The following is a 72,089-nucleotide window of genomic DNA, read 5'->3' as shown; positions in this document are numbered from 1 at the left end:
CTGCGTTATTATTTGACAACTCTATTTTACAATTGCCATGCTTTGTTTTTCATTAAGATTATAACTTCTTACATTTTTGTAATACATTTCTTGATGACACTTGATATCAGCAATTGCATACCCATGATATGTCAGGCATTGCATGTGAGTAGTTCAGTATGCATCTAGTAGGCTATTGGATGTGTTGTGAGTAGGGCGGTAATGTATCTATATTGGATGTGTTGTGAGTAGGGCGGTAATGTATCTATATTGGATATGTTATGAGCAGGGCTGTAATGTATCTATATTGGATGTGTTGTGAGTAGGGCAGTAATGTATCTATATTGGATGTGTTGTGAGTAGGGCGGTAATGTATCTATATTGGATGTGTTGTGAGCAGGGCTGTAATGTATCTACAGTAAACTACGGTTATAACGAACACGGTTATAACGAACTAACGGATATAACGAACTTAATTTTGGTCCCGACTAGTTGCTGTAGTTATGTTGTATGTATGCTTATAACGAACTACGGTTATAACGAACTAAAATTAGTAGTCCCTTTGAGTTCGTTATAACCGTACTTTACTGTAGTAGGCTATTAGATGTGATGTGAGCAGGACAGTAATGTATCTATGTTGGCTATTGGATGTGTTGTGAGTAGGGCGGTAATGTATCTAGTTGGCTATTGGATGTGTTGTGAGTAGGGCGGTAATGTATCTATATTGGATGTGTTGTGAGTAGGGCGGTAATGTATCTATATTGGATGTGTTGTGAGTAGGGCGGTAATGTATCTATGTTGGATGTGTTGTGAGCAGGGCAGTTATATATCTAGTAGGCTATTGGATGTGATGTGAGTTGGGCAGTAATGTATCTAGTTGGCTAATGGATGTGTTGTGAGTAGGGCGGTAATGTATCTAGTTGGCTACTGGATGTGTTGTGAGTAGGGCAGTAATATGTCTAACGGCTATTAGATTGTGTTGTGAGCTTGGCCGTACTGTATCTAGCGGCCATTGATATGCCTGTTTGACCACAAACAACAATATTTAACACCATATCATTGTCCGTACTTGTACGTGTATACATAGTGTATGGTCATCAAACGGAGATCATCAGAGAAGCTCTGCGGGAACATGGAGATACATGGACGTCCCCCAGTCAGCAACATTTCAGTGATATCAGCCTGTATACAAACAGTCGAATATGGGACATGCAGACCACAGGCTGACAGCACTAACACCGGTCCACATGTGTCATGGGCTCTATTAACAGCAATCCTTGCACTCCACTTTCGCGCTCGACAGCGCAGACATACAGTCAGTGTTATACGCTGTAACACTCAGTCACCACTATAACAGAGCATGACTGACTCCCTCGGCCTCCCTCACCACAAACTAGAGTTTTGTTTGTTGTTTAACGCCAAACTCAGCAATATTCCAGCTGTATGACGGCATTCTGTAAATAATCGGGTCTGGAACAGACAATCCAGTGATTGGCATCATGAGCATCGATCGACGCAATTGGGATTCAATTACATGCATCAACCAAGTCAGTGAGCCTGACCATCCGATCCCGTTAGTCGCCTGCTACGACAAGCATAGTTGCCTTTTGTTTTGTCACGAGTGAATGTCATAAAGAATTGAAGCATCGGGTTTACAGGATCGATATCAGGTAGCCAGTTTACTAATGTATAACATAATTCCGCATTTAGAGTGCCTTTCTTTTGTTGTCAAACGAAGTCGTGAATGGTATTTGTTGACAGTTCAAACACGTTTCGCTGAAAAATGATAACATACATATATATAATCAAGATCCTTTCTGTTTTATATTCTGGAAACATATATGAAATGTGTTGCTTCAAAGAACATTGGGCATCAACTACTACAGTGGTCAAAGGGAGACAATTCATGTTTCTTTACTTACTCAGATGGAATTTCAATTACGAAGCGCGCTCATGGAAGATAAGATATATGCGGCTAAACACACAACAATGGAAGAAACATTGTACAAAGTTAAAAGTGAAACTTGACTTCATCAAGGGCGCATCAACCCCGTGAAGATTCCTGTTAGAACTGGTCTTCAGCATGCCTGCCGTTAGGGGCGACCTACGAAATCGGGTGGTCAGGCCGACTGACTCCAGACTCGAGTATTTACAGACCGCTGTTATATGGTTTGGAAGGTTCTGAGTTCGGCGTAATACAACAAACAAACTCACAAATGGGATATTTAAACGCGTATATCACTGACAAGTTTATTCAATATACATGAAATATGACATTTATGATAGTGATTATCGGATCAGCTCTGACAAATACCTGACGTATGTAGGCATTAGTAAATGTAAGATAAGATAAGATAGGATAAGATATATTTTATTATGGTGTCACATATTGTACATAAAAAAACTAAAACATTATATTCAAACAATAAAACTGTACAAAATCTAGTCTGGTAAAGCTAAGGAGACAATTCTTAAAACATGATTGAAACATATAGATTATATTAAAACCCACCTAACGTTTAAATGTAGCTGCATAGTAAAATACATACATTTTCTAAAGTCATTCAAACATACTTAATGAGTCCCTAGGTGGATGTCTCAAGTACCAGTAAAAGTATTCTCAGCGAGAGTTACTGATAGAAACGCCAGTAAACAGTTTTCCAGGATAATGAAAGTGAACGTGTAGCTATTTGAGTAAGTACAATATACAGGGTTAAATTCCTTTTCCTCACAGAACGTATGTGTTATCCTGTGGCGCCGAGATTTGATTATGTAATTGCGTCCCTTAGACGTGAGGGGCCCCTACAGTTGTGGGTTTGAATCCCAGACTGGCCCTGATAATTTATCTGGGATTGTCAGCACCGTTTTCAGGCTCGTGAGTTTCTCCAAAGTTGTAAACGTCTACGACCTGCATAATTCTTGTCTTGCCCCCACATTTAACCGAAAATAGCCACTACAACTAATCTAATAATTCATTATGTGCTTGTCATGTGTATGCGGAAACAAATGTTCGCTCGTCTGGCCGATGTCACAGGTTCGGTTGGTCAATGTGCCCCCGTTGTGCAAAGGGAATTGCTCGAATACTGCTAAAAGCAGCGTATTATCATATTCACTCATTGACTATAATCTATGTTCAAATGTGGTTGGCGTTTGGGGTATTTTACACACAAAAAACTGTTAATTCTGGGCATATTTCTGAATTTTTATCATAAATATTTTCCCGGAATGTGATCCGAGTATGTTTTGCTTCCTGTCTCAATGGGGAATACTGCAGTTGAATACCTTCACAGCATCTTTATAATTTTCCCCCACATACAGTTTACAGTCACAGAACATCAAGCCGTATGGATTCTGTAGTCCGTCCTGTGACGTCAGCAGGTCTCTGACAAACTTCCCTGCTTGTGTCAGTAGTACCACCTTGTGTGCCCGGTAGTCCGCCACCAGGATGTGTCCTGTGCTGGTAGTTGTGATACCTACCGGTCCTCTCAGTCCCCTCTCTCCTGTAGGGGTGTAGGTGAACACAACATCTCCCTCTGGTGTGATACAGTAGACAGACTGTGAGCCAGCATCTGACGCCAGGATGTTGCCCCTGTCTGTAGCACAGATGTAGCTGGGGTTACATATCAGGTTCTTCCCAGAGTTGAATCTACTGACTGACCTCATTACTCTCCCCGATACATCCAGGATATCAACACAGGAAGGATCCCAACAACTTGCTGCTAATGTTGAAGGACTCAAAGCTGTTAGGCATCTGTACATCTTCTTTGTTGTGACACGTGACTGTAGTACAAGGTCAGGGGTCACCCGTACTATTACAATATCATTGTGTGACCAGAATGATACAGCCACCTGGTTGTCCCTCAGCCTCGTCACAGAAGTTGGGTTACTTGCAAGATCCAGTTTACTGTGTCGTGATATGTTATTCTTTGTGTAGAAGGATTTCAGACATGTATTGTTGCAGTCAGTGACCACCAGTATCTCCTCACCATCCACAACCAGGACTGTGACGTCACATGGATCCGGCTGCTTCCTGTCGCCATCGACCCTAATGCCGACTGTCTTGTGTAACACCGGCCTGCACATGACGTCAAATGTGCCACACTGTATTTTACCAAGTTGAGTATCCATGACGTCACAAACGTTCTGTTGAATTCTACCAAGTTGTACATCCTTGTGTAATTTCCTCTCATCTATTTCACTTACAAATATAAGTTTTGAATCACGAAGGCTGTCTGTGAAAGTGACATCCCTGTCTGTTTCCTCCTTAATTGCCCCAGACTGACACATCTGGTAAATGTCAAACATGTCAGTCTCACTCCCAGACTTCAACACCTGGGTGATGTAATCTATGTATTGTTGATACATCTGCATGTCAATTTCCCCCGACTTTATACGCCCCCTCAGTTGTCCACACTGCTTCTCTGTCATATCATTCAGCTCCTCCAGCAGCTGTTTCTCCTTCTGTTTAATCACGGCCATTGCTTTCTGTGAGGCCTGTCTGATCTGTGACTTTATTTTGTCTTTGTTGTGGCTGATCGTATCAATCTGTGATCTGTGTTGTTGAAGTGATCTGCCCGTGTCGTCAACGCTCTGTGTAATCAATCCCTTATTGTGTGTAAGAACGCTTCTTATCTCAGACATTTTTGACTGAATAGTGACCACAGAGTCGCATTTCCTGTGGTATGTGACACAGCACTTGGGGCATATTGCTTTATTACAGTCTTTGCAGCAGAAATCCATGACTTCGTTGTGTTCCGTGCACCTCTGTCGTCTGGTCACTTTCACTGATCCACCAAGGCCAGCAATCACGTGGTTTGATGTACCAGGAAGAGATGCATGCATCTTCACACATCTCTCACAGAGCGGCACATCACAGTCTTGACAGTAGGAGTTGGCCGGATGACTTTCTCCAAGATCCTGGCAGGGATGGCAGCGGTTTTCTGTATCTGAACAAGTCATGGATAAAACTGTCACATCAAACATGCAATGTTTAACACAACAACGAGATAACGTTTGATGGAAGATATAAATGTACATAGGGAGAATAAAGTGTAAATGTTAATTCTGACCATTGTGCGGTTCAACGTACACAGTGTCCGGAAAGTACCCTGGGATAATCTACATGCATAGATTTCAAAACTGAAATGACAAAGATGTATTCTAGATAATCCTGATAAATATAGGTGACCCTTCAGTTTCGTCTTGATTACTTTTATCTACAATAAACCGTTAACCATCACCATTTTGATGACGCATGAACGTGCATAGACTGAACCTGGTTTGGTATTATCTCGGTAATTCAGGAAAGCGAACCTGCTGTATGACAGTGTCACAGTCTATCTCCTATAGGATATTCTACTTGGGGTTCTTGGTTTCAGTGGAAACTGAATCGGCGACAGTGTAATTTAAAATAGACGTATAACATCGCTTTCAAGTTTATTGCACTTATATAGCAACGTGCGTGCGATCCTGTTTTATAGTACCAGCTCACTGAGATAGTGGAGTTTAACATGGATACCCCACGCACGCACAGTTTACTGACTTTAAAGTCTACCAGTCCCTCTTTTATCCTTTGAATCTCTGCACCTGGCAGAGTGACAACTAATACCGTCTTTTACTTCTTTTGGTAACATGCAGCCAGGGATCTTACGCCCCTTGGAAGAATATTGTCATCTTTCGGTTTCTTCTAGATCACATTTACTTACCATTATCAGTATTTCCCCCACAGGCTAGAGTGTCCAGAAGTCCCTGTATGAGGAAACTGGGTTTGATCTGTTTCACCCACTCCTCCACTGGTCTGTCAGGCCTGGGAACTGGGTTTATCTGACGACAGTAGGGACACGGGATGGACTTGGCTCTGATGGCGTCTTGTCTGGTCTTCAGGAATTCCCCCAGGCAGCCCTTACAGAAGGTGTGTCCACAGGTCAGAGTACAGGGGTCTTTGTATCCCTCCGTACATATGGAACAGGTCAAGAAGTTCTCATTCAGACTCTCCAGCTTTCTGGCGGCTGCCATCTGAAACAAAGGAATATATACTCTTTAAGATCATTCATGCATTTTAGGGACTGGTGATTGAATGTTAAGAAATATTTATTGTGGGATGTGCACATTTGGAAATATCAAATATCTGATAGTATATATGACAATATGATTAATTGACCCACATCATTGACAGAAGTGACCAATCATAATGCATGTAAAATGCATCTCAATATTTAACACTGAACAAGTGACTTGAACATGTTGAAAGCAAGGCCTGTTCCTGTGTACTGTCTGTCCTGCGTAAATGAGTTGGTGCGTTGTGCTTAACGCGCCTTTGAAAGTCTTTCAGTTAACTGTTTGATTGGCATTCTGGAAGTTGGTGAGTGAGTGAGTGAGTGAGTATGGTTTTAGGCCGCTTTTAGCAAAATTCCAGCAATATCATAGCGGGGGAAACCAGAAATGGGCTTTACACATTGTACCCGTGTCGGGAATGGAAACCGGGTCTTCAACATGACGAGTGAACACTTTAACCACAAGGCTACCTGACCACCTGCAGAAGTGATGAGTTAAGAATAAAACATACAATTTTATAAATAACAACATCTGCTTATTGCATTTAGTGACGTTTGGATGTAGATTCTTACACCGTTATCAAGCTGGGTTGTATGGTATTCATCTGGGCGTGTCAGCTTAATGTGGGAGGAAAGCCCGAAGTGATGCATGTTGAAAACTTTCACCACTTTGGTATAACCCAAGGACATGGGCATGGTGCTGATAAACATAGAAACATAACCACGGTGAACCAGGATTCGAACAGCGAATAGTGCCACCTTAGACCGGCGCTTAAAGATCTGGAAAGTTTAAGAAACCTTATGTTCAAATGGGAGACACGAAAAGAAAAGAGGCTAGTTTGGGTCCGATAGTGTCAGTTTTATGCAATTGGTTTAATAATAAGCAAACTGATGAGACAGACATTTTGGAAGCACCCCACGCTACATCCCATGTTGAATCAGTGATGTTAAATGTTGAATCAAATACAGAGAAAATATGACAGTAAACTATTTGAAAATATTGAAAATAAAATGGAAGTGCAATATGTCATATTGACCTTATAAACTATGAATATGCATCAGAAATTGTTTTATCTGTCTATTAAAACTCTGGTCACTAGGTTTGTATGATTGTTATTCACACAGGAAGTATTAGGATAAGGTTAATTTTGACTGTTTCTCTAGAAATATATATCTCACTTAGCTAAAGTTAACCAGTCTATATTTCGTTTAGGATAAGCAGGGACCATATAATAGAGGGACGGCCCTCCCCAACAGTTTATCATAAACCATCAGCGCTACGGTCTGGCATGTAACTGATACACCCCGATTATTGGTCTCTGGGATAAGCTATTGCATATTGAGCGATTAATTCCTTTAGCTGTAGGCGTAGTATAGAGCTTTATCACCACTGACCTTGCAATGTTGTACATCGTATCTTATTCAAGCTGTATCACAGAGAGTGAGTTATTATCTCCCTGCTCCGAACAGTTCTATTGCGCACGACCTTTGCAATGTATCCTATGTTGTTCAGGCAGCCATCCAGAGAGCTTAGGTCAAGCGTGTAACACAAGCCCAGTTAATCAAACGGAACCGTACACAAGAGTGAGTGAGGGAGTTTCATGTAAAAAACAGAAATTTGTAATAAGTTGTCTTCATAATCACATGTATGGCGCTTGCTGTGCAGAGTTGAGCACAGTATTGTTTCAAGTAGTTCACTGTATGCAATGTATGATTCATACCGTTTCATGCGGCGGTATACGTTTCCGCACTGTTTATTGCTTTGACATTTTTTAGTATCTTCCAGCAGAGATTATACAGCCGTATATGTTCGTTGCTTCTAGATACATAGGATCTCAACATGCTGGTCTGTAGTTTGCATTTAATTTTGTTATACATAATACGGTTGCATGATATATTCTGATGTTTAGGTTGAACATGGCTACATTCTTCTAAACATAAGCAAATCTAAACCGGAGAGGAAAGCACGAAGTGATGCAGGTCTTAGACGTTAAGGACTTTGGTGAAACCCAAGAGCACAGGTTTTTTGCTGACGGCGAACCGGGATTCAAACACACTTTCATGGGACACAACTCTGCATAGCCAATTGCAGCGCCTCAGGCGATGGAGCCCAATCGTGCCCCCGTACACAACTAAAGGAAACTATCATACAACAAAGAAGTAGATGAGGTATGTATTCCGTCACATTCCATGAAGAAACAGTGGCAATAGTCAATTTTTACAAACTAGTGAGTGAGTGAGTTTGATTTTACGCCGCTTTTAGCAATATTCCAGCAATAACACGGCGGGGGACACCAGAAATGGGCCTCACACATTGTACCCATGTCGGGAATCGAACCCGGGTCTTCGGCTTGACGAGCGAACACTTAACCCCCTGGATGCCAGAGGGACATATATGTCCCTCCTCTTCAACCCCTGCTTTGAAGTCGAATAAATAGCCACACAAATAGACTTCACAGTTTTGAATAAGGTGGGAAATTTCCTGTTCTGTCATCCACTGGCATTTTAGGCCAAGCAAAAGTACTGAAAAGGACCTCTGAAAATTAGGTACCATCGTAAATGTCGCCATTTTTTACACATTACTGAATCACCACTCACGGCGTTATTTACAGCATGTTTTGAAATCTAAATTTAGGATATTTACTCGAAGAAATGAATTTAAAAAATAGCATATATAGTGATCACGGGTCTTTTATGAAATCACCAATGATCATTCCAAAACGTCTCCGAAAACCCGAGAATCGTTTCGAATGTTTTGGAAAATACGCAAACACGAACGCCGAAGTGAACTTTCCGCCATCTTTGCTAGTGTTTACAAAATCACGTTTCAGGTACACCGGTTATGAGGCGCCTGTAACATCGCGTATATTTCAAACTTAGCTGCCATACACACACATCCTTGAATTCCTCATACATGTTAGAATCAAATGACCAATGGTCTTTGTCACCAATACAAAGTGGATGGATGAAATCAAGCAAAATATGTTAGGTGTGAAAACAAACGCTGTACTCGAAAAACTGCACTTGTTTGAAATGTAAACAAAGTAAAATACAGATTTTACACAGTGTACAATTTTCTCCTATTTTGAGCTATCCATTCGTCTGTTCTTTCAAGACATTGGCTCAACATTTTCAGAATATGCACAGGAAGCGAATAGTAGGAAAAATTAGGGAATTTAAAATAGATACATTGCAATGATTTGATATTTTCAACAGAAATTGTCAAAGTTACCGTCCTGTGTGACGCCCTGACTGACGTAAAATCACGCACAACGACAACGGTATTTATCGGAATTTCTTACTATTTCGGTTCTTTTCAATGAAAATTATAACAACAAAAAACAGTACATAGATTGTCAGAATGTTTCTGATTACTTACATGTCACATTTATGTATATGCGATCCCTGAATCAACGAAAGTCCCCTCGTAAAATCCCGCGTACTGTTGACAGTGAACACGCCATTTTGTAAAAGTCGGTCACAGGTATATGTCATACGTCAACATTTTTGTACATATTTGGTAATTTCTTTGAGGTGAAGGTCCTTGAATGAGAGTGAACACGATCATTGTATCATGCTGTTCACAGTTTCAGTAATGATGTAGATTTTGCATATGTTATATACATTTTTTCACACAATTAATTTCCCTTTGGATATTTGTCAATGTTCAAAATGATATCATACGCAAATATAAGCCGCAACATGTATGAACGAACCTTTGATAATCTCCTGTTTGTTTGAACATTGTTTACATTAAAATTGATAGGTTTTTATTGTCGAATACGATATTTCTTTCCTTTGGACAAGTGTTACAAGATGAAGCGTAAAGGTAACTGCAGCATGTTCGTATTTCTTGGAATGTGTAATAGTCAATATCATAAGTTCATATAACCAATGTCTTTGAATAGCTGTTTCATTTTATTTTATAACTAAAACTGAATAGATCTATATTACTTTAACAAAATGGATAATATTTTTCGTAAAAAGATATGCACACATTTCTGGAAGAATTTCCTTGGTCTGGGAATTTAATTTTTTTGGTCGTTTGATACACAGAGCCGTGATATCTAACGATTCGCCAGGTGCGTGTTAGCCACAAACAATTTACGAATTATTCGTCTCGTTTTGCATTATATAATCAATGGGTTCATTCTTTTTTTAATATTGTGATCACAGGATATTAAACTCTTCACTTTATTTCTCCAGGAATTGTAAAATGTATAAAATCAAAACCTATGCCAAGTACCCCAGCTGTTGGTTCAACCGTATACGATTATCCTGATAATTCTATACCAATAGAGCTTTCTTCGCATCTTTTAGTGTGTAATTCTGAGACAAGGTGTGGAGAAATAATAACAATATCTGTCCAATATTGAATATAATTTGGTTGTTTTGAAATATTCTTTTAGGTATTTCATTATGTAAATTGATGCCAAACAGGTGCGTGTCTTGTCCAATTAAGACACACGATAAACTAGCTAATTGTTTACATATTCAAGACATTATTTAATTGGTGAAAGCAGTCATTTCATGTTGTGTCGAAAAAGCGTCAAATTCCGTTTTACACATCGAGATTTTCCATATCATGAACGAAAATTAGGGGATATATATTTTAATCAAAATACCAGTCATCTTTCTCCGACGTTATGAAAGACATAAAACCAGCCATGACGTCAAATAGAAAGGTGTTATTTTAATGATGCAACATTAGTCAAATTACACTTACACATTCAGGAGAATGTTGGAATCTGAGGACTAAGTTATAGGTTATATAGGGCCATCCATTTCTCTATTACCTCTTTTTTATGAAGCACGATTTCATCATTTCTTATGGGGTTTTTTTACAACTAAACGTATACAGTTTCTTTATCGATATTTGTGTTGGAATAGTTTGGTTCCTCGTGAACAAAACCCCACGAAAATATATTATCCTTACCCACAGCTAATTCTCATCAAGTGACCTTAGTAACAATAAACTAGTGCTAAGCTTAGCATAGTTATGCCCCTTTTCTTTGTACGTGTGTAACCTCTCTGTCGCCTTTTGACGTCATAGAGAAAAATCAGTTTTCGTCATTTACGGCAAGCTATTTTTGGCATTGCATGTTTGTCGTAATACATACGCATATAACTCCATTTGGTATATAGTTATGTCGTCCAGATATTAGGCAGTATTTTGTTCGCTCTCAGATTCTGTAAAGTTTGTAAATTTAAAAAATCGTCGCACAGTACTTTTATGGGTGTACGATAAAAAGCGGAGAAATTTACTGTTTTTCAAGGCAGAAAAAATTCTTGGCCAACACTTAGAAGTGCATTTTTTTAAACCGGTTCAATATTTGCAGTTTACTTTACACCATCAAATAGGAAATTTTATATTCTCCACCTCTGTGTAATTTTATAGCCAGAGGTAGATCCAGTGCCGCGTGAGCGCAATTCTCGCACAACCTTCGCTTTTCCGATCTTAGGAAAATGTGCGTCAGAAAAAAAACTCGGCATCCAGAGGGTTAAAACACTAGGCTACCCGATCGCCCCCTTTTACAAACTACAAAATATATGTACAATAAGTGACAATTAAAACACCCAGGTACATTTAACATACAAAGGAGGTATTTTATAACTATTTTATTCAAAAACTGGTGTATTATAATGATATGAAACAATATGAGAATTGAGCAAAGCTATGATAATGTTGTACATACAAGGAATTTGTTTGTAATTGTTGATATGATCACAGATCTTGGAAGTTGTTTCTCGATAACTGTTGGTAAAATTATTAAGAACTGTTATTTTTAACAGGGTGTACCAAATTCTTTATCATGATTGAGGATCATTTGTGATTCTCTTTCATGGCCGTATTTTATACAAGACTGTGCACAATGTTCCTCATCTTGTAAGACATCACATGTTTCACAGAGACGTTGTTCCAATGGGGTTGGTGTTTTTTGTATATCTACCAGTTTCAATTCTTAGTTTGTAATTACTTAAACTGAGTTTTGCGAAATGTGACCTAAGAGTTTTTACATTATGTAAGATAATCCTCAATATTTATTTGATGACTTGACCAACCTGTATGGTCTTTACTAGCTGTTGGGTCAATGGGGATCTCTTAATGTATGCATGAATATATTTTTACATTTGGACTGAAGTTTATTTACAGTGGATTCATTACATTTATTTGTGTTTACTTTTTAAAACGTTTGTTTTATCTAACCCAACCAATATTTTAACCAGAAACATTGATATTTGATGCCAAAGCATGTTTAAGAAAGACATTTGTTGTGTTATCTATACAGGACTTGTAAGCAATAATTTATTGGTACTAATAGTGGGTATATATCAAGTTCTGCCTGACAGGCCCAATTATGTGTTTTCATTACATTTTATGGTGAGGAACAACTGATGGGAAGGGAGATGTGGAGTAGTATATTTCTGCCTAGGGAGGTTACATCTGGATTGGCTATTTTAGAAATCCTGTAAGTCCATTGTTTAATAACGCATTGCCAGAACTATTTTTCCCATTCATCATGTTCATTCACTTTTTTCATCAAACAGGTTTCTGTCATTTGTCACTAGATTTGTCATTTAAAATCTACAACATAACGTGTTCTAAAAATATATGTATATTAGCCAAAACAAAATATCGTTCACACATGTTGTTTACGATATTGGACAACACAGTTAAGATTTGTAAGTACAGTCAATTTCATTGACTAAATCATCTGCTATCACTGCATGTTAACAAACAATGTAGACATTCCTATCCGCGATGAAAGTGAACGAATGCTGTCAATAGTATTATTTTGTACATTTTCAGATACTTCTATAACTAACAACTATTTATTGTATTTCTCATTTCAGGCTGTATGAGATATTTAAGATATTTAAGTAGTTGTAAGTTAAGCATAATCTTTTGTCAGGTTTTACTTATTGGGTCTGTCAACTGTAGTGTAGGGTAGATAAGTAATCATTGGTGGTCTATCAAAGTGTAAGCCCCTAAGTCTTCTTGAGTGGCTAAATCTGTGGATTCACCGGGCAGTCAGTTTGTCATCAAGGGTGCATAATATACAAACCCCAGACCCCGCCCGTGTCATCATGTTTTGTGTCCAGCTGCACACATTCCTGGCTATGACAATGGGGACCCTAGTGACGACCTGTTGACAGCTGATGTTGGTGACAGTGACAATTCCAGTGATCCAGTGATCCAATGACCATCCTAGTGATTCAGTAATAGACTGTATACCCATGTGAATACGTGGTTACTATGAACTATTTGGGTGCAAAATGTTAACAACTTGTACCAGGACTCACACAATCATGGAAAGCTTTCTTCAAAGCAATTGCTACACTTCTGTCTTATCAAATGTGCATTTTTTCTATTGTCGGAAAAAAGTCATAATTGTGTTATAATCTACAGAAGATGAATGAAATATTTCTTTGACATTACAAATGGTGTTCTCTGTCATACTTCGTAACTCCAGTCATGGTGCCTTTACTGACTCATTTAGGTATTTTAGCTTGTTGAATTATTCACTGAAGGTCACTGTAAACTGTTTTGCTTTTCATAGTCATGTGAGCTGGTACTTTGATGATTTTTTGTATAAACAACAATGCCAAAACATTTTGAATTCATTGTTATACCATTATATATGTTATTATGAAATGCGACTTCGCCTCTGTTATAAAAGTAAACTGTTTCTTATTGTAAAGGGTTTGGGGTGGTGGAACGCAGTTGTCAGGATTTTTTTCTGTCCCATGCCAACCGTGAGTTTCAAAGAGATATTGTTAAAACGGATGTAAAAGAAAACTATAACAAATAATAAAAATCAATTGAAATCTTTACTTGTTGCTGTTGTTATTAGTAATGACAGTTAAAATTTCAATACGTACAACTAACTGCAAGCCGTACTCTATTTTTAACGCTTGTCAGTTTTGACAGTTAGATAATTAATTTCTACAATTTCTATTTAATCTTCTTGAAAAGAATAATTACTATGCGCAAAGGCAGTGCCAATAATGCTGCACGGTAATTATTATAAAAACTGTAAAATATGTCAATCGAATCATTATAAAATTTCTAAAAACGCGCTGGGCCACTAACTACAACTTACGATGAGTCTGTTATATCCGCAACTGATTTGGAACGACATTATATTCATGGGGACGTCACTTCCGGAAATACATGTAGCAGAAGACGCCAAAAGAATGAGAAGAATGCGAAACACCAAATATACGATGTGACTGTAATTAGGATTGATGTAATCTACCCAATAACATGTCCAGGAAGGTGTTTACGTAAGTATTTGGGAATAACTATATTTACTTTAGTGGATTTAGATTATGAAACAATTTCGAAATGAACTACCCAACTTTTGATGAGGTAAGCGCCAGTAGATCGCGGGACTATTTCAGCCGATCACTGGGATTTAACTATAACTGTTAAATATTACAATATTACGATTTAATTGATCTTATACGTACAACATACATCGTTTTTACACACAAAACGTATATGTAATAATAAATACTCATATATTTAATCACTATAAAAACTTCAAACAATCTCGGGAACGTAGGTGAAAACCGATAGTCACGATCGTTTACGACCGAGCCTGACTATTAAACTTATCTACTTAAAACTTGACGATGGGAAATACAAACAATAAACTACTCGTGACGAGGAATGATGGATTATCTGTCCCTCGTGAAATTAATGTTACACATTTGCTAAATGCTCTTCAATATTTTCACAAGGGACGAAAACCCAGAATTATAAGCTGCGCTACTTTCTGTTTAAATGAAAGGAGATAATCTGAAAGAAACTCCTTTATAATTCGTTGCCACAAGAGAGTGGTTCAAGTCCACCCATGTACCAGTTATAATATGTAAACCTATATTTTTGATATAAACATTCTATATTTTGTATTTTGTAATAACTGAAAGCATTACATTAAATAATGGTCAAATTTATAAAATGATTTAGAAAAGAATAGAACTGTGCCATATTTCCATACACCATACAAATCTATATATTTGTGATAACATCTGGCGACACCAGTTTTTCACTGTGGCCTACTCTCATGACTCACTCTCACTGACTAACCCTAACTATAATTCATAACCAGTCCCTGTACAAGTATTGCTGTGCCAAGTAGGGCAACAAACATCTTTTCATACATATTGTGTGACTGGCGGTTGCTTCCCGAAGGGCAAGACATGCTTACCCTTTTCGCAAACACCTGGTGTCATCACTGATTTTCAGTGACTTATTCATAGAATTCACACGCCTTTTTCACATTTGTTTCGACGGGTAATCGTGACTGGTTGACGCGTAAAGTATTCTTTTAATCTCAACCGAACGTATTCACAGCTCTCTATGTGACTAAACTGACCAATTTTACAGTGGGAGATTATTTCTGTGGGAGGAACTCTTGTGTGTACCAGATGAATGCTTTATATCTCTGTTTTAGTGTAACACTCCAACTTACCCTGTGTCCCGAAACCTGTCTCACCACCCGCGACAGTGTGACGTAGTATCTCTGTCTCACTGTAGTGTAACACTCCAACTTACCCTGTGTCCCGACACCCGTCTCTCCACCCGCGACAGTGTGACGTAGTGACGCAATGCGGGCTGTTACAGGTTTGTTGATAAGCACCGAAACAAGTCAAAATAAATCAAATCAGGTTCACGACAGACTCCTTGGTCATGTGACAGTCATGTGGTGGTCAAGGTCATATCGTACCGAGATGACCCTAGTGTTGGAATGAGTGTTCCGCGGACCTAACGAGCTAATCAGATACCCTGTCCCCATTTTATGCTTCCCACAGCAACGTTTAGGAAATGTCATCTCTAAACCTGATAAATATTTGGAGAAAGACGTATTACATGAGTCTGTGCTACTCCTACCCACACACAGGCTATTGATTACACCATGGGGACATTACATACCACGGTTGTCAGATGCCAGATGACAGTGACGTTGATATGATAAACGAATATGATAAACGTGGTATCACGATCCGATAAGCATGCAAATGAGGTCACCTAGCAGGAAGTACATTCAGTACTTCAGTACTTCAGGCTCAATGAGATCCCAGCAAACAATTCTACGTTGTTACAACGTTGTATTTTCGTTGCTACAATATTGTGAGGCTATTTTGTCACAACGTAAATATTTAGATTCCCAGATGTGTTGATACAATTTTGTCTGTAAACCAAAATATAATCAATGCTGAACGATGTCTCGACGTCTTTTTCTTACGTTGTTAAAACGTTTTTATAAAAACGTTGCGACGACGTATGTTTCTTCGCATATACATGGACGATTATACAACCAATACAGGACGTTGTCCATGTCAATAACTATGACAACATATATAGTTATATATATTGCAGTGACAGACCAGTTGTTATATACCTGGTTGTGTGGCTGTGGCTGAAGAAAACAAACTAATCATGATACAAAATCCCAGCCCCTCCTATGCCCCCGAATATCAAGTATATGTTTGCAGTTTGCCTTAAGAATGTCTAGATCATGTGTGTAGGTCACTTTTACACCACGCTTTTCCCAAAATTGTAATAAATGGATAGCGTGATATATTCCTGCATCTGCCTCCGTAAGAAAGATTTTTTGAAATAATTGAAATTGAAATTGAAATTATTATTATTATTATTATTATTATTATTATTATTATTATTTGTATTATTATTATTTATTACCTATTATTATAACATATATACACACACACACTAACACACACACACATGCTTAAAAGTTTCAGTTTCGTCAGAACTAATAGTGTCAACAATTCTGATCGGTTGCATTTTCATTGTTATTTCTGATGCACCAACCATGTCTGTGAGAGCTGATAATTCTAATGATGCATTCTGGCCTCGTTGCTGGGGACGCTATCATTCAGATCGTTTACAGTGATACATTCGAGAAACACTGACAATGTCAATTTTCAGTATAGAGCCCACTTACCTAAGGAATTATTGTGTAGTTGAAGATGACGTCAGGAGAAGATTAGTTGGATACAGGTGATGTGCGTAGGAGTGTAGTCAAGACAAAGGATGTGTTTAGTAGTGTAGTAACTTGAGCATGAATTTATAGAGCACAAAAAGACTGACTATGATCGACAAATTATGATGGGCCTATACCTTGTTGTGCTACACATTAAACCTGGTCAGATGTTTGTTTCACTCTTACGTTGCTTAGAAACATCTACATGTTGATGCAGAATGATGCACTTGCAGGTGTGGTCTCTGCTGCTGACCATAATCTGTAGTGCACGGGGCCAGGACCATGACCGTCTACGAGACCCTATTCTCAGAAAGAGAGAAGCTCACGGCATTCGACGAATCCTGGACCCACACGTTTGCCTCAGAATTACCATTACCCTACCTCTCCAACAGTTCATAGGAAATGTAAGCTTCATCCTAACTTTTGTGCATAAATTACATTCACAATCAAACACAGAACACATTCAAACTAACCAACTCACTCATTCCTGGCAAACCAGAAATTAAAACTAAAACATGCCAAACGCTCAGTTTGCTTCCTCGATATGGTCAGTTAGCCAAGGCAGCATTTAGTCTCGCCACAGAATGTGACCTCAAATTTATTAAACAGACAGACCACATTAAACTCCTCGCATCCTAACTACACATGCGCAACGTCTGCTTCAACACATCACAACACCAAATGACATCTTACATGACACAACAAATATCCCCTTTGACAATATAGTCAAAGCCATCAAACATAACCACAACCAAATCATTCAGACAGGCGCATTAACCTTTAAAGAGGTTAAATAGAATGAGAAATTCTCTTTCACTACTCCTTATGGTAGGCAGAGGAAATCAATTAGCCACCCTAGTGCACGCACAAATACCAAACACTGATAGCAGGCATATTGCAGTTATTACGAGGTCGACTGTCCCCAAATATTGTCCATTACTGACCCTAGTATCAATAATTAAATCTACGACCGCTCAGTTACATGCCAATCATCCTAACTTCCAACTGTTATATACAGATACCACAATGGTCTACCTCGATGTACTACACCATTGTCGATGTACATCCAGCTTGTGACATTACCAGAACCTGAAGTATCGGTCTGCAATCGGGCACAGTCGTACTGCAATGTTAAAAAATATCCCCTTCAAGTGTCCAACAGGCGTGAACATCGCCTATGTATTACACCGGCTCAATTCACGCAAACAATGAAATTACCCCTACCCGCTTGAACAATTGCCAAATCCGTTGCTGTTCACATACCCGAATATCACAGTGTTGGGTATATTGATTTTGATTTGGCCGTATGCAATTCGCCATGAATCGCATAATCGTTATGCTACGAGCTCAGCTACTAGCCCGGGGTAAACTAGAGTCACCTCATCAGTCATATTGTGCCTTTCGTCCGGGAACGACTCAATTTGTTTAAAAATAGCAAACACTAACGTCCCACCGCTGGTTCTGTCTCTCTCCAATTCTCACTATTCCCCAGTAGCCATCCACAGTGCACCCACGTTGGTCTCCGACCATGTACCGAGCACCTGGCCTGACAACAACGTGTCAGTAGTGAATATTACCTCTAGAACTCGCCTTCCCCTGCCCTCAGATGTGGCTCATCATGAAGAACCGATATGTTCTCAATTTATATATGTTACATGCCAAAGTCACGCACACACACACGCACGGGCGCATACACACAGACACACACGCACGCACGCACGCACGCACGCACGCGCGAACGCACACACACAGAGTGTACCCGTACCCGTCCATTGGCGACACGGTTAAAAGGTAAACCAACCCCCAGCCATCTCACCTCACGCCTCACCCAACGCCCCACCCCTTTTAACCACAATGGCCGTCTCGATCCTACACACAACATACACACAAATTATGGTGTGACTGTATCAACATTATCAAGCACATCATACATACGTCACATATATACATAAACAACAAAAGTTCCTGTGATTGAATAAGATTTTATGCAAAGTTATGTTTTTTACCAAATTTGAAACAATTTCGGTTTGCAACAGATAAAAGACTCCTGTAAGTCTTCAAATGGTTTGATTTGCCATACTGACTTCAGAAAATGCGTGATTTCATAAAAAAAAGCATGAACATGCCGAAATGTCAATTTACAAATCAATAGCGTGTGTGTCCACCTCTGGTTGCGACCAATCTCATCCCACATGTGCTCGATTGGTGTGAGATCAGGGGAGCGAGCCGGCGAGGGAATAACATTCACGTTGTTTAGTTGAAGAGATTCCTGAACAAGTCGAGCAATATGAGGCCGGGCGTTGTCATGTTGAAAGGTAATGCCTGGGCCATGACGACGCAAAAACGATGGAACAACAGGGTCGATCATCTCGTCGCGGTAGCGCTGTTAATTGAGATTTCCCTCTACGACTATCAAACGGGTCCTCTGTCTTGCTGTAATCCCACCCATACCATAACGCTGCCGCCCCAGAACCGATCTACTTCCTTGACACAATGATTGACCTAACGTTCACTTCGACATGTACTACAATATTGAATGAGTGAGTGAGTTGGGTTTAATGCCGCTTTTAACAGTATTCCAGTTATATCACGGCGTGTCAGCTTAATGTGGGAGGAAAGCCCGAAGAGATGCAGGTCTCAGACGTTTACCACTTCGGTGAAACCCACAAGCACGGGTATGGTGTTGACAAACCTAGAAACCATAATAGGGGCGAACCGGGATTCGAACCCACAATCATAGGTTCCTGGCGAGCCCAAGGGACGCAACTCTGTACAGCGAATCGCGGCGCCTTAGACGACTTGGCCACCCGTGCCCCCTACAAATTTAAAAACCAAACTTTACTTGTTTGAAAAATACACTAAAATATTGGTGTCACAGGAACTTTTGTTTTGGACTCAATACACATTTTAAACACTACCTATGGATGTACCTTATGTCTTAGAAAGAATGTCTCCGTAGTTATTTGTAAAAATGTTATTAGGTTTTGATTTGATAAATACGGATCCACATCATGTCTCAACCCCCTCTTAAGGGTGTATGGAAACATCCTTACGTCACATTTGGGCAATGTATCAGGGGTAAGGGGGATACCATATTGTCCCACTAATTACGCAGATTGCTCACTCCATTAATGATGCACTGGTCAGTGGAAAACCTTTGTCCCCTACTCATACCTGCAGCTGAGCCACCTGCGTAGTTGGGTAGTGGACACTCGCCATGCCATGACAATAATTGAAATAAGGGTACAAATAGGGGTGTTGGGTTCTCAGGGAGGAACGACATATGCGGGAGTAGGGAGACGAGCCTTCCACATGACCGGCCGTTTATTCAAGGCTGTCGCATGTCACATAACAGCACGTGATTGCGCTTACCTGCATCTAATCACATTACAATACCGGACATCTGTTGGCCTATTATAATATTATACACTAGCTAGTTCAAAACTACTGTGTTTCAATTAGAGATTTGACAAGTCCATTCAGGGACAGCACTCGTGTATATCCTGGTCAACACAACCTAGTTACGGGGTTATTAGGAGCTTTTTCCAAGGGGCATTGACCAGTTATACCCTTAGTTAAGATCGACATCAGAAGGAGGATGTCCAAATTTGCAATACGCAATTAGTGAAATTAGTTGAGCATCAAGATATTTTGACAGACCACTTTCCAGATATGATGTTTGGAAACAAAGACAATCAGCTGACGACTCTGGTTATATGAGTGACCAGGCAACAGACCTGGAGAGTTCATATGAGTGTTGACCAGGCCTACGACTGATACACATCAGTTGTTGTGTATCAGTCACACACAAAAACTCTGAGCTGGCAGGACAAATCCATGTCAGAGCATTGGGCGTATAGCCATCCCAAGTGATCATGTAGTGTGACAGAAAATGATTCACATGTACGAAACTGACACCCAATGGAACGTCAATATAAATGTGCCCGCCAAATCGATGAAGGGTATGCTTATGTTACTCGATGGCTCTCCAAATATACTAGATAATAAAACATACCTAACTTGGGGTCGGTTGACGAAGGATCCCGAGGTATGCAAAGTTGTATGGATATCCTTTCTTATTTAATGTCTTCGGTCCAGGTGTTTCTAACATAAGCTCTTGGGAGCAGACACGTTGGAGTGCAATATTTTACAATAAAGACCAAGGTGCTATGAAGTAATATCTCCGTGAAAATGACATTGTTCCTACTAGGACTGAACGAGATTAAGTTCGAAAAGGGCTGTCAGAAACTAAACAAACCAAGCTATTATTGAAAACCCTCCACGTATAACTCAATGAAATCAGAGGTTAATACGACGAAGTAAATATTATGGCCTGAGCCTGTCATGTCATCATACCTAATTTCACAGATGGTGGTTTTGTCTTTTGACGTGACAAGTCATCATTTGATAACTCCATGCTACCTGAAAGTGGGTAAGACTTGAGGTCAACCAGAACATGTGTGAACTGAGTTGGACCCCCCATAGTGTAATCTTCTACACGAATTGTGCATTTCTTCCTGGTGTGAATAACATAAAAACGATGAGTGGATTGGAATATGTACAGTAAACTCCCCCAGTTTGAATATTCTGATAGATACCATGACGGTTACACCGGAGATCTTTTCATTTCTTTGTAGTTACTTGTTTTAGATGAACGCAGGTTTTCAACATGCCACTTGGACAAGAAAAGACGTCAATTTGACTCAACAAACAGCGTTGTCATAATAAATAACCCTATGCCTATTATGCAACTGTGCTTTGTAAACAGTAGGCAATCAGGTTTGTTAGACAGACACTGCGACGCAGTATTTACGTAAATAGTAATAACGTCTTCGTTCCTATTACATGTTTGAAAACAAACTGAAATAATGATAACATCCTTGTGATATTAAATAAGTGTTGTACCAGATGTACTTCTGAGAGCATTTAGTGCGTCATTAGATCTAGTGATTATTGCCGGCATTATTTTAAGGTGACAGACAGATGTAGAGCAGGATTGCATGGACTGGTCACAGGGGTCTACACACAGTGTAGTGAGTGAGTGAGTTAACAAGGACTGGCCACAAGGGTCTACACACATCTGTTGTAGAGTAAGTCAACAATGACTGGTGACAGAGTTCTGCACGCGGATCTAGGAATACAGTGATTAGATATTTGATAACTGAGTTTGAAGAGAAAATGTTGCTGCACGTGCAGAATGACTTTGGAACCCATTTCTATCAGAAGAGAAATATTTAAGGGCGATTCTTTTGGCCCTTTGCTTTTCTGTTTGTCACTAAATCCATTTAGCGTTTTGCTCAGCAAAGAGGAAGGCTATCATCCTTGACCACCTCAGCATGGATGGTCTCGAACGATTTGCCAAAGGAGAATCAACACTAAAAAAACAGATTCTCCTTGTCGAGTCCATTTCTAATGATATTGCCATGTCCTTTGGGCTCGACATATGCAACCTTCTCAAACCTTCAAATTCGGAAATGTCCCCCAGATGTGTACTATAAAACTGTCTGGAAGTCCTAAGACACTTGACAGTGACAAATTCCAGCCATTAGTGAGTGCACTGACATATATTACAGGGCCTCTTATTTATTGTTGCTGCCGATTATAGGACCAATCGTAATCCTCATTATGATTGTAAGCCTGTAACTGTTTCATTATTATTTCTTTGATTCGCACATTCAGCCAGGTCACAAAGTCTTACCAACTGAACCCAGTTAGTTGTCCCTTACAAAATGAGGTTCTATGGCCCTGTTCTGACCTAGAATCCCCACTGGCTGTTTGGTTGGTTATCTACAGACTCCACTTTACAAAATGTCTCCGACATGACAAGGACTCTTCTTTCTTATACATACACAATGTTTCACGGCTACTTCTTGAACTTTATCATGTGTAGGTCCAGTTTTCTAAGACACTAATTGGTAGCTAAACATGTTTATGGTTGTGTTTAACATCTAAAAGTGTGTTTAGGGTCTGAGCGTGTGAAACTTGCAATCCAGTATTGTCAGGGGTATATATTTTATCAAATTTGTGGCAAAACAAGACTTTTGTATTTGTATGCATAAGAATAACTCCTTGCGATGTGGACAAGCATTGCTTCTGGACCTATCATACTAACGTCTTGTCCACTTATTATTTCTTATAATGCCCGTGTGGCTGCGACAAACCTTCAGCTAAATTCAAGCCATATAATACCTTCCGTATTCATAATCAAAACAGCCAATACAACACTAACCTCCCTTTATGTTTTTTAACAATAGCTTTGTCCAATAATTATGAATTTGATATTTTGATGTGATTTGTTGTAAAATTTAATTTCAGTATGTATTGTACATCTTATCAATATTTGACATAATGCCCAAAGATATGCTTTTTGTTGTAAACATTTTTAATAGTGTAGATAATACCTATATCCGCAGTCGGAGTCTTGCGCAGTAGTAAAACGTGATCAAAAACACAGGACACTTATTCAATATAAAGACACCCGACAGCTCAGAACAGATATTTATGGCCTGAGAAAAGCTGATTGCACGTACCCCGACTCCACTGACTCCAGAGTATAACCTCAGGTTCCCCAGGAAAACGCACTGCAAGCGATCACACCACTGGTAACATACAGGCAGCCTAGGCGTGACATAAAGACGGAAATCGATAAGCACGTTACTGCAATTATTTAATCAGTCCTCGTCTTTGGGTATTTCAGTTGTCCTGTGATCTACCCTACACAGCCTGTTGAGTGGGTGTATTTGCACCTGTGCCACAGGAAGCAGTGTGCCGCCATGTCTTCCCGCCAATATATATATGGTGCCTCTCACTTCACTTGATATCGCTTCCTGGTTTCGTGTCACCCTCGCAGACGTGTGTCTGTCTTAAGAATGAAACCTCGGGGTTCTATAATCCAATCCATATTGAATTCCGGGGCGAGAGGTACTATATCGCTGAACAACGCGGGATTGTGCGATATTTTGAAACACGTGACAAGAAAGGAGGTGTTTTGTTGAATATTTCGGACAGGGTTATTTTAACAGACACTCTAGCTGATCAAAGAGGTTTACTTGGTTTTACCCTGCATCCTCATTATAACGAAAATGGTAAACTGTACATGTATTATATTGGCATCAGTTCGGGAGTTCAGTTCTCCCATGTCAGCGAGTTTACCGTCGTTAACGATATCGCAGAACCAGCCACAGAGCAGATTCTGCTGAGGATGGAACAATTAACAAATGCTGAGAATGGCGGACAGGTAACTTTTCCGAAACATTACCTTTATGATAAAGACAATGGAACGAAAAGCTGCAACCAATCTGGAATATTGTCACCTTTAATGCAACATTATCGAAAAGTTCAAGGTCAAGGTCAAAAGTAAAGGACAAGGTCATGTTCTTTTTTCTATTCCAATTGCTTTTCGGCCATGATGGTTACCTGTACATCTCGGTGGGAGACGGTATTAGTGATGATGGCGTGCTACGTGACCATGCACAAGACCCGTGACCATGCACAAGACCCGTATGTTGACTATTGCATGTTTACATTTTTTAAAACACAGGTAATAACTTCTGTTTCAGTTAAACAGGAGAACTTGACGTTGCTAATAGAATAATACATATTTTGCGTGACTTTGCAAGAAATGACAAAAGCATGAGTTCCCTTTAGGTTCTCTCTGGTTATGGCCCCAATTCACAAATCATTTCTATCTCTTGTACTTTGTAAGTCGATGGGAAAGTGCTTCTTTATAACTTGCTGAACAAGGGTCGAAAACCGCTTCCACAAAGATAATTGTATGCTCGTTTTGTTGAACATGGAGATACGACAATCGTAGTGCTAAGACGGTAATAACTCGTATTCTTTTGCACAGACTTATGACAGTCACAGCGATAAGACAATCTAAACTCGTATTTTTTGCAATCGTAGCGTGTACTCTTTAACATAGACTTATAACAGTCTTAGTGCTGATATCGGAACGAGGCCCTGAAAGTCGCTTTACAGAGTTGAGTTCCTTGGGCGTACAAGAAGCCTTTGGTCGCTAGTTCGAATCCCTGTTCGCCCTGTTTATGTTTCTGTCTTTGTCAGCACCATACTCGTGCATAGGTTTTACTAAACTGGTAATAACGTATATTTTAACACAGACATACCACAGTTAAAACACTAAGCTGATCGGAACTCGTGTTCTTTAACATAGACTTTTGACAGCCGTACAAGATCTACATCTACATTTTGTGAGATATAAGTAAAATATTGTTGAAAGCGGCACTAAACCCAGCTCACTCTCCCATACAGAACCAGCCCTCTCGGGAAGATATTGAGAGTTCATGTGGTTGAACCGGGTTTTGTGGCCGGCTCAACGCTCCGGTACGGCATTCCCGCAAGCAAGCAATCCGTTTTTGGAGACAGGAGGTGTTTGCATACGGATGTCGTAATATGTGGCGATGTAGCCAAGACACGGTTGCTAACAGAAATGGTGAGTGTTGTGTGAGGTGAGTGAGTGAGTTGGGTTTAACGTGGCTTTTAACGGTATTACAGTTATATCGCGCGGTGACAGCATAATGTGGGAGGAAAGCACGAAGTGATGCAGGTCTCAGACGTTTACCACCTCGGTGAAACCCACGAGCACAGGTATGGTCCTGACAAACCTAGAAACATAATCGTGGCAAACCGGGATTTGAACTCACAATCATAGGTTTCTGGCGTGCCCAAGGGACGCAACTCTGTTCAGCGAATTGCGGCGCCTTAGACGACTTGGCCACCCGTGCCCCTTGTTGTGTGAAGAGTCACTTAGTAGGAACCCACGTGAATAAGATGAATCTGCATTATCAAGTTTTAGGAATGCCCTTTGAAAATTACCCTATTTTCTTCAATAGTGAGCAATATTTACTTAATACACACTGAGTATTCCAGGCAGAATAGGCGCCACAGGACTGAACCGCCTAAAGACCCACATGGAGCAAATGGTTACAATTAGTCACCTGGATGCGATGCTATCAATTACTGGATTGACACGATTATGTACTGGCACCGTTACATAGCTGGAATATAGCTGACCAAACACAACATTTGCTCACACAATGATACGTCATTGGTTGTTATCATCATATTATTCATTTGTAGTACAGAAAATGGAGATTCTGGAACAGAATGCCGAAAATATGCAGCCTGCTCAACAATGTATGAAGTACCTATAATGAAGATATGATTAGCAGCATATCTGTCCAAAAACCCTGCGAAAAATTCCTCATACTCATTTATCGAGGTGCCAAAAGATCCACGCATGATCACATGTTTATAATATGTAACCTGGTAAAAGCAGTCTAAACTCACTGACTGGTCGATGGCATAGAATGTAACTAATGCACAAACAATCACTGGATTGTCTGACACAGACTTTATTGCTGGAATAGTGCTATGACATCACATACTTCCTCAATCACGTTATGATGATGACTCGGAGAACACAATCATGAAACTATTCAACATAGTAAGCATTGACTGATGTTAAATAGAAAATGCATGTACACGCAAATATGTGGATATCATCAACTGACAGGGTGTCATTGCAACAAGATGTTATCTGATCACTGCCACTGCCGGTGAAGTAGCCATGGTGGTAGATGGGTGATTATCACTTCTATTCAGAGCTGAATACAAGGATATGTGGATTTTGAATAAATACTATAGCTTACAGCTGTTCCACATATGACCGTATCCATTCAACAGAACTACAAAGCTCCAGAGAGCCCCTGGTATCGAGTCCTGCATCAACACATTGCTACAGCAGTGTTATGACATGTGTCACAATGTCATCTGTCAGACCTATGACATGTATCATGATATATAAGCTACACCAGAGTCATCACATGTGCAATGATATTGCTGTACTCAAATAAATATAAGCACAAAACCCTTTGCAAATTCAAAGCGTAAAGCAGAGTCGATTGTAGGATTCCGACTATATAATGAGCATGTGTCTTTGAATCACTATCAAATAGTGATGATACCAGATATTAGCGAAGAAGGTGAGCATATCTTGTCCCAACGGTGATATCCATAAGAACATATGCAAGGGCAAGTCAATTGTTCACCTGAAAAATTATGTATGGTACAAGTCAAAGTAGGGAGTTGCATCGGACATCACTTTTGTCACTTATGTGTCAAATTTGGAAATGTTCTCCACTTATCTACCATAAAACGTTTAGAAAGGGGCCTTGATTGTTGTAACATTGATCAAACAACTTTGGAGCAAGAGTCGTATGATTGTACTTCCAAAGATGTGAAATGTGTACAAAAAAGGCTGGAGCTGCTGGAATATGGCTCTTTTGAATCTCTGAAGCACGAACAGGGGACGTGGACCTATAACCGAGCTTTCCCCAGGGATGTCAGTGATAAGCAGGACGTTGATCTTTCCCCGATGTGTGAGTGTTATTCGGGCATGTGGACCTACACTCACTTTCCCCGATGTGTGAGTGTTATACGGTCATGTGGACCTGTACCCTCACTTTCCCCGATGTGTCAGTGTTATACGGTCATGTGGACCTGTACCCTCACTTTCCCCGATGTGTCAGTGTTATACGGTCATGTGGACCTGCACCCTCGCTTTCCCCGATGTGTGAGTGTTATACGGTCATGTGGACCTGTACCCTCACTTTCCCCGATGTGTCAGTGTTATACGGTCATGTGGACCTGTACCCTCACTTTCCCCGATGTGTCAGTGTTATACGGTCATGTGGACCTGTACCCTCACTTTCCCCGATGTGTCAGTGTTATACGGTCATATGGACCTGTACCCTCACTTTCCCCGATGTGTCAGTGTTATACGGTCATGTGGACCTGCACCCTCGCTTTCCCCGATGTGTGAGTGTTATACGGTCATGTGGACCTGTACCCTCACTTTCCCCGATGTGTCAGTGTTATACGGTCATGTGGACCTGTACCCTCACTTTCCCCGATGTGTCAGTGTTATACGGTCATGTGGACCTGTACCCTCACTTTCCCCGATGTGTCAGTGTTATACAGTCATGTGGACCTGTACCCTCACTTTCCCCGATGTGTCAGTGTTATACAGTCATGTGGACCTGTACCCTCGCTTTCCCCGATGTGTCAGTGTTATACGGTCATGTGGACCTACACTCACTTTCCCCGATGTGTCAGTGTTATACGGTCATGTGGACCTGTACCCTCACTTTCCCCGATGTGTCAGTGTTATACGGTCATGTGGACCTGTACCCTCACTTTCCCCGATGTGTCAGTGTTATACGGTCATGTGGACCTGTACCCTTGCTTTCCCCGATGTGCCAGTGATGTAGAGGGGAGCGGACTTGTGCCCAATGTTTCCTCTGGTGTGTCAGTGATATCATTGGATGTGGACCTGTATCCCAGCTTTTTTCTCGGGGATGCAAGTGATAAAGAGGATATGGACTTGAACCCTAGCTTGCCCCATGTGTGTCAGTGTTGTAGGAGGGAGTGGACTTGCACCCTAGGTTTTATCGTTTGTGTCAGTGATATACAGGGACGTGGACCTGTATCCTAGCAATCCGTGGAGGTGTTAGTCTTTTGAGGGGAGTGGACTTGTGCCCTAGCATTCTGTGGAGGTGTTAGTCTTTTGAGAGGGAGTGGACCTGTGTCCTAGCATTCCGTGGAGGTGTTAGTCTTTTGGGGGCAGTGGACTTGTGCCCTAGATTTCCCCGGGTGTGTCAGTTATACACAGGGGAGTGGCCCTGCACCCAGTCTGCCCCAGGGGTGTCAGTGATGTACAGGTTACCTGGTAGTTCTCTTTCTTAATTAACTTTATGTCACTTCAATTTTGCAGGTGAGTGGCGTATATTCTGTGGCGATCCAGGAGAGTGAGCTTATGAAGAGATCAATCTTATCCGCAGCGGGAGGAACTACGACTGGAACATCAAGGAGGGGAACGAGTGCTTGGACAGCTCAAAGTGTAACAATGGAACAGTAGGTAGGTAGCCTTCGTCTCTCTCACCGTCAACACTTCACGAGGCTGCCTCCTTGGTCTAGTGTATACAGTCTGCCTGGGGAGCAGAGGATCGGTTGCCCCAGGCCACGTCATAGATAATATCTGAACAGTTTGAGACAAACTCCTCATGCTTCAGTCAGAAGATGGCCCACATTGTTTGTACACTGCATACAGCTGATTTCTATGCTTAACTATGGCATAGACTGAAAATATAGATATTCCTAGTTCAGGTAATGTATGAAATTATTGGCAATTTCATAAATAAATACGCCTTTATTCTTCTCGGATATATACCATGCAAAACAGGTAGGGGATGTTTTATTTGAGGTGAAACTACAGGAAAATACATCAATGTCTGGCAATGCAAGCGACTGAATAATTTGGAAAAGAACAAAGCTCCCAAACAACATTGTGACATGTCATCAAGCACGAGATCTCGGACAACTCGTGCTACGGGTGACATGCCAGATTTACCATTGTCACTCAGACTCGGTTGTTAACAGACCCATATTGTTTTTATGGAACCAAACGCTCAAATACTCTTTATTAAGCACATTTAATCATTAAGGAAGCAACAGCATTGATCATGCGACGTTAGCAACGTGCTGAACGTCTCCGTGTCACAGGCATGTTGCAGGTGGGCGCACGTCAGAATATTGTTGCCCAAACACTTCATATTTCTCAATCAGTAATCAGTAGAATACAACAAACACAGAACGTCAATGATAGACACCGCTCTTGATGCCCAAGGGCAACAACTCAAGCCCAGGATAGATTAGTCAGAACGATGGGATGACGAAATGGATTGCAAACTGCCTGTCAGATAATCGAGAGTACATGCACAGACGTTGCGAAATCGCCTGCACAGATGACATTTCGTGCACGACGTCAATGTGTCATCCCAATCAGAGGCGTCAGTGGTGTAGCAATGGGATAATCGATGTTGGGCTAATGTCATTTTTCCTAACGAATCGAGGTTCATCCTGACTTCGTGACCGAAGGAATCGAGTTTGAAGACGTCCTAATGAACGGTTTATGGACGTTAACGTTTTGGGGTGGGTATGATAAAGGGTGGTATCACAATGACTGTCCGAACTGCGCTCCATATTGCTAATAGCAGAGTCACAGGTCAATACTATCGGGACATCATTGCGCCACTCGTGTTGGGCAACGTTTCATCTTTTAAGATGACAATGAACGTGTTCATCGTGCCAGGATTGTGACCCAATTCCTCCAACAGGAATCATGCCATGGCAAGCACTCTGTCGGAAGCATGCCTCCGAGGAATCGTGCATGTCTGGCAAACAGAGGTGGTTATACCCGATATAAGTGACGTTGGCTGCAAAATTTTGAATATGCCCCCCGACCTAATTAACGTCCTAGTGCCACCATCACATCAAACCAACCATGAAAACCCACTAGATCTGATCGTCCACTCCCCAGCAGATATGATAATATTCCCCTTTCCGTGTTCCTCCGGCTTGGTACGTTCCACCACCACCTGCTAATACATTCACAATGTAACCCTGTAATATCTGCCATTGCCTTGCGGTCATCTACTCTAAGCATTGCTTCAAAATCAGGCAATATGTACAGGTGGGGATATGACAGGTCTGATCATTTACTAATTCCTTATTTAGCATGAGGAAAGGTAAAGGCATAAAAAAGTAATTCATTCCATTGTGTTACTTCTGATGCGCTCGTAGCGCCTCGTTATATCCACACATATGGTCACGGACTTAATTTCCTTCACGTCAGTCAGATAGCCAGAAAGCGATGAGTTTTTATAGCAAATTTTGAGAGGATGGAAGGGAGATTACTTCTTTGGAATTTTCTTATAAATGATATGGACGACACAAATATCATTACTCCTTTCTGTGATGTTGAGGTGAGGTGTGGGGTAGACTGGTGTGGGGTGGGGTCGGGTAGGTATCGTGGGTGACGGGTGATCCCACACCTGTTTGGAAACAAAAGTGCCTTCTGTAGACTTCATCCTAAATGTGGTTACAGAGAACGAAGCGCTGCCGATCTACATGTACATGCACACCAACCTCTTTCATGCTATCGTCAAGGCTTCGTGAATTTCGTTTCATATATATTGAAACATTCGAAATAATTAGACTTACTTTACAGACACAGACACACACATATGATATCACCAAAATTTAAACAAAATCGCTTTTTTCCCCCTTAAACACGTTAAACACGTTGGAGGTTGGAACTGCTCATGCTTTGGTCGGACAAACACTGGAACTCGAATTATGTTTGGAGCCTGAAGGAAGGAGAGATGTAATTACAATTTGCCGCAGGTTTTATTACAATTTAACGCATTGCAGTCATAACAATTTACAGCAGTTTTTATTACAGTTCACCACAGTATTACATTTTACCACAGTGTTATAACATTTTCCGCAGTTTATTACAATTTACCACGTTATTACAATTTACATTGTAACAGGCAGGTGCCACCTGTGGGGCAGGATACGTTCACCTTCTCGAGAACAGCTGGTATAATTACTATTTGAAAGTGATTCATAAACACATGCTCATGATATACACTCTTCAAAAACAGAAACACACAGGTCGTATGTGGTTCATTGAACCTGACTTTACCGAAATACCGTATATGAAATGGATATGTTATTGGAAAATGTTGGTGGCCTCATTCTCGACAAACGATGCGTCAAAACGCAGCCATTGTCGATTTGCAATGTCTTAAACGGGATTGTTTTCACACTTGTTCAAAAATAACATGGATGAAAACAGTAACGCAAAATGCACGTGCAGGTTGTGGCTTTCGTAATTCGTGGTAGTAGCTATAAAAAGGCAAGCATTAGAGGTAATAAGGGCATTAGAGGTAATACATGGCATTAGAGGTAATACAGGGCATGATAGGAAATACAGGGCATTAGAGGTAATACAGGGCATGATAGGTAATACAGGGCATTAGAGGTAATACAGGGCATGATAGGAAATGCAGGGCATTAGAGGTAATACAGGGCATGATAGGTAATACAGGGCATTAGAGGTAATACAGGGCATGATAGGAAATACAGGGCATTATAGGTAATACAGGGCATAAGAGGTAATACAGGGCATAAGAGGTAATACAGTGAGTGAGTGAGGTGGGTTTTGGGTGAGTTAGTGAGTGAGTATTTCAGTTATATCATGGCGTGTCAGCTTAATGTGGGAGGAAAGCCCGAAGTGATGCAGGTGTTAAATGTTTACAACCTCGGTGAAACTCACGAGCACGGGTATGGTGCTGACAAACCTGGCGAACCATGATTCGAACAAACAATCATAGGTTTCTGGCGTGCCCAAGGGACGCGAATCGCGGCGCCTTAGACTGGGCTACCCGTACCTGCAGATGTAATACAGGGCAACTACTTTGTTGTACAGCTACTTAGGATTATATTTCTTACAAGGAGGAACAGCCAGACAGATATAAGATTCAACAAGGCGTTAGCCAAGGTAGTGAAATCTCTGCTTGTTTTTTCTTGTTTTATCAATGATCTAATTACAGCCCTCGGACAAACACAATGGGGCCTTCGTGCATAAGTATGGATATTCCTACAGTCGTGCATGGTGACGTTTCTACTCTTGTGGGCGCATCACCGAGAGGCTTACAAAGGTCACTTTGATATTGAACATACATATGCCTAAGGGTGGCACCTAACGTGTTATTCATCAACAAGCTCAATAACTGTGTTCACCAAAGCAAAACGCAAGGGGCATAGCTTCGTGATACACATATTACTACCACTGATTCTACAGTATATGGTTGGATACTCATTAAATATAATCTTACCTGTAAAACATGAATTTAGACGAGCCGTCAGAACACAAGGCCAAATATTACATATCATTATAATCGCAACATGGCCGCAATACTGCCGATGCGATGTAAAATTTTTACTCACTCCCTCACATATCATTATACCAGCAAATAATATAAGGCTGGAATTCGGTGTTTGGCACAAGTCGTAAATGCCTCGAATCGCCCTCCTTTTGCTCTGTTTAGGTACAGTCTGTCTTCCAGAAGCATTCCCATCCCAAAACCCCTCGAGCGATCCAGCATGTCCTGGCATTTTACTAGCCCTTCAATCATTTACTGCCACTGACAACACTCTCTACTACCACCTAACATGACAGACATACCTATAACCACAAGATATATATGGCTTAGTCTTGCAACGTATCAATTAGGCTACATTTGTGAGTATGGTCCCTATTCATCGTTCATTGCTGCATACAATACCACGCAGGTCTCGGCGGTACCTCGCCAGACCATCTGCCCCTCTTGTCTGTATATAAATATCAGAACTCTTTAGAAACTTGGATGGAGAATGATTTCTCTTGGCACCAATATCCAGCAGGATAACCTGAGTGTCCTCACCAGTACTGATGACGCGTGTTATCATCTGCGCCATGACAAGGACTGCGACCTTCTTGGCTTCAGGTCTTCCTCCGCGGGCACCTGCAAACAAGGAGTCCACATCCTGCAGGACTGTTGCGAGATCAGCAGGCCCTCTTCGAGGCTGGAGACTGTGGATGGATCTGAAAAGCTCCATCTTGGTAGTGTAGCTGTTAAATCGGATCTGGGACACCGTCTGTTGACCAAATGTGACCACGCTGACCATGACGTTGTGTCTGCCGACGGGGAAGGTGTCGGAGGCGCCAATGAGGAAGTTGAGGACGTCGTTCCATGGAGAGAATGTCTGAGTGCTGGCCTCCACGAGGAACACCAGATCGATATCAGGAGTGAAGCCACATGCTGGAACAGCAGATAGAGCGGTACAGAGAAACTCCCTCATCCCAGTCGCTTTATGGAGGTTTTCGAATAATAAAATTCTTTGAGCTTAAGGGACAATCCATGGTGAAAATGCAAAATATCCCAAATATCACGTGATCATACTTCAACAGGTATGTAGGGGCGGTCGGAGAGCCTAGTGGTTAAAACATCAGCTCGCCACGCTGAAGACCCGGGTTCGACTCCTGACATGGGTACAATGTGTGAAACCTATTTCTGGTGTCCCCCGCCGTGAAATTGTTGGAATATTGCAAAAACCCGCATCAAACCATACTTACTCACTCACTCACTTTACAAGTATGTGTGAAGATTATTTCTTACACAAATATTGACACATATAAAAGACATATATAGATATGAAAATCAAAACGAAGTTAACATTCGATAATCTGACACAATAATAGTCACCTATTCCGTAAACATATTTTGATGATATTGAGCTGAATTTAACCAGGAGGTGTTTTTGCACATTTCCTTATAAAAGACAATAGTCCAATTGTTAGTCATATCAATGAAATAAGATACATCATACCTTGTCTTGACCATGCCGCTGTATGTTCATTTGTAAAGATGTCACAAGTTAAATGTTAAATGATGATTAATATAAACAAATTAATAAAGGCCAATTCAATAGCACGTGTCTCATTGACTGGACTTCAACTTTTCCAGCCTTCTGTCCAGAAGTTAACGTTAAATCAGTATTTGTACCGGTTCTCTGGTATACAAAGGGATAAAACGTACCTTCACAATACCTGTTCCACATGTTCTGTGGGATGTCGATATCCCAAACGGATCTTGAAGAAAAGGCATATCTTGGCACTGAAGCAATTCGCTCTGTCACGTAATTGTTGACATCATCACCAACTCCAACTGACATAACCTTTGACCCCGTGTCAGCAAGACGCCATATTTGCCGGAAGAGGGGGGCAGGCGCAGTCACTTTCTCGTCACTGACGATGATGACGCAAGTCGCGCCGTTGACGTCAGTCGGGAACTTGACCTCCTCAAGCATTTCTAATAAGGTGGAGCTGACAGTTTTGTGCGATCTCACGTCATTTGGTAACGTAGACGAAATGTGGAAAGGATGCAAAACACTGATACGTGGATGATTGGATAGTGGCTTGGTAAAGTTTACAAATTCTCCCACGTACGTCTGAATGAGATCTTCACTTTGAACATTGAATATGAACGTAACGTTGGCTGGTTTATAGCTGCAATCTGAAAAAAAAAAGGTCCACCTCAAACATATACAAAGAATTATTGTTAAAACATAAAAACAAGAGCAGTCACCGAATTTTGTGTAAGAAATAATTTACTTGTTAGTACATGGTTTAATTTTGAATGTTTGTAGCTCCGGAAAAATGCATGATGTGACATAAAAATATTTTGAACTTACTACTTTCAGCTGCGGAGTCGTGTCCCTTAGCTGCTTCTGCTGAAACTGGAGAAAACTGTTAATGAGATGAATCTTTCATGTACATTCAGTACAGCACAGCAAAATTATCTCTTGCTAACAATTTAGTTTGGTGTTTTTGTTTGACAGAAATCTAATTGTTGTAAACCCCGAGAACTAATGAACGTACTTATACATGTTCATAGACAAAAGATCACTCACCATTCACAATGTCAGAGTGTAGTTCATTCAGGAGGGTAGAATTCATGGACCGGTTAAAAGAATGAAACGTGTAACGGTTCGAGGTTATAGCCTCGTTTTCGTAGACTGTACTCTCGACTCCAAAGGACAGCAGGGAAATCCTGACACCGACACGTTTTAAGTTCGTTGCTGCTTTCAGAACATCAGATCTACTCTGAGACAAGCCGTCGGACAGAATAAGAGCTGCCAATGCTGGACAAGACTGACCAGTGTCCATATAAAGCCGAGGTGACCTCTTCACGACATAAAAGGCCTCAGTTAAAGCTCCGGTCAGATCAGACACTCCCATCTGAGGTTTCAGGTCGTTGATGGCGGCGAGGATGTCAGATATGTTGACACTGTTCTCCACGACAACTTTGACATTAGACGAGAATGTTATCAAGGTCACGTGTTGGTCCTTGACTGTGACGCTGAGCGTCTTCAGGAACGTCGTCAAGAACGTCTTCATGGATGGAACATATCCTGTCATGCTATGCGAGAGGTCAACAAGGAGTGTGGTATCTGTTCTTGATTCACAAGCTTGAGAAAGCAGAAAGACAAAGAAGTGCAGTGTGAGTCCCACGACAAAATCAAGTCAGTACGACTTTTATATTCACACAGACTGCAGCCACTTCCATTTTCAGAAGATGGTATTTAAATAAAAGTTGAGGTAAAATGGGGTTTACCGCCGCGTCCAAGATTATTGCACTAATACAGCGACGTCCATGCACGTGTGTTTAGCTGCTTGTACCAGTCCAGGCTAATGCCGAATGAAGTGTTAGCCAGCTGAGCTACCATGCCGCAGTTTAACACAAATACCCCACATAGACAAAGTATACTGACTCCGAGCCGAGCATTCCTTGTTTTAGCCCCTTAATGCCGTACGTCAGGCAGGGTAACAACAAGTACCATATTTTAACGTCTTCTGGTATTACGCGGCAGGGGACCTTCTGCTCTCCGGTCGGACGCTCTACCACTAGACCACGCAGGCGAGTCATTGAAATAATACAAAAAACATACATCGAAAGAATGTTTACAACATACAAGGTACATTTTTGCCTCGTCACGTGTGTGCTCAAAATGTATAGAACTCCTTGAAATATTTTTGGAGGACTGATTCAATGTTTCAATGATTTGTTGCATGATGATAAGTTGTCAAGGGTGCAGTTTGATGTAAACGGATGTCACGTGATCACTTCCTGTGGGTGTAACAACACTCTGGTGGTTCTTGTCGTCTTTCGATGTGTGAGTTGGGTATCGCCGATGTTAGCACTATTCCAGCAATTTTAACACGGCGGTGACACCAGAAATGTGATTCACACATTGTACCCCTGTGGGGAATCGAACCCGTGTCCTCCCTGTGACGAGCGAATGCTTTAACCACAGGGCTACCCCACCGCCCCTTCATTGCTTGCAGAGGTTACCTGTCACGGTCACAAACACTTACCCACATCGTTCCGTTGTAGTGACATATCTGCAGAGGAAATATAAAATTCGTCAATAATTATTACAATATATACATTCGTAATAAGAACCAAAAAGTACCAACATACGTATATTTTTAAAAGGGAAAAATATCGACATACGCTATACCTTTAAAACCGTCACGTACTAGTATTTGAGGGTTGACATACCGTGGCATACAAGGTGCCTGAGTTCCGGGATGAGCCCTGTCAGGGAACTCCAGTTCTCCAAGGTGAAGGAAACGTTGCTGGATGTCGCCAAGGCCCGTAACTCTTCTTGACTTCCGGTGTTTCCCAAGCCATAACAAATGTCACATCTTTCTGACATGCTGATAAAAACAAACAAAGAATGTACTAATAAATCAATCAGTGTCTGTGTTCGACCAAGAAAGGTAATAGGAACTGTGGAGGAGAGAATCCACGATCGTAAAATTAACTGACGACCAAAAGAAACTTTACCACTTTAAAATGGAATTGAAAATATTTGATAACACCAGTTCAAACTAACTCAATGCAAAACACATCGTCCAAAAACAACAATACCCTATTTTGAGAGTAATACACGCCCGCAGCCCGTTGGGTTTTTTTAAGAAAATGCGAAAAGGTGAAAAACACGTGTCGCTTCGGCAGCCGAAACAACACGTGCAATAAAGGTATATACAGGATACTGACGGCATGTCAGACACTCACACTGACGAAAACGAAACACTACAGAAATGCCACGACTTACACCCGAACAATTCTAGAGGGCCCTGGGTATGATACAGATGGGAGTCGATTATGCCCACATTGCTAGAACTTTGGGTTGCTCCCGTGTTGCTGTAACTAACCTGATGCAACAGCAGACAGACCGGGCAGATATAAGACAAGCCTAGAAGGCAGACCCAGGGTAACTATGCCCAATGAAGACCGGTGCTTGTGTATGTTGTATATACATCTCCAGAATCGATTCCTGATAGCGACGTCATTTGGTAAGTCGACAAGAAATTGGGCTTTCAGACATTACAGAGGACAGTTATTGACAGCGCAACGTTGTAGTCAGAGATTGAGATGAGTCGGGACTGTACGTCTTTGGCTCGAGGTAACTGGCATTAAAGCCGGTTCTGTCTGTTCAGAGCTGATGACAGACAACGTTTTTACGTTCAGGAGGTCGTGTATGGAAGAGGAATGGTATGGTGCGGGGAGAAATTTGTGGGTAGGAGAGAACACCACTGGTCATCGTTAACGGAAATTTGACAGCTAAGCTTTGAATGGAGGACTTTCTTCGTCCGATTGGCTGCCACGCGGTGTTCTTTATCAGCATGACAACGACAGCCTCCATACAGCCCGCATCGTACAGAACGTCCTTGCACCAAACAACGTCAACGTGTTGCCGTGGCCTTTATGCACCCCAGATTTGTCCCCCATGGAACACCTGAGGGCTGTCATGGGTCGTCGTGTTCAGACAGACAAGAACTGATCCAGGCCCTCCAAAAAGCATGGCGACGTATCCCACCTGACGTCATCCCACTACCAACTTTCATACATTGAACCATGAGCGATTTTAGATATCTGTTCCCTTCGTCCGTTACCTTGTAACCTCTATTCCGGCAACGGTTATGCCAATATCGGATGCTGTATGACTCTCATTTTTAATATTGATATCGTTGAGATTTTGATCTTTCACATTTTACTTCATGCATCTATCTTTTGTGGGTTTTGCTCAATAGAGTGATTCAAAACTATGGTAAGGTTTCTTTTGGACGTATACTTTCTAGGGCACAGGTTGCCCAGCTCCAAATAACCTCAGGTAGCTGCACAGGTCGGCGTCCGTTAGTCCGTAGTAGTAATAATATCTGCTGATCGTGGGTTCGAATTAACCACCCTGCCTGCCCTCATTCATTGAGATATAACTCACATACTGCGAAAAGAGCGTTAGCGACAACCCACTCACTCATTTTTACTTTCAGTGTCTTCTACTAAATATAGATTGTCCATGCAAGAGCACAAGCAGTCTATATTATCTGACGAAACAGATTCCATTTGACGAAAAGGACAAAATAGTCGAAACATTATATGAGTGGACCACTGAAAATCAGTGATGACTCAAGGTTTGTACTCGTGTAGAGATTAAAATATTAATAGAGACAAATATTCACTGTTGGTTCCCTCCTCAATAAGGCCTGAAGACGCAATAACTGAGACTGATATGTGTGGGGTATTCTGTTGAGAAGTGATGGGTATATAATCAGGACAGAGGCTTTGTATAAGTGGGATAGATGCGTTTTATATGCATGATAGAGTCGTTGTATAAGCGGGATAGATGTGTTGTGAATGCATGATAGAGGCGTTGTATTAGCGGAATAGATGCGTTGTATATGCATGATAGTGGCGTTGTATAAGCATAAAAGATGAGTTGTGTATGCATGATAGTGGCGTTGTATAAGCGGAATTAATGCGTTGTATATGAATGAAAGAGGCGTTGTATAAGCGGGATAGATGCATTGTATATGAATGAAAGAGGCGTTGTATAAGCGGGATAGATGTGTTGTATATGAATGAAAGAGGCGTTGTATAAGCAGGATAGATGTGTTGTATATGAATGATAGTGGCGTTGTATAAGCAGGATAGATGTGTTGTATATAAATGATAGAGGCGTTGCATAAGAGGAATAGATGTGTTGTATATGAATGAAAGAGGCGTTGTATAAGCGGAATAGATGAGTTGTATATGAATGAAAGAGGCGTTGTATAAAAGGGATAGATGTGTTGTATATGAATGAAAGAGGCGTTGTATAAGCGGAATAGATGTGTTGTATATGAATGAAAGAGGCGTTGCATAAGAGGAATAGATGTGTTGTATATGAATGAAAGAGGCGTTGTATGAGCGGAATAGATGTGTTGTATATGAATGAAAGAGGCGTTGTATAAGCGAAATATATGTGTTGTATATAATTGAAAGAGGCGTTGTATAAGCGGAATAGATGTGTTGTATATGAATGAAAGAGGCGTTGTATAAGCGGGGTAGATGTGTTGTATATGAATGAAAGAGGTGTTGCATAAGAGGAATAGATGTGTTGTATATGAATGAAAGAGGCGTTGTATAAGTGGAATAGATGTGTTGTATATGAATGAAAGAGGCGTTGTATCAGCGCAATAGATGTGTTGTATACGCATGACAGAGGCGTTGTATAAGCGGAAAAGATGCGTTGTATATGCATGAAAGCGGCGTTGTTTGAGCGGATTATATGCGTTGTGTATGCATGATAGAGTTGTTGTATCAGCGGTGATAGAGTCGTTGCATAAGTACGATAGAAGTGTTGCATAAGCGGAATAGATGCGTTGTATATGCATGATAGAGGCGTTGTATATGCGGAATAGATTCTTTGTATATGCATGATAGCGGCGTTGTGTAAGCGGAATAGATGCATTGTATATGAATGAAAGAGGCGTTGTATCAGCGGAATAGATGCGTCGTATATGCATGATAGAGGCGTTGTATATGCGGAATAGATTCTTTGTATATGCATGATAGCGGCGTTGTGTAAGCAGAATAGATGCATTGCATATGCATGATAGAGTCGTGTAAGCGGGATAGATGCGTTGTATATGCATGCTAGAATCGTTGTATAAGAGAAATAGAAGTGTTGTATATGCATGATACAGTTGTATAAACGTAATAGATGAGTTGTGTATGCATGATAGAATCGTTGCATAAGTGGAATAGATGCTTTGTATATGCATGAAAGCGGCGTTGTATGAGCGGATATATGCGTTGTGTATACATGACAGCGGCGTTGTATAAGCGGAATAGATGAGTTGTATATGCATGATAGAATCGTTGTATAAGCGGAATAGAAGTGTTGTATATGCATGATAGAGGCGTTGTATGTACATGATGGTGGTGTTGTATAAGCGGAATAGATGAGTTGTGTATGCATGATATTTGCGATGTATAAGCGGAATTTATGCGTTTTATAGGCAGGATAAAAGCGTTGTATATGCTTGGGAGTGACATTGTAAATGCGATGTACACAGGCCGGATAGAAGCGTTATGTATTATTGATAAACGTGTAGGTATATGCTTGATAAAAACGTTGTATAAGTGTTACAGAGGTGTTGTATCCGGATGATCGAGGAGTTGTATATGTTTGATATTGGCGTTGAATGAACTTGATAAAGGTAATGTATAATGCATGACTGAGGCGCGGAATATGCTCGTTAAAAGCGTAGTATATGCTTCATAGATGCGCTGTATAAATTGAGGTAGGTGTTGTATATGCTTGACAGGTGCTTTGTTTAATGCTTGATACAGATGTGTATGTTTGACGTACACTTTATATGCTTGAAAGAGGTGTTGTTTATGCTTGATAAAGGCGTTGTAAGGGCATGAAAGAGGCAGGTATATGTGTGGTTATTTGCATATTGCAAGGGTTATGTCATTACATAATGTTGTATATTATGTGGTCATGCACTGTAGAAAACTTAACACGTTCCTCATCCTAAATATGTTGTCCTCACCACGTTTCGAATTGTCACAGTGTATATGCTTTATACCGGCGTTGGGTATGCTTGACAGAAGCATGGTATATGCTTCATAAAGGTATGATAAATGCTTGATTGCGGCGTTGTATAAACTGATAAAGGCGTTGTATGTGCTTGATAAAAGCGTTGTATACGATTCAACACTCTTCAGGAATCTGACCATCAGATTGACATTAGATCTGCTGTAAACAGATTTAGGGGCCATGGAATGTCAATATTAAGTATATTCTACACGTTCTTGTGACAAAACCCAACTCACTCACCCATGTATCCGTGTTTAGTCCTGAACACGCGTACGTTTTAAACATGTTTAGATTTAACACCCATGTAATGAGAGCATAGGCCATTTCACACGTTTAGAGAAAGGAAATCCTTTTTCGGTCTAAACACGACAACAATTTAAGATTTCTAGCACGTGTTAAATACCCTAACACATGTTTGATGCTGTAAACGTGTGTGTTTTGTTTTCCCTTGTTGAATACACACGCGTACGTCTCTTCCACCGTCTTCCATGTCCCGCATACTCCGACACCCCACCTGTAACCTAGCAAGTCCCCTGTGTCTCTGTTTGCAGTGTGTGAAGCTTGAACTGACTCAAGATAAGAGTGGCTATACTGGGCACAACAAACAAAGCGAGTACTTATATCACAACTCCTACTGAGTCGTCTCCAGGGGCTCATGGGGTGTTTGGATAAGACTCTTTTTTTAATTATTAATACCGTATTTGCTTTATCTGACACACCGGGCCTCCAATACACGCCGGTTTCTATTTGATCATAGGTTTGCTCTTAAATAATAGACGCCCGGGCGTCCAATAGATGAAATACGGTATATCAAGGGGTGAAAAGTTGTGTCCCTGAACTGTTCGTTTCCTGTGTTTGTAAGTGATTTCATCTGGTGGACAAGTCCGGTGAGTTGGTTGATTCCGGGTTATCGTAACTGACGTCCGGGGACGTTGCTCCCAGTAACACATGCTATCTTGTTTGTCATTGTCGGTCCACGCCTGGTTCAGCCTACCTTCCGAAGGTTCACTCTTTGGCGGAGGTGTGCATACCAAATACGGTTTAATTTGCAAAACACTCCAAAACCCCACCCGCCCCCAAACGTGTATATGCTCACGCACACGCACAGCAACACGCACACGCACGCGCACGCCCACGCGTACACGCACGCTCGCATACGCTCACGCGCACGCGCACGCGCACGCGCACGCGCACGCACACGCACAGGCACAGGCACACACACTCACATACACGCACACGCACACACATGGACACGCACACACATACGCGCGCGCAAACACGCACGCGCACACACACACATACACGAACACGCACACGCACACGCACACACTGCTGTGTGTTGTTCCGTAACGACGCGAGAATTCTTCCTGGTTACTCACAGTTACACGCCTTCTGGCGAATCTCGGACACAGACTCCTGAAGCTTGTTTCTGTGCTCCACCATCACCAAACGGTTTTCATCCGTTGCTAAGGGCAGCAGCTCGCGGCGACTGACGTCATTGCCAACACCGACCACGACGACGACAGCACCACCATCAGGCAGGGAACTAACGACGTCCTCCATCACATGAGACAGTCCTCTCTCGACAACAAGAACGACCACACCCCCAACATCTGGTATCCTTGGCGTATTGGAAATAGTCCGTGCATTCCAACACTCCGTTCTACATCTGGTTGTTTTAAGATTAGGCAAGTCGAATGTACAATCATACAAACGTAATGCACTGGCGTCACTGACGTACAGGTTGACCTTGACGCCACTGACGTCACCTAGCTCATCTAGAAAGTGGTCGTAGAAGGGGTCCCAACAAGAGTAGCACCAGCAGCAGCTTCCGACGAAGTAGGAGCCGAGTTTGCCGTCACAGTTGCAGTTAGTCGGGTCAGTAAAGGGGAAGTTCTTGTATTCCATAACGAATGTGATATCTCCGAGACACACGGCACCTGCACAGGTAACAAATGGTTAACACACATGTACCACAGATTGTGCGCAGGCAATACACAGCTACCAGCTATGTAACCAATTCAATATCGCACTATCTTCAGTTGCAACTATATTTATGATTTTGATTTTAATGCATGTTGTTTATTTAATGCAGATGGCCAATGTGAAACAGGCTCTTTCTTTCGCACCATGAAGAAGAATTGTTAACTTGAATAACCACAACCCATTGTTAGAATTGATCTTCAGCAACCAATGGCTGCCCTAAGGGGCGAAGAATGGAATCGGGCCCAGGTTTACTGATTTGGTAGAAGCATGTGGCTTATCGTATCCCAACTGCGTGGATCGACGCTCATGATCTCGCCCAGACTCGATTATTTACAGATCGCCGTCACACAGCTGGAATATTGCTGAGTACGGCGTTAAACAACAAACAAACAAACGATAACTACTGTTGTCTACAGTGTACATAAGATTAAAAGGACATTTTGCATTTAAAATAAAGCAATATCTTCTACTGCCGTCAAGCAGACCATGCATGTACAATCAGTTAAGTCACGACTTACAGATTCCTTCTTTTATCCCTTAATCCCGCACGCCAGACAGGGTAACAACAAGTACCATTTTGGAACGTCTTTTGATAACATGAATTCCCCTCTAAGATGCAGTATTCTGACTCCCAGCCGACCAGTCAGGGATGGAAGCTCGGACCGGGCCCTCTCCAGGCGGAAGTCTGGGACTGGGAATGATACATACTTTGCAAATAATCTTTACGAAATATAGCAAGGTAGCCTAAAACAATCCCTCCATCTGCTGAAGTAGGGAAGATAATAACTGACCTGGTCCTGTCGAACACATACAGCTCCTGAAGATCGTGACATAAATAAACGTAACATATTTTGCCAGCATGTCGAAGTATATGTGTATCTGTGAGCCTCCAGTGTGTCTTTGATTTACAGCTTAACGTGGGGAGTTGAATAATGGTGTATTGACTTTACATTTCAATGGTGTAGGCAAGCCATGACAGCCCTATGGCGTGATGGTTGCTAGGCTCCAGGGTGGCGTGTATTCTCAGGCTAATGCACAGATAACGTTGTCACAGTACTGGCGTGCATTGGTGCTCAATGTATACTGAGTGAGTTCATTATGATAACTTAAACTGCTATGTTGTTAGTTTCTCATATCTTCCAAGATCAAATGTAGCATACAAGTATATTTTATTTCCAACAACTTTCGGTATTGGCACGTCATTAATTATATTCTATGGTGTCATTATTAGGTAAACATAAAGTCAACATTAATAGCCAGAATACAACCTTCTTGCAGTTTTATTACCGGATAAGTGTAACACTAACCACCCGGTTGTGTATGAATATTATTATAAGAATCTACAGTCAGACAAACGTCAGTAATACATATATGTATCATGCGTGAGCTATTTATAGTAACTTAGATAAGGCAATTTCCCAGCATGCCAAGTACGAGTATGCGCAACAACGCTTCAAGTTCAGCCATCTTGTACAGGTTTCATAAACAATGACAGGCAATTAACTTCGATTTTGGGTATATTTACCCCTGTAGTCATTAGGATGGGATGCATTGGATGCCTGTTGTCAAAACACAGGTCAGACTTGACCTCCATGGTATTTAGCATCTTATGTGTTCTATCTGTAGTGTAGAAAGATAGATGTGTAGTTAATTGTCGAAATCCTTGTGTTCTATGTATGACTCTCGACAATTGATCCCAACAGCTTGGGCCTGACCGATGCTCAGTCAGGTACATGTAGTCGATTCTCCTGTGTTTATAGCCAATGCTTGGGAAGGTTGTCAGCTGTGCAAGGCAAATCGATCCCTAGCTGGGCATAACTATTGCTCAGTCATGTACATGTACCAATAGCTTTCTAGTCACATGTGTATAATTTGCAGTAATAATCCCCTTACGCCAAACTTTGTTAGGTATGTATTATATTGACTGTATCTCAGGTATTAAATCATTGTTGCAGGTTTTGTGTTGAATTGTCAATATAAACGCACTATTTCCTGGTTACCAAAATGTGTTGTGCATGTCATGGTATGTTTCCTTCATTGACGTTTTCACTACTCATGTCATACATGTTACAATATGTTTCCTACATTGGTGCATTCTTACACGATATTCACTATCCATGTCCTACACGTTATTATGTTTCCTACACAGTGCGTTATAACATGATATTCACTACTCATGGCATACATGTTACAATATGTTTCCTACATTGGTGCATTCTTACACGATATTCACTATCCATGTCCTACACGTTATTATGTTTCCTACACAGTGCGTTATAACATGATATTCACCACTCATGGCATACATGTTACAATATGTTTCCTACATTGGTGCATTATTACACGATATTCACTATCCATGTCCTACACGTTATTATGTTTCCTACACTGTGCGTTATAACATGATGTTCACTACTCATGTCATACATGTCACTATAAGTTTCGGGGTGGTCGGGTAGCCAAGTGATTAAAGCGTTCCCTCATCACACCAAAGACCCGGGTTCGATTCCCGACATGGGTACAATGTATGAAGCTTATATCTGGTGTCCCCCGCCGTGATATTGATGGAATACAGCTAGAAGCGGCGTAAAACCATACTCACTCACTCACTCACTCACTCACTCACTGTAAGTTTCCTTCATTGACGAAAAATGATAAATCTGCTCCTTGAAATTATACAGGCATTACTTTGACATCATATCTCAGCAAGCCCTTTGAAAAAAAAATGCTCAAACGTTTTAACCCCGATTTTCCCAATAAGCTACAGTTTGGTTTTAGAAAAGAACACGGAGCTATCATGTCAGTATTTACTTTGATAGAAGGCAATCAAAATTACACACAAAGGGACTATAGTATGTGCTTCTTTCATTGAGAATAAAAACACATTCGATGGAAAATGGCTCGATGGATTAGACGTAATACAGGGCATTAGAGGCAATACAGGACATTAGAGGTAATACAGGGCATGATAGGTAATACAGGGCATGATAGGTAATACAGGGCATGATAGGTAATACAGGGCATTAGAGGTAATACAGGGCATTAGAGGTAATACAGGGCATGAGAGGTAATACAGGGCATTAGAGGTAATACAGGGCATGAGAGGTAATACAGGGCATTAGAGGCAATACAGAGCATTAGGGGTAATACAGGGCATGATAAGTAATACAGGGCATGATAGGTAATACAGGGCATTAGAGGTAATACAGGGCATGATAGGTAATACAGGGCATTATAGGTAATACAGGGCATGATAGGTAATACAGGGCATTAGACGTAATACAGGGCTTGATAGGTAATACAGGGAATAAGACGTAATACAGGACAACTACTATATCTTTGTTGCACCGATACTTAAGATTTTATTTTCTACTGGGGGGAACAACCATCCTGATATAAGTTTCAACATGGTGGTAACCAAGGTAGAGAAATCTCTGTTTCTTTTCTTCTTGTTTTATCAATGATCTTTTTACAGCCCAGAAAAACACAGTATGGCTTTCGTGCATAAGTATTGCCTGGCATGTTGTGCCTAACACAACACTTGCAATAGTTGTGTGCAAAACGCAAGGGGCATAACTTTGATTGTAAACTTAAAGTATAATCATTCCTGTAAAACAACAATTGAGAAGTACAATCAGAAAGCAGGTCACAAAATAATGTAATTATATGCTTCCTACATAGGTGTGTTATAACCCGATGTCCACTACTCATGTCATACACATTACTATGACTCGTGAAGATTCGGGTTAGAATAGGTCTTCAGCAACCCATGCTTGCCGTAAAAGGAGACTATGCTTATCGCTAGGCCTTGTTTGGCCAGTGAACTGTGGATGGAGGCGTTATTTAATCTTTTCAAAGCACCTTCAATAGTAAAAGGCTACTATGTTTGTCTCAAGAGGCTCGCTGACTTGGTTGATACATGTCATCAATCCCAATTGCGTGGATCGATGCTCATGATGTCAATCACTGGATTGTCTGATCCAGGCTCGATTATTTACAGACCGCCGTCACATAGCTATAATATTGGTGAGTGCAGCGTTAAACAACAAACAACAACATGTTACTATATGTTCTTACATAGGTGCATTATAACACGAGATCGCCTCCGTGGAGTAGTGGTAGAGCGTCTTGGTTCAGGGCTCGATCCCACAATAGTGACGTGTGTGTGTGTGTGTGTGTGTGTGTGTGTGTGTGTGTGTGTGTGTGTGTGTGTGTGTGTGTGTGTGCGTGTGCGTGTGCGTGTGTGTGTGCGTGTGTGTGTGTGTGTGAATGTCCGCTTGAACTAGTCCGGACCAATGACAATTTTATAGTGCTAGCCTACTAAGATACCATACCTTAGTTTAACATGAATATCCCACTCAGACTTATCACACTGACTCAGATCCCAGGCCGCACCATACCAAAAGACTTCAAAAGATGGTACTTGTTGTTACCCTGTCTGGCGCTCGATATTAAGTGGCAAGGAGTGGTCGCCGCAGAGTCAGTGCGTTATAACACGATATTACTGCTCATGTCTTGCTTGCTATATATAATTTCTATATGGGCTTTTTAAACCACGATATTCACTACTCATGGCATTCGTGTGTCATACACACATGACGAAAATACTCACTCACTCATGCAACTGGTCATATAACAGGAATATCACTCAGGTTTTCCATACACTAAATGTTGACAACGTCAATACATTGCACCATAAAACTTTGATCAAATCGCAACAAGGGTCTGCTAAAAGTGTATCCACTTAGGATCCTAATACAACAGTACATAATGTCATACACATTGTCTATATTGTCAGGAACTTCCAAAGTTATTGTTCAGACAATATTTCCTTTGAAGAAACTCTTTACCTCAACCGATATAAGGATGCTTGGTGTTTATCACATTTGTGAGTATGGTCCCTATTCATTGTTCATTGCTGCATACGATGCCACGCAGGTCTCGGCTGTACCTCGCCAGATCATCTGCCCCTGTTGTCGGTATATAAATATCAGAACTCTTTAGAAACATGGATGGAGAATACTTTCTCTTGGCACCAATATCTAGCAGGATAACCTGAGTGTCCTCACCAGTACTGATGACGCGTGTTATCATCTGCGTCATCACAAGGACTGCGACCTTCTTGGCTTCAGGTCTTCCTCCGCGGGCACCTGCAAACAAGGAGTCCACATCCTGCAGGACTGTTGCGAGATCAGCAGGCCCTCTCCGAGGTTGTAGACTGCGGATGGATCTGAACAGCTCCATCTTGTTGGTGTAGATGTTAAACCGGATCTGGGACACCGTCTGATGACTAAATGTGACCACGCTGACCATGACGTTGTGTCTGCCGACGGGGAAGGTGTCGGAGGCGCCAATGAGGAAGTTGAGGACGTCGTTCCATAGAGAGAATGTCTGAGTGCTGGCCTCCACGAGGAACACCAGATCGATGGCAGGAGTGAAGCCACATGCTGGAACAGCAGATAGAGCGGTACAGAGAAGCTCCCTCACCCTAGTCAGAGAGGGAGAGACTTTACATCAAACTTATAGTTTTCATTATAAAGCGATGGTGGAGGTGAGCCCACAGTCTAAAGCAGTCAATGTACCTTTATTAACAAGCACGAGTTGAAGTTTCTTAAAAAAGAGAATTACATCCTAGTTATAACTACCGTATTAGACGTAAATTGCGCCCCGCTTTAATAAGCGCCCACAGCGATATTTGCTAATATATTGGCTAGTGAACAATCCCAATTAGCACCCCTTCCGATTAATCAATGTACACAAGACTTATTTATTCGTATATAATACGCACTCGTGTGTTATAAGCACCCTTAATTATGGGCAATTACATTCTGAAAAAATATATCAGTCGTACATAAACATTTCAGGCTGTCAGTCTAAACCACGAAATTGACGATCTTTCAACTCTGTTTTTTTTTCACCAAATTAATATTCTGATAAGAGCTCTCTATTTCTTATTTTGAGAGCGCCCTGGGCGCTTATTACATCGAATACGGTATACATTCAATTAGGGATTGACTGTGTATTTTTTCGGTTCATTGAGGTATGAATCCAAAAATCAATGTGCAAACTGTATGAATCCGCGTAGCGGATTCTTACAAAAGTTCGCACATTGGTTTTTCGATTCATACCTCAATGAACCGAAAAAAATACACAGTCAAGGCTTATAATTAAATTCGACAGCATAAAACATGCTTTATCTACAATAGTTTAACCAAAAACAGTTGTATATATCAAAACAGACAAAAATGACGAGATTGATAAACATTCAAGGTGTAGGAATACATATTGTGGCGTGACATGAATCAGGTGATTGTTTAATTTATGCACATAAATTGACACGCCTACACTGTCAGTTGCCAATCAACGGAGAGCAGGATCAAAACAATGTTCATTGGACCTGTCAGTTAAGACAAGAGGCGAAAAGAACTGCAACAGTCAGACTCTAACGAACTGGAAGAAATATGTCCGGGAGAAGGCGGCTGTTTCAAATTACATGGTCAGTTACCGCCAGATTCAAACATTACTTCCCTGATTACGGTAAAACACAGTTGGAAAAATGCTAGTTAGGAAGGAAACCCGATGACCTGAAATTTGAACCGAGGAGAGCAGAAAAAAAACAGGCAAGGGAGCCTGCACGTTTGCTGTTTCATTCATTCTCGGCCTTCGGTTTCAAAGGTTTTTTGGGACAATGAATATGCATGTAAGTCGCTAAATGTCCTCTGCATGACGATACACGTGAGCAGAAAGGGAATTCACTCGACTGTAATATTGGGATTCCCTGACATTCTGAAGTAATAAAAGTAGTGCGCCTCGGTGGGCGTGGCTTAATGTTTTACATTCATTGGGAAATGAATGCAATAACACGTGACCAGTTCAGCTAATCAGAATACAGGAATTTCAATGAACACAACGAAAATTTAATTATGTTACAGTGACAATATTTTCACCTACATTTACCTTCACAATATCTGCTCCACATGTTCTGTGGGATGTCGATGTCCCAAACGGATCTTGAAGAAAAGGCATATCTTGGCACTGAAGCAATTCGCTCTGTCACGTAATTGTTGACATCATCACCAACTCCAACTGACATAACCTTTGACCCCGTGTCAGCAAGACGCCATATTTGCCGGAAGAGGGGGGCAGGTGCAGTCACTTTCTCGTCACTGACGATGATGACGCAAGTCGCGCCGTTGACGTCAGTCGGGAACTTGACCTCCTCAAGCATTTCTAATAAGGTGGAGCTGACAGTTTTGTGATATCTCACGTCATTTGGTAACGTAGACGAAATGTGGAAAGGATGCAAAACACTGATATGTGGATGATTGGATAGTGGCTTGGTAAAGTTTACAAATTCTCCCACGTACGTCTGAATGAGATCTTCACTTTGAACGTTGAATATGAACGTAACGTTGGCTGGTTCATAGCTGCAATCTGAAAAAAAAGGTCCACCTCAAACATATACAAAGAATTATTGTTAAAACATAAAAACAAGAGCAGTCACCGAATTTTGTGTAAGAAATAATTTACTTGTTAGTACATGGTTTAATTTTGAATGTTTGTAGCTCCAGAAAAATGCATGATGTGATATAAACATATTTTGAACTTACTACTTTCAGCTGCGGAGTCGTGTCCCTTAGCCGCTTCTGCTGAAACTGGAGAAAACTGTTAATGAGATGAATCTTTCATGTACATTCAGTACAACACAGCAAAATTATCTTTGGCTATCAATTTAGTTTGGTGTTTTTGTTTGACAGAAATCTAATTGTTGTAAACCCCGAGAACTAATGAACGTACTTATACATGTTCATAGACAAAAGATCACTCACCATTCACAATGTCGGAGTGTAGTTCATTCAGGAGGGTAGAATTCATGGACCGGTTAAAAGAATGAAACGTGTAATGGTTCGAGGTTATATCCTCGTTTTCGTAGACTGTACTCTCGACCCCAAAGGACAGCAGGGAAATCCTGACACCGACACGTTTTAAGTTCGTTGCTGCTTTCAGAACATCAGATCTACTCTGAGACAAGCCGTCGGACAGAATAAGAGCCGCCAATGCTGGACAAGACTGACCAGTGTCCATATAAAGCCGAGGTGACCTTTTCACGACATAAAAGGCCTCAGTTAAAGCTCCGGACAGATCAGACACTCCCATCTGAGGTATCAGGTCGCTGATGGCGGCGAGGAGGTCAGATATGTTGACACTGTTCTCCACGACAACTTTGACATTTGACGAGAATGTTATCAAGGTCACGTGTTGGTCCTTGTCTGTGACGCTGAGCGTCTTCAGGAACGTCGTCAAGAACGTCTTCATGGATGGAACATATCCTGTCATGCTGTGCGAGAGGTCAACGAGGATGGTGACGTCTATCCTGCTGTCTCCACACGCTGACAATAGACACAGAAGAGAAATGTAATACAGTTAGAAATGAATGAGGATACACGTGAGGTATAGCGCAAGTATCAAGGATAACCGATATTCAGATCGATCCTGATTCACAGGTTAACCACATGTACCATATTGAAGACCCCACCGACATTTGAAAAGGTTGAAGCCTTTCAAACTGAAGTCGAATTATGAAACATCCAGATGAATACGCTTTTCCTGTGTTACATTGAGATGAAATCTGTAAATCAGCTGCTAAATCTTACCTACAATCTTCGGCTGAATTGATGAATCTGTCGATTAAAAATAATTTTTGTATTCAAAACACGTCAAATTCTAACAACTTTAAGCTTATCCATCAAATATACTGATATTTCGACTCAATGCGTGTCAGATTACCATCGATTTGATGCATTTACTTATATGATATGTTTATACATATATATTTAGGAGATAAACATACTGTGTCGTAAGGATTCAAAGTTTGCGCGGTTTAATCGATAGGTGGGGGCACGGGTGGCCCAGTCTTCTAAGGCGCCGCGATTCACTGTGCAGAGTTGCGTCCCTTGGGCATGCCATAAACCTATGATTGTGGATTCGAATCCCGGTTCACCCTGATTATGTTTCTAGGTTTGTCAGCACCATACCCGTGCTCGTGGGTTAGCCGAGATACAGAGTTCGGCAAATACATATTTTGTAACCTATTTTGTACATGTAATCATTTGGTATTGCCTACCGACAATGAAATACTTTTCTATACATATTAGCTTCCGAGTTGACAAGGTCGTCAAATCGGCAGTTTCAATCAGAGGTGGTAATCATGGTTTGATACCTCTGATTGACCAGTCAATTTCATGGAAAAATCTATAATTATGTTGGGTGGTAGTTCATGTAGCATAAAGTTATTTCAGAAAGACATTATTGCCAAATTATATGTGAGACATGTGCAATGATATACCGTGGCATACGAGGTGTGACGTTAGATATACCATTAAAACCGTCACGTACTAGTATTTGAGGGTTGACATACCGTGGCATACGAGGTGTGACGTTAGATATACCATTAAAACCGTCACGTACTAGTATTTGAGGGTTGACATACCGTGGCATACGAGGTGTGACGTTAGATATACCATTAAAACCGTCACGTACTAGTATTTGAGGGTTGACATACCGTGGCATACAAGGTGCCTGAGTTCCGGGATGAGCCCTGTCAGGGAACTCCAGTCCTCCAAGGTGAAGGAAACGTTGCTGGACGTCGCCAAGGCCCGTAACTCTTCTTGACTTCCGGTGTTTCCAATCTCCACTGTCACCACAAGAACATTGTTGTCACGAAATATTTGTGTGTCACTAAAGGAAAATCCAACACGCCTGTCGGTGATTAAGACGACCACATTCGGATATTCCAGTCTGAGGTTTGAGAATCTGTTAATGATGTTTTCATAGAGCAGGGAAGGACTTAAATCCGGCCACTGCGACTTGTGGCAGGAGCAGGCGGTGGAGAAGTCTCGCCAGTTCATCTGACAGCCATTGGCGTTGCCATCTGGCAACCAGTCAACTGAGGTCACCTCCAGCTGGTTGTCGATAGTCTTGATGAACTCGGATATAAGCCCCCCAGAGCACCACCCCAGGGATTGGCGACCAGGAGAGACTTCGTCCCAAGCCATAACAAATGTCACGTCTTTCTGACATGCTGATAAAAATAAATATAATGCATTCATGACAATGTAACTTGTAATTTGGAAACACAGAATGATGTGTCACGTCTCGGACTCCTGCTCTTTCAGATATCATTTTAAACGAGTCGTTTTCCCCTCAGTTCGCATTGACGGTCAGGGGCACGTATGGGCCAGTGCGATTCGCTCTGCAGAGTTGCGTCCCTAGGGCAGGCCAGACACCTATGATTGCTGGTTCGAATTCCGGTTCGCCCCGATTATGTTTCTAGGTTTGTCAGCACCATACCCGTGCTCGTGGGTTTCACCGAATTAGTAAACGTCTGAGACCTGCATCACCTCGGCATTTCCTCGGATATTAAGCTGTCACGTCGCGATATAACTGTAATACTGATAAAAGCGGCGTTAAACCAAACTCACTCACTCATTAGTATGTGTGTCGTAAGTAAATGAAACCAAAATTGATCCAAAACGTCTGAGATTGTGGTTGGTTAATCTTGATCTTCATTGTAGCTGTATTGTATCTACATGATGTCAGCAATGTATCTTTAATTGTATCTATGTTGTATCTGTATTGTATCTGTATTGTATCTGTATTGTATCTGCATTGTGTCTGCATGATGTCAGCAATGTATCTTTAATTGTTTCTATGTTGTATCTGTATTGTATCTGTATTGTATCTGCGTTGTATCTGCATTGTATCTGCATGATGTCAGCAATGTATCTTTTATTGTATCTATGTTGTATCTGTATTGTATCTGTATTGTATCTGTATTGTATCTGCATTGTGTCTGTATGATGTCAGCAATGTATCTTTCATTGTATCTGCATTGTATCTGTATTGTATCTACATGGTAACATCATCGTATCTTTAATTGTACCTTTAATTGTATCAGCTTTGTATCTACATGATGTCAGGATTGTATCTTTAATGATATCTGTATTGTATCTGTATTGTATCTACATGATGTCAGCAATGTATTTTTAATTGTACCTGTATTGTATCTGTATTGTATCTGCATGGTAACAGCATCGTATCTTTAATTGTATCTGTATTGTATCTGTATTGTATCTGCATTGTATCTGCATGGTATCAGCACTGAATCTAAATGATGTCAGCATTGTATCTTTAATTGTATCTGTATTGTATCAGCAATGTATCTTTACTTGTATCTGTACTGTATCTGCATTGTATCTACATGATGTCAGCAATGTATGTTTAATTGTATTCGCATTGTATCTATATTGTATCATCATTGTATCTTCAATTGTATCTGTATTGTATCTGCATTATATTTACATGGTGTCAGAATTGTATGTTTAATTGTATCTTTAAATGTATACGTATTGTATCTGCATTGTATTTTTAATTGTATCTGTATTGCATAGTCATGTTATCTTGTTTTGAACTGGCAAATTGCCTATATTATTCAGTAATGTGAAATTCTAACTGTCGCCAGTTATCATACCTATGATATAAGGTGGTTTTCTGTCCATTCATTATCTGGATTAACATATTTAACCCAAGCGTTAACATTTTAAAGTAGAGTGCGATTAGGGAGTATATACTGAAGGCAGCATGACATTTTCTGCTGTAACGAGGCCTAGGTTATCCTACTGATCTGCATGTGTCTACAACTCCTGAAAAAACAAACATGATTTATCAAGGTAAATGGAGGCGATTAGGGAAGCTTGGTGTGTTATTTCTTGAGCTCTATTTGTTTTACACCGATGTTTGCCAACCCGGTTTATGAAACAACAAAATAATGTGCATGTTGATATTGAATAATTGAATAAGCTGATATATATGAACCAAATTAAAAACTTCACAATCCTAATATTTTAACATTTTGACCAGTTATCATTGTGGGCCCTTATTGTGTATTTAAACAGTAATGGCCACGTATAATTGTCTTCAGATTACACCCGTTTTTGCGCAGGTGAATCGATCAAAATCATGTGCACAGCACTATAGTGGCAAAAGCGGTTTTACACGTGCAACTGGTCACGTGGCCATAATACCGCACGTGTTTCAGCCATACTTGTTAGCAGTCATTAACAAAAAAAGAAAAACACAAGAAAACAAGTCTTTTCGGCCATTTGTCATGCCACGCCTTTCAAATGTGCAACGTGAACGTGCCATCGGCATGTTGCAGACGGGAACGTCCGTAGCTGAAGTCGCAAGGACGATGGGTTGTAGTCGACGGACTGTTTATAATTTACAGACGCGTCTACAGCAAACGGGTACCACCGCTGATCGCCCTCGGCCAGGTCGATCACGTGTGACGTCATATGCAGAGGATCGTCAGATTGTCTTACGTCACCTCCGTAACCGATTTTTGACGGCTACATCAACCAGAAATTAACTGTTTAGGGGTAGACTGAGTGCGCAAACTGCTCGAAACCGTCTGAGAACTGCTCACCTTCCAACATCGGCCATACTGCGGGCGGATTGTGACTCAATTACACAGACGTCAACGTCAATTGTGGGCACAGCCACACTTACGATGGACTCAGAGGAATTGGAATCCAGTCGTTTTCAGTGATGAATCCCGATTTTATCTGCGATTTGCTGATGGTTGGGCGAGGGTTGTGGAGGCGCCGTCATGAACGTTACGCCCAGTGTTGTGTACAGGAAGTTGACAGATTTCGAGGCGGAAGTGTCATGGTGTGGGGTGCTTTCTGTGGCAATGCACGTTCCAGGCTTCTTGTCATCCGTGGCAACCTCAACGCTGCTGCTTATCGCGATCAGTTACTGGCACCAGAACTTCTGCCTCTTATGGCAGCACATGGACCCGGTTTGATCTTCCAACACGACAATGCCAGACCCCACACAGCAATTTTGACAAGGGATTTCCTTCAGAATTCGGGATTCAACGTCATGGACTGGCCGTCAAGGTCTCCCGACCTCAATCCCATCGAACACGTCTGGGATGCTCTTGGGGGAAGTCTGCGCACTCTCCAGAACCAACCACAGAATTTGCAAGATCTTGGCACTATTTTGCAGCAACAATGGCGTCGTCTTCCCAATCATGTGTTCACAAGCATCACAAGGTCCATGCGGAGGCGTTATGTGGCAGTTGTCAACGCAAATGGTGGCCATACACGCTACTTAACTTGTGTGCCATCAGATTCTCGTGCTTGGGACTTATGATTTAAACTGTTGATGTTATTACCGAATACCGTAGGTACTTGGAACAAATTATGGTTACCACCGTTAATTAAAATCCTTCTTTGGACATTAATGATTAAAAATTACCTTCTCTGATACATTTGTCAGTTGTATGTCATATATGGGATTACTTTTAAAAATTTGAAGTTTTTAATTTGACTCAGTATAGTTCAGTGATGGTTTCACCTGATATAGTTCAGTGATGGTTTCACCTGATATAGTTCAGTGATGGTTTCACAACTGTTGAGGTATATTCGTTCATGCTGTTTCTACGAAGATTTCAAATCACGGCAAACGACTCTGGTTGAGAAGTTCTTCGATTAGGGTTCAACTTTCAAGGCAAACATCAATGGTTTCCCCAACAGTGAACCTTACAAGCAATAGGGTCAGGGTCAGGGTCAGGGTTAGGGTTAGGGTCAGGGTCAGGGTTAGGGTCAGGGTCAGGGTCAGGGTTAGGGTTAGGGTTATGTTAGGGTTATGTTAGGGTTAGGGTTATGTTTGGGTTAGGGTTAGGGTTAGGATTGGGATTAGGATTAGGGTTAGGGTTAGGGTTGGGATTAATGTTAGGGTCAGGGTCAGGGTTAGGGTCAGGGTCAGGGTCAGGGTCAGGGTTAGGGTTAGGGTTATGTTAGGGTTATGTTAGGGTTAGGGTTATGTTTGGGTTAGGGTTAGGGTTAGGATTGGGATTAGGATTAGGATTAGGGTTAGGGTTAGGGTTGGGATTAATGTTAGGGTAAGGGTTAGGGTAAGGGTTAGGGTTAGGGTTATGTTAGGGTTATGATTAGGATTAGGATTAGGATTAGGGTTGGGTTAGGACTAGGGGTAGGGTAGGTACTTACAACTGCACGCCATCTCGCGGATCTTGGGTATAGACTGCTGCAGTTGGAGTCTATCATGGACCATCAACAAATACGTTTCATCTGTGGCTAACGACAGCAGTTCCGACCGGTTAACGTCATCACCAACGCCGACCACAACGACAAGAATGCCGTTGTCACGGAGAGACTTTGCGACGTCATCCTTCACGTCTAACGTTTTGCTCTCAGCGACAAGAACGATCACGTCAGGAACATCGGATCTTCCTGTCATGAAATTACCAGTCACAACCTGAAGAAGGCCGGACACAGTCTGGGGATTAGAGTGCCAGTTTTGTGTTCCGCATTGGCCTCTTGTTGTCCGAGGCCAGGTCAGTTGATAACCGTATGTATGACCATTGAAGATTACGTGTACGTTAGCAGTCAGGTCACTGACGTCAAGAACGCCGTCCAGGAAGTCCTCCGTGCAGTAGCAGCAGCCGTCCCAGATGTGCCAACAGTTCCCGTTATACCAACAGCCCCCGTTATACTGACAGTTCCTGTTATACCAACAGTTCGCATTGCACGAACATACACTGTTGTACCTGCAGTTTCCTTTACACCAAAAATGTCCTACCCAAGGTGATGACTTGTATTCCATTACGAAAGTAATATCTTTGCAGCACTCGGTATCTGCAAAAGTAATATGCATTGTAAACACTGGAAAGAATCGGATGCTTTCTTTCATGAACTATAGCACTACTCTAATGAACCATTGTCATAAGCCTGACCCAGTATATCGAGGCACAGGTAAAATACAATACCGTGTACAGTAAACTTCGTTTACAACGAACACGCTTATATCGAACTGGCGGAAATAACGAACTGGTTTTTATTTGTCCCAGCCATTTGCTGTATATATGCTGTATATGTGTTTATAACGAACTACGATTATAACGAAAACAAAATTAGCGGTCCCTGTGAGTTCGTTATAATCGTAGTTTACTGTATATAATCATGCCAAGACGACACTGAGAAGAGAGAGTACGTGTTACCAAGATGTACATAAGGTATACACCAGCACTTTAATAAATTACCAACTTCACCACAAAGGACGACTCCAATATGATATTGCCATTTGTTCCCCAAGGCTTTGAAATAACCGAGTTCACAAAACGTATAGGTTTACAAATAGTACAAATAACGCTTCATGCACACCAGCGTATTGTTTACGTCATCCGGACGACATTGTTGACGCTACTGGAATCTTATTGCTGACATCATTCGACAGTTGTAGGCTGTCGTGATCAGTGCATTTTTCTAAACGGGAGCTCAGACGGATTAAGAAATAATGAGTTAATAAGAAATGATCACACTCGAATGTGTCTCCTACTTATTTTACGGAACTCTAGTAAGAATTCATGCCTGACCACGCTCTCGCACGGGAAATATAAGCATTCTTCATATCATAAAAGCAGTGTGACACACATGCCTGTATAATAATAATAAACTCTATGTACCCAGAAAACCATAAACGCTGCGTTTGAATCTTCTAGTTCCATGTTTGGGTTGTGATTGTGATTCGTGGTGGTGTTTCACGTGGGAGCGCTCCAGTGTGTTAACTTGTGATATATCACGTGACAGACTGTTGTGAAGCCAACTGCCCATGTCACCCTAGCATTGTTGCTTTGTTGAAAGCGGCGAAAAACTCTACTCACTCATTCACTCACAAGCAGAAGAGAAATATTGCAAGGATTCTCTTGATGAAGCTATCTAAAATGACATACCTAATTCTGTACTGTAGAGGGCGTTCGTGAGAAGAATGATGACAATACGCTGCACAGTGTGTCCCATGTTTGTCACGTAATTCAAACATGCGCTGTTCCTGTTTGAGAATGTGATTTACTGCTGGACTCGAGCAGTTGATTAATGGGTAATGTATTTCACTTCAAACCCGTCTAAACGTGTGTTATAGTGGGAGAGACTTGCATAACGTACGTGTGTTTTAGTGGGAGAGACTTACATAACGTACGTGTGTTATAGTGGGAGGGATTTGCATAACGTACGTGTGTTATAGTGGGTGATACTTGCATAACGTAGTTTTGTTATAGTGGGGGGGACTTGCATAACGTAGTTTTGTTATAGTGGGAGGGACTTGCATAACGTACTTTTGTTATAGTGGGAGGGACTTGAATAATGTACTTTTGTTATAGTTGGAGGGACTTGCATAACGTACGTGTGTTATAGTGGGAGGGACTTGAATAACGTACATGTGTTATAGTGGGAGGGACTTGCATGACGCACGTGTGTTATAGTGGGTGGGACTTGCATAACATACTTTTGTTATAGTGGGAGGGACTTGAATAACGTACTTTTGTTATAGTGGGAGGGACTTGCATAACGTACGTGTGTTATAGTGGGAGGGACTTGAATAACGTACATGTGTTATAGTGGGAGGGACTTGCATGACGCACGTGTGTTATAGTGGGAGGGACTTGCATAACATACTTTTGTTATAGTGGGAGGGACTTGCATAACGTACTTTTGTTATAGTGGGAGGGACTTGCATAACGTACGTGTGTTATAGTGGGAGGGACTTGCATAACGTACTTTTGTTATAGTTGGAGGGACTTGCATAACGTACGTGTGTTATAGTGGGAGGGACTTGCATAACGTACGTGTGTTATAGTGGGAGAGACTTACATACCGTACGTGTGTTATAGTGGGAGAGACTTACATGACGTACGTGTGTTATAGTGGGAGGGATTTGCATAACGTACTTTTGTTATAGTGGGAGAGACTTGCATAACGTACGTGTGTTATAGTGGGAGAGACTTGCATAACGTACGTGTCAATGTGGATGAGACTTGCATAACGTGCGTGTGTTTTAGTAGGTGAGACTTGCATAACGTACGTATGTCATAGTGGGAGAGACTTGCATACCGTTCGTGTGTTATGGTGGGAGAGCCGTGTATGACGTACGTATGTTATAGTGGGGGAGACTTACATGACGTACGTGTGTTATCGTGGGTGAGACTTGCATAACGTACGTATGTTATATAGGGAGAGAGTCTTACATGACGTACGTGTGTTATAGTGGGTGAGACTTGCATAACGTACGTATGTTATAGTGGGAGAGACTTGTATAACGTACGTATGTTATAGTGGGAGAGACTTACATGACGTACGTATGTCATAGTGGGAGAGACTTACATACCGTTCGTGTGTTATGGTGGGAGAGCTGTGTATGACGTACGTATGCTATAGAGGGGGAGACTTACATGACGTACGTGTGTTATAGTGGGAGAGACTTACATAACGTACGTATGTCATAGTTGGAGAGACTTGCATAACGTACGTATGTTATAGTGGGAGAGACCTGTATAACGTACGTATGTTATAGTGGGAGAGACTTGTATAACGAACGTGTGCTATAATGGGTGTTGCACCATACAGTATACACCCTCAAGGCGTCGTTGACAAGCCTAGCCCTCGGTATGTTGTGTTCCACTATCGTGGGAGATTGAGAGTCTGTAGCAGATTTCTGAGATCGACCTGTAGTGAGTGAGATATACAGATAATCCAATGAATCCATGTTCATGTTACGTTTAGATAGATTCACCATTCTTAATCTCTATATTGTTTACATAGCTCGAGCATAACATTAGTTGAAACAACTTGATACAGGATTGACGCACTATTTGATCACCGTGTGTAGTTCGTAGTTTAATGCCAGCCATGATCACTCTAGATCACGTATCCTGTGTTGTTTGGGGATTAGTCATTCTTTATGGGAGAAGGTGGTAGGGAGTGCGGGTTGAATAATAAATAAATGAATAGATAAAATGGCTTTTGATTTAGAATAAAAACTCTGAAATAAGTAACTTCGTATATACAAGACAATAGAAGACTAAACACAGACGAACACTCAACGTTCAATAAAGTGCATCCGCGAGCGTGTTTAGGCGTAGGCCTGTTTACCGTACCGGGGACAGCCGAGTCTTTTTAGCGGTTACGGAAAGGGTCGAGGTTGGCCGATTGAGTCGCCAGATGAGACGTGCAGCCATCGAGTTGATTCATTGGTTATTTCGTTTGCCCAGTTGGAGACATTCGTTTAGTTGGCTGACTTCCCTCACTCGCCATTCGGTGGCACCACTAACACTGGTATCTCGTTCAGAGAAGAAAGTGCGACAACGTCCAGCTACTGGTGAAGCGTGTGCCCCTTTCCTATTCAGAACGAATTCGAACACAAGTAGAAACAAATCAGCATCCTAATGAAATGTTTCAGTGCAATTGCGCATTTATATTTGTGATTAATTTTGCAAGAACAAGAATCAGACATGGTGTATTACATTCTCCAATAGGGTGATTACATATTTCCAAACCTTGACTATAACCTTTCATTGTAAATATGAGGCCATACTTAATATTGATACATTTGAGAAGCTTGTAGGTTGTCGGGTATGCTCAAAGAGCAACATTGGATATGTTCGTTATTTGTATTTATTTTATAGTTAATAGAGCTCCTAAATAAAAACAAAAAACCCAAACCAACCCTCCGACCCTCCGACCCTCCCCATCCCTATCCAAATCTCCAACACACACCGAGGATCAGATGGCTTGTTACGACGTAAATTGTAATAAAAAGGTAAATTGTAATACTTGCAGCAAATTGTAATAATTTTGTCGCAAATTGTAATAACAACGTAAATTGTAATAAAATTTGACGTAAATTGTAATACGCAAATTGTAATAAAAATTGACGTAAATTGTAATAATCTCTACTTGCGGTAAAATGTAATAACGTTTTATGTAAATTGTAATAACCTTAGAAGTTTAGTGTCAAAGGCGTTAAATGACTAGAACCTATCCTTGTTGTACAGGGTTTATCGTACAATCGTCATTAAAGTATGGGTGTGGGGGAGGATTGAGGTCGTTATCGTACATTGTTGTATAATTATATGTATATATAAACGCATTGGAATTCCATTTCTATGTTTGTCCAGAAGAGGATTAATTACTAGAATGAACTTAGTTTTCTTATTTATTTGAGAAATACTCTGTGTGTTTTGTATCATATTTTGACGAAGAATTCAAATACAACAAATGAGTGACAGATCTTCTCTGCAATGTCAAATGAAAAAAAACAGTCGTCAGTAAATGCAACATAGATTTCCCATGCATGGGAAAGAAGAATACTTAATACATAACATTATGTACAATGTTTATATTAATATCAAAAGAGAGGCGTGGATATTCTTTACCTACATTGCATATACTTTTAGATATTGTGTATTCTCGATCTCTGTGATAAAGAAGATCTCTTCTCACAGATAAAGAAATAATAACAAATACATGCAAACCATGTTAACTTATGCAATATTTGTAGCAATGTATGATTAACATATGGATCATTAATATAACAGAAAAATATTTCCTTTCATAGAAAGAAGTATATTTAATGAAATAAATGAATAAATGTAACTGTCTGGATTCCTTTCATATGTCATGAAGAACTAACAACAACTTACTGACAACTTTTGCTGGGATAATAACTCCTTGCCCCAACAACATAAACAGAATACATCATGATAACGGCACCAAATCATAATTCAAAGCATACACAAATAATATCCGGTATCTTCGGGCATGTCTTGTTGAGTTTCAAAGAGCATCAGAATGTATAATATATTTGTTGACCTTATACGAAGAGTATTCTAAGATCATTAAACTCGGCAATCGTTGGTGGATTGCGCTAAGCAACCTTGATACCAAAATTGGTACCTCACGTACAATGCGGTACATAATTTTCGAAACAGATAATTACGTTTTTCATAAGTTATCACTAATTTGTGACATATATACGGACAAAAATTACCTCAGAGGATAATCTTCTATGGGGTTTTAAGAGGATTAAAATAATTCCAGCTAACATCAAGTACTGTAATAAAATATTGAAATTATAGCATACCTTCTTAACATTCCAATGAAAAGAATAGTGACTAAGTAAGAAATCAAATTATATTTATCTCCGATACTATGCCCTCATCAGTATATACACACAGTGTGTGTGTGTGTGTGTGTGTGTGTGTGTGTGTGTGTGTGTGTGTGTGTGTGTGTATGTATGTATGTATGTATGTATGTATGTATGTTTGTACGTATGTATGTATGTATGTATGTATGTATGTATGTATGACTGCACTTCTATATATAGTTCCAAGTGAAAGATGAGTGACACTACTATGTGAGAGGTCCCACAAAAATGCTGATATGAGCAATTAAAGGTTATACAAAATGTAACAAATGAACAAAGTAAGATATTTTAAAAGATAAAATAGAAACACAAACCTATAGACATACGAATTAGAATGTAGCAAATACATTAGATAAACGTATCTTCTACGTAGATAAAAGTATGTCCAACGAAGACATAACTACATTCTTCGTAGATAATACGTTTTTCATTTTTTATCACTAATTTGAGACGGAAAATAATCCCCTGAAAGCATACCTCCGCTGGGGGTTTAAGAGGATTAAAGTTATTCCAACAAACAACAAGCACTGTAATGAAATTACAACATACTTTGTTAAAATTCTGATAAAAAGACTAGTAACTATCTAAGAAACCAAATCATACTGTTGCTGCGATACTTGGGCCTCATCAGCATAGACACACAAACACACACACACACACACACACACACACACATGTGTGTGTGTGTGAGTAAATGTGAGCTCTATGTCATTGGTATCACATATATGACTGCACTTCTACATGCTCTAGATGACAGTATCATGTACGTAGATGAAAGTATGAAAGGGGACGATAGTATCTAGATGGAATACTATCATCTACGTAGAAGATACTATCATATACGTAGATGAAAGTATCTTCTATGTAGATGATAGTATCTTCTACGTAGATGATAGCATGCCACACACATCACATTACTTCCAGAAATGTCTTTCACTATGTTGACACCACCCTTTAATGACGAGTGTTCGATAAAGCCTATACCAACCATCCCTAACTTAACAGTTTTGTACGTTTGTCATCATACACAGTATTTCTCGAATTGTACATGTGCAACGCAAGCTCAACTGACAAAGATCATTTTTAGTCAACTGGCGTCTTGGACACTTGGGTAGTAATGTTATTACAATTTACTTAAGAATTTATTATATTTTACCGCAAGTAGAGATTATTACAATTTACGTCAATTTTTATAACAATTTGCGTATTACAATTTACGTCAAATATTATTACAATTTACGTTATTACAATTTACGTCAAAATTATTACAATTTGCTGCAAGTATTACAATTTACCTTTTTATTACAATTTACGTCGTAACATGGCTGCTACCTTAAAGTAAACAAATAACACCATTGCAACTAACTTATTTGGCGATATATTTGCAACAGAATAGATGATTACAGAATGTGAACTGCCAAAACACAACATGCACAAAAGCTACATTCCTGCTTGATAAGTGAGTGAGTGAGTATGGTTTTTCGCTTTTAGCAATATTCCAGCAATATCATGGCAGGGGACGCCAGAAATGGACTTCACACATTGTACCCATGTCGGGATATAAACATAACAACTCAAATGAAAAACACATCAAATTACATTAATAATTTTTGTCAGTATTAAATCATGCTATATGCACACTGTACATTGTACACAGTTTTAAGACTTAATTTCTGTCCTTGTGGTATTAACACTCAAATTGATTTCTGAAATAAAGTACTGATTGAAAAGAGATATCTTTATTTTTAAACATGAGACCAATTATTCATGATGTTTTAAGCCTTTTAACAGTTTTTATGTCCATTGAAATATGAAAATTTAAGTGAATTATGTATCGTGATACATATTGTATCATGATCTGAGTATTGCGATATGTATCATATTTTGTATCCAAAGCCCAGTTTTACCAAAACTGTTTAGACCCAAAATTATATGGGACTGTGCTACTAAGAAAATAATATTATTCATATTTCGGTATATTGTCATATATGTTTTACATTAATATTGTAAACAAGAGTATATGTGCATTACATAATATAACATTTCATCAAGTTCATAATATGACTATGCAGCACTAGATCGAGGTTGTATGAGATCCATCACAATATATTTATTACTAATTAATGCATAGGAACACATTGATTGGTCTTGATATGGAAATGACATCTTGACACTGTAATTAGTTATTGTTAAATTAGTTAAACTAAGTTAATTGTATGCTTTTGACATGAAAATGATAGTAATGTAACTTTAGGATACTAACATGAGGCCTAGGACTTATGTATACTTTAGAAGCTAATCCAAATGCCCCAAAAGGAGTACAAAATGACATAGATCTAGGCTACTGGTTTGGGTTCAAAATCACCGAAAATTTTGGGTAAAAATTCTTAGGGGTACAGACAATATGCCTACCCCGATGAAGATACAAACCACAGTGCAACTTGAGAAAGACGAAAATAATTGTTTGGGTCCCAGTGTCATTATATCATTCCCGTGGTACTGGACTTACGAAGTGTGATGATGGAAGGTTGGAAAACGTCTTGGTTATTATTCGACCACATGCATTCCTTGATACGCATTACGGCCTTGTCTGCTACGTATGTATGTAAAATCAATGATGTAAGCAGCTAAAAACACTCACTGCCGCGGAACTTCGACCACGTACCTGCCACGCCTCCTGTCGCTTCAAGGAGGTGATGCCGGGGCCAAACTTTCCTTCAATCACCACCTTGTTTGATGCAACCAGATCTGCTAGTAGTAACGATTCTTCTTTGGTAAAGTTTGGCCGTCTCTTTTTCGCGTCTTCGGTCATGGCGTAGGCCTATCTTGGAGCTCGCAGCGGTGTTTATTATCGTCTGCGCTGTCCGGGAATTCCCCGATGACGTTTGTCTCTCTCTTAGTGAAAAGAGTTCCACTGGTAGGCTAAAAATAGCTGGGATAGTCCTTAGTGATCACGTGTTTGCATTCGGTGAAATCGACTTAGTTTCTCACGGCAGACTTAGCTAAGTTTTTTACTTAGACGCTTCGTGAATACCAACTTAATTTTTTGACTTGGCTAAGTAATTTTTCAGAAACTTAAGTTTTTTCTTAAGTCAAAACTAAGTTGTTTGATAGATACGGCCCCAGGTCTTCGGCGAGACGAGCGAAAGCTTTAACCACTATGTTCCCCGACCACCCCGTATTCCCGCTTGACACGCAGTGATTAAAGATACGGAGGGGAGAGGACACCTTGCATGTTGAAGCATTGTTTAACACATGTTGATTTGATAAAGGAGAACTCCAGTCTGGAAAGAGACACAATGATGTAACTGACACCAGTGAGAGAGTGAGTTTCAGGATGCTAACACCAATATTGGAGTTACATGACGGCATGTCAATTTGATGTGGTGGAAGGTGATACTGGTCTAAGGCGTTTACCATAGTGGGTGAAATCCAAAACGGCAAAGCCAGAGAATAATCAGTATTCAGTATCTGCAGAAACAGATTCCATAGGGGTGAAAGGCAAAACAGTCAAACAAATATTAATATAAAGATTACTGAACATTAGTGATGACACCAGGTGTTCGCAAAAATGGTACAGCAGCCAACACCGTATGGTGGCTGAGAGGGGACATCGCTTTCTCGCCCTATCGCTTTCTCGCTTTCTCGCTTTATCACTCTATCGCTTTCTCGATTTCTCACTTTATCACTTTCTCGCTTTGTCGCTTTCTTGCCATTAGAGGGGGTGCATGTGATATCTGCTGCAATTGGGAGGGAATGTTATTTACTTAAAACATAATTTAACTGTACAGACGTATGTGCTTTTAAAACAATCGAGTTTCTGCGTAAAATGTACTTGATTGATTTGCGGTCCTATTCAGTTCTATGTGACCATCACGCCGAAAGCGCGTGGCAGATCATGGCAATACGCTCCAAATAAATCAGGTTAAAATCTAAATATATACTTTTCAAAAGAAATTAAGAAGACTATAGTTTATTAGTCATGGCTGATTGTTTTACAAAAATACAATCTTATAATTGTGGGTGTTCTATAACTTGTTTTCGGTAGCATATGATGTTACAGTGTGTCATACTGTTGTCCGTAAATATTCTTTTTGACATTTGATGTATGTTTAACTTGAATTGTGTCTCTTGTCTTGTGCAAATCTCTAAGTATATGTACTTGTATATAGTAATTTGATAATAATCGCTGTGAGTGACTGAGAATGGTTTCACGTCGCTTTTAACAATAATCCAGTAATATCACGGAGGGAACACCAGAAATGGGCTTCACACAGTGTACCCATGTGGGGAATCGAACTCGGTCTTCGGCTTGACGAGCGAACACTTTAACCACTAGGCTCCCCACTGCCCCCATCGCTGTGGCGTTACCACAGTTGATATGTGTACTTGTGTACACATGTGGAGAGACATAATAATTAGTGTGGCCACATAGTTAACGTTAATAACAATATGAAGTGCATTACTATGATTATCTATAACATATGTTAAATCAACTATCATTGTAATATTTTATGTGTATCTTTAGTAAAGTTTTGTCAAAATTATGTATGTGTGTATGTGTGTGTGTTAGTGTGTGTGTGCGTGCGTGCGTGCGTGCGTGCGTGCGTGCGTGTGTGTGTGTGTATGTGTTATTATGAACAAACTGAAAATATGAACAGTGACTATTCTGTTAAAGTCTGTGAATCTTGCTTATTTACTACACTACAAGAAAATAAACACGTGTGTACAAACAAACTAAACGAGATAAAAATATGTATGTATTTGTAACATTTATCTACCACCAGATGTTAAAAAATGTAGTTATATAAGGCAAAATAGCGGTGAGAATTACGGGAATGGATCACTAAATATCAGAAAAAAGACATTTTAATGTACGGCATTATGGGAAATATCACTATCACTTTTTTCGCTTTCTTGCTTTCTTGCTTTCTCGCTTTATCACTTTATCGCTTTAATACTTTATCGCTTTCTCGCTCTATCACTTTCTCTAATGACTAACCATAGTCATATTTTTAATAGTATGTACTGTAAATCTTGAAAGTAACGTTAGAGTTAATTATAAATGCAAAAAAATGAGAGTAGACTTAATTAATTAAACTTTGCATTTATGTCTCAGAAATGACTATTGATAAGACGTCATCACTGCACACTTTGAATAGCGGAAATACTAACTTGAATATGAAACCAATCAGTTATTGATTTTCACATTACGGTTACTGAGAACAATATGTCATCCCAAACTAGAAATTACATAATGGACATCCGGTAGTATTTCCACTTTGATGACATCTAATCCGCAAACAGAGTAAACATTGATATAACCTAAGTGTCGTATTTAGGAAGAAAACGATTGTTTTTTATGAAGTACGTACTGCTCAGCGCTAATGAGCGGTGTTATTTGCTGTTTGTTTTGATAACTTGGCCTGGGGGCGTTGGATCCATTAAAACTCTTAAAGAGGGCCATAAATCAATGAAATTCTTTTTTACGCAGACATCCGTGGATTGTTATAAAAGCACCGCCGTCTGTACTGTTAAATCATGTTTAAGTAGATAGTGAGAAAATTTAAACATTCCATCCATATGTATAATTTGAAATGTGACTGGAAAAATCTGAGATCTCTTTTAAGATTAAAACCCACCTCAGCCTCCGCCCACTGAGGTCAGGTTTAACAATTCATTAATGTTGTTTTACGTATATACTTTTTATCGTATAGAAACTCATAACACATGCGATCAATATTGTGGCCAAGAGGGAGTATTGCTACACCGCGAGATAGCGATAGAGCAAGAAAGTGATAAAGCAAGAAAGCGATAGGGCGAAAAAGCGAGAAAGTGAGAAAGCAAGAAAGCGATTACCCTCACAGATCAGGGCACAATCAGCCTGGCGGTCAGGGTTTGGCTCTGCGTATACCCTCTTCCACTTGAACAGTTCATTGTACTTTTAACATTTGTCACGTTTCACAGGCAAATTGGTTAATAAAATAAAATGTTCACGCTGCTGAGTTTTTGCTGCTATCCAACTTCCGCTAGCCACTTCCGGAAACTTCACATGTCACGTGAACTTGAGCAGGACATGTAAACGTATGATCATTGGACACCAATGGAAAAGATTCTCACTGAGGTTTACGGATTTTGAAAGTGAACATTTTGGTCAAAATACGGATCTATAATGCATTGTATATGATTTTATAATCTTCTAACAGTTTCATTTAGAGCCGTGGGTGATACAAATAATCTTGACCTGGTGTTTGGTCCTTGGATTATGGATTGTTTGGTCTGACAGTTGTTTGGTCTGACAGTCTGACTTGAAAACAAATTGTTCAGTCATATAAATATCGCCTGGGGTAGTTTTATTGTCAAGGCGATCGTTACCATCGGCAATATAAAAATCCTTGTCATTCTGATTTAATGGGGTTTTTTTCTAAATGTTCAATGTTTAGGGTCGGCGGATCCACAAAGCCATCAAAACAAAGTAAAGCGAAAGGAATACAAATATCTACCAAAAAGATGAAAAGATTATCAGATGTTCAGATTGGGTTTGTTGTTTAATATAGATCACATCTGTTAAGATAGCTTTGGCCTCAGCCGTAAATATATAATTATTATCTGGAATTCTTGAGGAGACAGTTCTGGATCCAGTGACGGTGTCACATGCAACTTTGCAACCATCCATGGACCCGACTGTAAAAGTAGATCTGTGGTAATTATTTTTTGTTCGCAATTGGTTATATGCCTGTTGATAAACAATAGGATTTGTCTTTGAGCTGGGTGAGAAAGAGGTCTACCTCTGGCTTCACCGTCTGCCAAGGAGGAGAAGACAGAAGTCGATCGGTTGATAGAATATTCAGATGCAGTGATGTGTGGTTGAATTCTGATTCCAAGTGGTGGAACCAGATTTGACAAATGTACGAAACAGGTTTTCATTTTGAGGGTTGGAAACACAATTGTATGCTGGGTTTGACTGATTGGAATGCATTGTTCGAGGGAAGGTTTATCAGCTTCCACAAACAAACTGTCCACGGTAGAGGTCCTTAAAGCCACAAGACCTTGGTGGTGTATTGTGTCTACTTTTTCTATATTGCTTTTGCAGGCTCTACCATAGACAATGGAACTACAGTATTGTTTGGGGCGTATTAACGATCTGTACAAGTGAAGAAGGGTTGTCTGATCCTCTCCCCACTGGGAATTTGAAACGACTTTTAACAAGTCTCAGGCACTTTGCCTTTAGATATTTAATGAGTGGTAAGAATGTGAGATGAGGGTCAAACATGTGGCCCAGGAATTTGGCCTCCTCTATTACACTGATAGGAGTACCAGGAGTAAAAATATATTTGGATCCTTGTGAGGTTTATATTTATGACAAAAGTGAATACGATTTGTTGTGGAATCTGAAAATTTGAAGCCATTTTCGTTGGTCCATTTTTGAATTTTGTTAAGACAGAGCTATAGCTGTCTTCCTATTGTATACATATTCTTACTACGACAAGACATGTTGAAACCATCCACATTCAGTGAGGCTATTAATTTTGATGCTGAAAAGTGTGAAAAATAGGATACTGCCTTGACAGACCTTCTTATCTTGATCGAAATGATCAGACAAGGTAGAGTCCACTCGTACTTGAAATTGTCTGTTGTTTCGAAATTGAGATATGAAAGATCGAACTCAGGTAATGTGCCCCTCAATGCAGTATGTTTTATGCTGACAATGGAGTTTTTAATAAATAATTCTAAACTTACCAAATGGTCAGTGGTACTTCTGTTTTTGCAGAATCACACTGAATGTCACGCAGGAGGTTTTTGGTCTCCAAGTACAAGACTAATCAATTGTTTACCATGCACTCCATGGTTTTACAAATGCAGTTTGTTAATGATATTGGACAGTAATTGGATGGATCTGCGTGATCCCATCCAGGCTTTGATGTAGGAATGATAATAGCATAATAGCATAATAACGAAGGAGGGAAATTTCATCAAATATTTTAAGTAGAGTTTCGAAACATTGATCGGGCAAGTTTTTCAGGAGCTGATAATGAATGTTGTCGGCTCCTCTTGCAGTGTCATTAGCTTGCCCTGGGGCAGTATACAATTCAAGGAATGGTAATGTTTCGTTGTCGTCCTCACTGTTATCAGAGCTAGAATTGACTTTTTCATTCCTGTTGTGTTTGTAACCTCTGAAATTGAGGGTTATAGTTGGATGATGAGAAAGGGTTTGCCAAATTTTCAGCAACTTTGTTGTCAATTTCAGATTTTGGAGATGGTGAATCCTTTGATTTTAAACGTTTGCCCTTAATCTTTGAATCATGTTCCACACATTTAAGACATGGATGTGCGGGAAATGAGTTCTGATGCACAGTTTCTCCAGGATTGACCTTTATTTTGTTTAAAGGTACGTCTCGCTATGGCGCCCCTGATTTTAACATAACTCAAGTTGTGGACAGTGGGATGTAAGCGGAAATATTTCTCAGCTTTCTTCACAATTTTTCTAGTTTGTTAACAATCATTATCAAAACATGGTTTACGGATATGAGGGTTTGCAGATGACTACGGAATGCTTTTGTCTCCAATTGCATTTTATTGATCT

General features: G+C 40.6%; 3 protein-coding genes and 1 pseudogene across 3 annotated transcripts; 1 reads left to right on the top strand and 3 right to left on the bottom strand.

Moving 5' to 3' along the window:
* Nucleotides 1-3,234: 3,234 nt before the first annotated feature.
* On the bottom strand, nucleotides 3,235-5,995 carry LOC139441688 (E3 ubiquitin-protein ligase TRIM56-like). Its single transcript, XM_071222492.1, has 2 exons — nucleotides 5,685-5,995; nucleotides 3,235-4,946 (listed from the first exon to the last, which is right to left on the bottom strand). The coding sequence occupies exons 1-2, from the start codon at nucleotides 5,992-5,994 to the stop codon at nucleotides 3,235-3,237; spliced, it is 2,022 nt and encodes a 673-aa protein (XP_071078593.1). The 5' UTR covers nucleotide 5,995.
* An 11,273-nt stretch (nucleotides 5,996-17,268) lies between these two features.
* LOC139441643 (HHIP-like protein 1) lies at nucleotides 17,269-31,087 on the top strand (annotated as a pseudogene).
* Nucleotides 31,088-33,238: 2,151 nt separating this feature from the next.
* LOC139441642 (collagen alpha-5(VI) chain-like) lies at nucleotides 33,239-44,305 on the bottom strand. Its single transcript, XM_071222450.1, has 8 exons — nucleotides 44,236-44,305; nucleotides 42,834-43,398; nucleotides 37,084-37,241; nucleotides 36,897-36,923; nucleotides 35,432-35,989; nucleotides 35,213-35,257; nucleotides 34,558-35,034; nucleotides 33,239-33,780 (listed from the first exon to the last, which is right to left on the bottom strand). The coding sequence occupies exons 1-8, from the start codon at nucleotides 44,303-44,305 to the stop codon at nucleotides 33,239-33,241; spliced, it is 2,442 nt and encodes an 813-aa protein (XP_071078551.1).
* Nucleotides 44,306-48,349: 4,044 nt separating this feature from the next.
* On the bottom strand, nucleotides 48,350-59,325 carry LOC139441641 (collagen alpha-6(VI) chain-like). Its single transcript, XM_071222449.1, has 8 exons — nucleotides 59,259-59,325; nucleotides 57,517-58,164; nucleotides 53,007-53,525; nucleotides 52,099-52,125; nucleotides 51,274-51,834; nucleotides 51,055-51,099; nucleotides 50,402-50,878; nucleotides 48,350-48,891 (listed from the first exon to the last, which is right to left on the bottom strand). The coding sequence occupies exons 1-8, from the start codon at nucleotides 59,323-59,325 to the stop codon at nucleotides 48,350-48,352; spliced, it is 2,886 nt and encodes a 961-aa protein (XP_071078550.1).
* Between the last annotated feature and the right edge of the window lie 12,764 nt (nucleotides 59,326-72,089).

The sequence above is a fragment of the Haliotis cracherodii genome, unplaced genomic scaffold, assembly GCF_022045235.1.
Source record: "Haliotis cracherodii isolate W230 unplaced genomic scaffold, xgHalCrac1.p SCAF_42, whole genome shotgun sequence".
NCBI lineage: Eukaryota > Metazoa > Mollusca > Gastropoda > Lepetellida > Haliotidae > Haliotis > Haliotis cracherodii.
The sequence above is the reverse complement of the archived record's forward strand: the minus strand, read 5'-3'. Positions and strand labels throughout refer to the sequence as shown.

What these genes read in the sequence shown, in the direction of transcription:
- LOC139441688 (XM_071222492.1), bottom strand. Translation starts at nt 5,994, where the DNA reads ATGGCAGCCGCCAGAAAGCTGGAGAGTCTGAATGAGAACTTCTTGACC. An exon ending in TGGGGGAAATACTGATAATG is followed by an intron (nt 4,947 to 5,684) that starts GTAAGTAAATGT and finishes TTGATGTGACAG; the next exon opens with TTTTATCCATGACTTGTTCA.
- LOC139441642 (XM_071222450.1), bottom strand. Translation starts at nt 44,305, where the DNA reads ATGCTGGCAAAATATGTTACGTTTATTTATGTCACGATCTTCAGGAGC. An exon ending in CAGGCACCTTGTATGCCACG is followed by an intron (nt 36,924 to 37,083) that starts GTATGTCAACCC and finishes TTTCCTCTGCAG; the next exon opens with ATATGTCACTACAACGGAAC. An exon ending in ACACTCTGACATTGTGAATG is followed by an intron (nt 35,258 to 35,431) that starts GTGAGTGATCTT and finishes AGTTTTCTCCAG; the next exon opens with TTTCAGCAGAAGCAGCTAAG.
- LOC139441641 (XM_071222449.1), bottom strand. Translation starts at nt 59,325, where the DNA reads ATGGGACACACTGTGCAGCGTATTGTCATCATTCTTCTCACGAACGCC. An exon ending in CAGGCACCTTGTATGCCACG is followed by an intron (nt 52,126 to 53,006) that starts GTATGTCAACCC and finishes TTTAATCGACAG; the next exon opens with ATTCATCAATTCAGCCGAAG. An exon ending in AATTCAGCCGAAGATTGTAG is followed by an intron (nt 51,835 to 52,098) that starts GTAAGATTTAGC and finishes GTCTATTGTCAG; the next exon opens with CGTGTGGAGACAGCAGGATA.